The sequence below is a fragment of the Miniopterus natalensis genome, chromosome 19 (genome assembly GCF_054644295.1).
Source record: "Miniopterus natalensis isolate mMinNat1 chromosome 19, mMinNat1.hap1, whole genome shotgun sequence".
Taxonomy (NCBI): Eukaryota; Metazoa; Chordata; class Mammalia; order Chiroptera; family Miniopteridae; genus Miniopterus; species Miniopterus natalensis.
This window is the reverse complement of record NC_142099.1, coordinates 9706600-9776650: the sequence shown is the minus strand read 5'-3', so window position 1 is coordinate 9776650 and position 70051 is coordinate 9706600. Positions and strand designations below refer to the sequence as shown.

General features: G+C 49.4%; 2 protein-coding genes and 1 non-coding gene across 4 annotated transcripts; 1 reads left to right on the top strand and 2 right to left on the bottom strand.

The window, feature by feature from the left end:
- Positions 1–30288: 30288 nt before the first annotated feature.
- Positions 30289–53249, top strand: PHGDH (phosphoglycerate dehydrogenase). The gene is made up of 12 exons (XM_016223429.2): positions 30289–30492; positions 36518–36669; positions 38041–38106; positions 41561–41615; positions 41708–41806; positions 46338–46470; positions 46967–47115; positions 48516–48668; positions 50025–50157; positions 51239–51369; positions 52225–52462; positions 52958–53249. The coding sequence occupies exons 1-12, from the start codon at positions 30355–30357 to the stop codon at positions 53110–53112; spliced, it is 1602 nt and encodes a 533-aa protein (XP_016078915.2). The 5' UTR covers positions 30289–30354; the 3' UTR covers positions 53113–53249.
- On the bottom strand, positions 38969–39054 carry LOC148090855 (small nucleolar RNA SNORD62). Its single transcript, XR_015716184.1, has one exon. It is a non-coding gene; the product is annotated as a small nucleolar RNA SNORD62 (small nucleolar RNA).
- Positions 53250–55395: 2146 nt separating the features above from the next.
- HMGCS2 (3-hydroxy-3-methylglutaryl-CoA synthase 2) lies at positions 55396–69318 on the bottom strand. 2 transcript variants are annotated; one of them, XM_016223311.2, is made up of 9 exons: positions 69215–69318; positions 64272–64726; positions 62028–62153; positions 61321–61485; positions 59583–59748; positions 58807–58977; positions 57714–57820; positions 57020–57145; positions 55396–55502 (listed from the first exon to the last, which is right to left on the bottom strand). In XM_016223311.2, the coding sequence occupies exons 1-9, from the start codon at positions 69316–69318 to the stop codon at positions 55396–55398; spliced, it is 1527 nt and encodes a 508-aa protein (XP_016078797.1). The 2 variants fall into 2 exon arrangements, with proteins under 2 accessions (XP_016078797.1, XP_016078798.1); XM_016223312.2 differs by lacking the exon at positions 62028–62153.
- Between the last annotated feature and the right edge of the window lie 733 nt (positions 69319–70051).

Sequence of the window (70051 nt, the reverse complement as noted above, 5' to 3'; positions counted from 1 at the left end):
CAAAAGTAATTATAATGCTTGATACTGAATCTAGAGCCCATGGGAATTGGGAGAGAGGCAGTAGGGTAAAGGGACTAAAGAAACTTAAGTTTGATGTTTTTGAGGGTTTTTTGTGTGTGTGTTTTTAACTTATATTTATGAGATGGAGGAATAGCTATTCTATCCAAAATAGAATCAGAATCCTATTTCCACTTTCATCTCCTTTTATATTTCCAAAGAACTCAAAGAAGGATGCTGCCAAAGCCAGCGCTTATTGTTTATTTCCACCCTTAGTTCAGCAACTCTACACTCAAGACCAAGGGGAGCCTGGCTGGTGTGGCTCAGTTGGTCGGGAGGTTGCCGGTTCAGTTCCCAGTCAGGGCACATGCTTGGGTGTCGGGCTCGACCCCCAGTGGGCAGTCACGCAGGAGGCAGCCGATCAATGTTTCTCTCTCATCGATGTTTCTATCCCTCTTTTTCTCTCTCCCTTCTTCTCTCTGAAATCAATAAAAACACATTTTTTTAAAAAAGACCAAGGAGAAATAGACCTGGTCCTGACAGCTCTGGGAGAGGGATGCTTTATTCCCAGGAAAGTCAAACTGACAAAAGGATGTGAGTGTCCAACGGATGAAGCACACTGCTAACTGGTCATCCCCAGAATGATCTTCTAAGCCTAAGGGGATGAAAAACGCCAGGGTGTGTGTCACTGAAAAGGAAGGTAATATACTAATGATTTATGAACATGTGATCTCTAGGAGATGAACCCTGGCAGGAACAGTTACTTCACTAGCCCAAACGGAGAACTTTTAAATTTAGCCAGTGTCCTTCTCAGAGGAGCTCCGAGGATGCCATCCAGATGGACTCACACCACATTACAGAGATCAGCTTGAGGATATCATACTCCCACTTCGTGCTGGAAACCAAGAGCTCGAAGATACTTTCCGCCTTAGCCAAGGGTGTGCGCTAAGTCTATGATGCACAGAACCAGTCACAGGGCCCAGCTTCCATCCAGGAAGGAAGGGACACATCTGTCTCAAGGAGGTTGTAGCCCTGGCCCGTGTGACTCAGTGGTTAGAGCATCGGCCGGTGCAACAAAGGGGGCTGGGTTCAATTCCCAGTCAAGGGCACGTACCTGGGTTGCAGGTTAGATCCCCAGCCCGGGTCAGGACACGTGCGGGAAGCAACCAGTGGTGTGTCTCTTTCACATTCATGTTTCTCTCCCTCTCTTCCCCTCCCTTTCTCTCTCAGAATCCATGGGAAAAGTATCCTCTGGTGATGATTAATAGAAAGGAGGTTGTAGCATCCAGGGCTCCTCGACGGCTCCTACACCAAAATTCCCAAGTCAGGCTCAGGCTGGTTGAGTTCCTTGAGTCCCTTTTACCCCCAGTCCCTAGCATTTCCTGGAGAGAGCAGCAGTCTACACCAGCTTATAAATAGAACAGTGGTGTTTTCCTTAGGCATGGGTTCTTCACCTACGAGCCCTCAGAGTCCACGAACTCCCTGAAACCTTATGTGAATGTGTCTGTGGAAACTTATTCCTGATGAGAAGGCCCATGGCTTTCCCTTGGCCTTTGAAAGGATTCACGGCACAAAAACAAGACAAAAACCCTGTTATAAACCAGTACCACAGAGGGCTCATGATACATGCCCGATCACAGCATTGCAGAAATCACCCAGAGTGGTGTTGGGGGTCAGGGGTAAGAGCAATTTCACCATTATATGCCATGAATCTTTTGGTGGGCTGGTGGAGAAGTGAGATACTGACCGTAAACCCCAAATCAGGGAGAAGCACAAAAATATCAGTACATTTCAAACAGGGGGGGATGGAGGAGGATGGGGGACCTCGCAAATGCAACCTGCCTGATCCAGTTTGCTGATCTTGGCTAGCAGCCTGATTTAAAGATGAGTCAGGCAACAGAGACGCAGCCAGGTTAAGGGCAGACATGAGCCTAAATTACTATCTCAACTTTTGTCCCAATCCCCTTTCTCAACCCAACAGAGCCTACTGTGCTTGGCTAAAACATTCACATGGGGCCGGGCCCTCCCGGCATCATTAGTTCACCTGCTTTGTGTTTCCTAATCGCTTGTGTTATGTGGCAGATGCACTAAGAGGGAGTTAAGTTGCTCTTCGGGCCTCTGACACACTGCCTCTCAAGGATGTAGCTAATTTATACAAGTTTGACCCTGGGTTTACAGTTCCCATCAGCTGCTTACTTGGGCAGGGAGTCAAAGCACATTAATCAAACCCTAACCTACCCAGGACATAAAACACTCTGTTAGTTAATCCCTCCCTTGTCAAAGAAAAAAAAATAAAAATCTGGCTAAAGTCACCAACTCATTCCCAACAAATCCTCAAAATGTTCGCAAAGTCATCCTGCCTGCACATAACACAGAAAGACCCAGGTGAAGAAAGGGATTCTGGGAGTGACACAAAACTGCAATATAAGGAGCCCGGCCCACACTTCAATGGCAGTAAGGAGGTGCGAGCTCCTCCAACCCGGCCCATTATGACAAACAGGCCCTCGGGTTCGCCCCCTTTCCCACCGCAACTTTTCACTCCTGCCTTAACCTCTGTGCATTCTCTGTGTGGAAGGTGGTTCAAAAATGGGCCAGGTGGCAGGCCAATCACAAGCTAAATTTTTCTTAAGAGCCCGAACGGCATGGCTCAGCAGTTGAGCATGGACCTAGGACCCAGGAGGTCACGGTTTGATTCCCCGTCAGGGCACAGGCCCGGGTTGTGGGCTCCATCCCCGGGGGGCGTGCAGGAGGCAGCCGATCAATGACTGTCATCATTGATGTTTCTCTCTCTCCCTCTCCCTTCCTCTCTCTGAAATCAATAAAGATAATTTTTTTTTAAAAACACCTAAAATTCTTTTAAAAAAATTTTTTTTGCTAAAGAGACTGTACCCACAGACAAGAGAATTTCACTTTTTGTTGGTGTTGCTGATTTTTCTTGCTCTCTCCCAGACTCCTGCTAATTTTTTTATTGTAATTTTTACTTATTTTTTCCTGTAGAAAATGTTCTTCAAGTTCAACATCCTGTGATCCTCTGAAACAGTCTCTGATCTAAGAGGTTTGGGAATATATATCTGTTTGCCTTAAAGAAAACAGACATTTTGTTGGCTAGAAAAAAAAAAGTCATTTGAGTTGGCATGGACTTAATGGAGTGTTATGGTAAGTATTTAATAATTCCAAGTCCTTGGTGCAGCATTTGAAAGAAAAGCCATCATAAAAGAGCAAGAGGGAGAGACAGAGAAACAGAGAGGGGAAGAAAGCCTATGAAACATTGGCCTGAAGAATTAGTTCTGCTTATACCATTTTAAAAGAATCTTTCAGGACTTTTTTTCAATCAAACTATGAAACTCTCCTTAAAAGTGAAGACCCTTTCTTCTGCAGCATGTTTTTTTGTTGTTGTTAACCCTGAGGATATTTTTCCATTGATTTTTAGAGAGTGGAAGGGGGAGGAAGGTAGAGAGGGAGAGAAAAATATCAATGTGAGGGACATCGACTGCTTGCCTCCCACATGCGCCCCAACCCGGGCAGGGGTCGGACCTGCAACGTGCCCTGGACGGCGAATCGAACTGGAGACACTGAGTTGTGCAGGGAAATGCTCTAACCACTGGGCAATAAGATTATTGTTGAGTGTTCAGGAAGAATTATTATTATGTGACTTTGTACAACTTTCAGGTACTTGTCCCTATCTTATTCTGCCTAATATTAGTTTTTAAAATATAACCATGGTTATAAGAATCTGCATCTTACTGTTTGCTTTTTCCCTCCCCAACATCTCCAAAATGTAAGCTCTCCCTGGGAACATACTGTTTTCTTCACTTCGGTGGCTCTTCCACATAATAAGCCCTCAAATACTTCTTGAAATGGATAAAATTAGGTGCAATTATTTCTCTCCCTCAGTCTCAAAAGGAAGAACCAGACCAGGAAACCTAGTGATCTGGCCAAGATCACATCAGGTAAGGCAGAGCCATGGAAACAGCCTAGCTCTCTTGGCTAGATCCAATAACCTGTCAGCACCAGGAGCCAGGCATGCTTAATTATGCTGCTAAACAGACAGGCATGATAGAAAGTGGTGATTAGCTTCAAAAGTTAGACAGAACCTTCTCGAAAAGGAATCCTGTGTCCCTGGGCCAAATGTCAGCCAAGGGGCATTTGATGCAAACAGCCCTTGTTTGCATCAAAGAGTCCTGTGCGAATGCCCCCTCCACTCCAAGCTTGAAGACTCAGGTCAGCTGTGCAAAGCACAGGTGCACAGAGCTGTGCTTGTGTTCACGGTGGGAGATGCTACTAGACCCTCCCAGTCCGACCAGGGCAACTGCTTCTCTCCACCCCTGGAGGAAAGACAGGACCAGAACGAACAGAAATTAAGTAAGGAATGAAAAAGACCAACACTCAACCTCTACACAGTAATGGGACTAAATAAGTGGTAGCTTGGGGAGCCCAGGGAAGAGAGAGGTACAACAGGGAGCACAGTTAAAAATAAGAGAAATTTATATTGCACAGTAAACGTGTCTATTCAGACTGAAGTTTAGTCTCGGTTCTCAAGGGTTCGGGGGTTTGTTTGGTTTTTCTTACTATGACAAGAAATGCAGGCATTTCCTCATTTCTCTTCTCACCTGATGCAATCATCAGCCTAGAAATCCCTTTTCCTAAGAGTCCAGAATTAAGTTATGAGACAAACACAGGCTCTTAAAGACATCTGTACAAAGGGTACATCTACATAGGACGTAAGTGGCCAAAATATTCCCCAAACTACCGACTGTATCAATACACACAAGAGCACCTGGTAGGGAGTGGGGAAACAGAAGCCGTCTCTATAGCAACTGCACCCAAGCGAGCTCGGGCTGTGGTCACAATCTGGTTAAATTCAATTGCCATTTACCTTCTAAGAAAATAAAAAATAAAAGGTTGGGGAGCATTTCTTTAAGTTTATGTCACACTTTGGTTTCTCATTTTTGGGGTAAACTGGTTTAACATTAAAAAAATCTGGCACATGTACACTAACTCCCAAAGAAAAATATAGGAAAAGTTCATATTCAGGGTGTCCCCCCAAAAATGTATACATGCTTTAAAACTGATAGCTCAACTGATGTTTCTCTTTTCAGATTTAACCCATTTGAATGAACAATTATTCAAAGTGAGTATATATTTTTGGGGACACCCTGTATATAAAAATATATCAAGACAATAAGAAGACAAGCCACAGACTGGAAAAAAATATTTGCAAAAGAACTAACTGATAAAGGACTGCCATCCAAAGTACACAAAGAACTCTTAAAACTGAACTGTAAGAATATAAGCCTAATTTTTAAATGGGCAAAAGAGTGAAACAGACGCCTCCCCAAAGATATGTAGATGGCAAATAAGCCCATGAGAAGATGCTCAGCATCATATATCATTAGGGGGCTGCAAATTAAACCAATAATGAGATAGTACAGACTTATTAAAATGGGAAAAATTCCAAACACTGACAACACCAAATGCTGGTGAGGATGTGGAGCAGCAGGAGGTAGGTTCAATCTCGTGGTGAGTAAAAAAGCCTTTGTTCCCAAAGAGGAGAGATCTTTCCACCAACCCCATGAAGACATGATGCGTTGAACCCCAACTCCATGGCCCAGGCAAATCATGCTACTCTCAGAGGTTAGGAAAACCAGAATGAATTCTCTTCCTTCCTCAATCCAGCCTCTCTTTTTTCTTTCCTTCCCCCCCCCCCATCTGCAGGAGCAGGGGACCCCTTCTGAATTTCTCAGATGTGAAACAAAGAAGCCCTTTCTAGAAGATATAGTAGAAGGTGGGCATGACAGCAAAGGGGAAGAGACTGAAGCAATGGACCCACCCCTGCTCCCCAACATCAATAAAACACGGTAATCGCTTAGTGCCGATGGGAGTCAAGCTGGTGAAACTCAGCAATACACAGATCTGCTCGGGCACAGTTCCTGTCGGTGCTCACTTCTTTTGGCAGCCCTGGGGGAAAGACGAAAATTAACCAAGAAAATGACCCCTCTGATCCCTCCCCTACAAGCCGTCAATGTGCACATAATGTTTCGCGCCTGTATTTCTGCATGTAGTTATTGCCAACTCATTGTCAGCTCACAGTTCCTGAAACCCCACCATATGTCGAGTTGTGTCCTGGACATAGAGTTCCTGCCATGTGCAGGGGATATGCAGATATTCCGCGTGGGGGCTTAGTCAAGTGTATTTTCATTAAGAAGACATTCAGCTCCAGGTATGTCAGATGATGCAGAAAATGAGGGGAGAGGCCGAGTGTGGCATGGAGCGTCAAGAAAGGCGACCTAGAAGGGCTGAGGCTTGGTCTGGAGGGAGGAACAGAAAGAATTCAGACAGTCTGGGAGAACAGGAAAAAGAATTCCAGGCAAACAGTTCTGTGCCCAAAGGTTTTATTAGGGATTCTGAACCTGATGTTCCCAACTGGTGGTCATTGGAGTTTAAGGGCATAAAAAAATAATTTATGAAAAACCAGTGCCTCTCAGGATGAGATCCAGTAGGATGAACTCAGAAGCCCAACAGTGTTCCTGGTAGGAAACCTGGAAAGTGGAGGACCTTGGGAGAAGGGCAAGAGAGCTGATGGCTTTCTCCCAAGGAAAGCACAGCTACACCCATTCTGAACAGCCGTGGGAGTCAACAGTCCTAAAGTGCACTCTATCTTCAGTTCAGAATCTGGGAATCCAAGCAAGTTTCTTAGCTTCTCTCTGAGTCCCAGTTTCCTCATTTTTAGAATGGAGATAATACGTAAATCACCATACTGAGGCAATGCATGCAAATTGCCTAATAGTTGACATATAGATGCTCAATAAACAGTAGCTGTTGTCATCACATAAAAAATTGTCCAGTTAGAGATAAGTGAGGGACTACAAAACTGCCGTGCCTTTGAGGAAAGTTTAGAGTCTGATCTGTCTTGCATTTTTATAGGCTACACTTTAATCCTGGTTGATTGCTTGGGCCATAAAAATCAAAGCGACTTGGTGGATGCCAGTAGCTCAGTTCCAAAGAGCAGGATGGCCTTTGTAGAAAGCGCATGGCACCTTCACAACTGAGAGGTGTCCTCTCGGTCCAAGAGCATGACAAAGGTCATTGATTACCCACTTGGGATTAATCCATTCTATACCCTGCCTCTAGAGTTTGAGAGTTTAGGCTGGCCAAGAACCTATTCAAGAAACTTTCAATGGATGTCTTTGTACCAGACACCTTGACAGATCCTTTTAAGGTCTCTTCACCCAGAAGCAAAAGGAAAAGCTCCAGTCTCTCATGTACTGGATGCTTTAGATACACAATTGCCATGAATCCTCACAGGTCTGCAAGAAAGACTTTACAGAAAAGAGATCATTTAAGATATATGCATTCTTTCAATTTTTTCACTCATTCCTTCATTTACCCACATTTTCCAAGTAAAAATCCTTTGGCACCTGCTAGGTATAAAGTGTGGGGTAGAGGAAGTCACTGATCTCAAAGGGTAACAGTTTGAAGGGGAGAAAGGTAAACATCCAGCTATGACAAGGTAACACAAAGGTGTGTGTCATCCGGAGGATACTAGTACCATGAGGATGAGAGTGATTCTGACCAGGGGGCCTGGGAAGACTTCTACAAGCGCGCTCTGTCAGCGTCCTCTGGGCTAGGATTTGGAGACAGTAATCAGGAACAGTGCAGGGATGCCCAACAAGCATGGAGTTCAGCCTGATGGAGACACACAGGTAGAAGAATGTCTGTCTCACCTGGGAATGGGGAGCCATCTGCTGCAAGGATGGGCAGGTAATATGGGGTGGGCAGGGGCCAATGAAGGATAGCAGAAGGTGGGCACTGAATTGTGAAGAGTTGTGAATGCCAAACGCAGCAGTTACCTCTGTTGAGTACATTTAACGATACAGTACATGTACCAAGAATCCTGTTGGGGAGGGGGTGCTTAGGATCTTAGCTACAAAGAAAATGGCATTAACTTGGGTTCAGGCTCCAGATCTCTTAAGGACACCAGAGGCTTTTTCCCCCCCACCCTACATTAGCAGGCAATATCTTTCTTGCCTTAATGTATCATCATTAACCAGCGTTTACCCTTTCCCCTTCCCTTAACTGGACACTAGTCATTAGGCAAACATGTAGATTCTGAGGAAACCCAAAGAGCTCTGGGGGAGGAGGGGAGAAATGTGAAACAAGGCCATCAGCCTGAGTCACACAGCCTTGGGTGAGGTCACCTCCCTGCTCCGCTTCAGCGGCATCGGCTGGTTTTTCTGATTTGCTTCCATTCACCACCTTATCTCAAGTCATTTTTAAAGGCCACCTGTGTGCCTTTCTGTACAGTAAAGGGTAAAACGGCTTCCCACTTCGGATCGTGGTGCACGCAGGTGCCATCTTCTCTTTGGATCCCAACTGAACTTTTGGCATCAGACTTGCCCCAACAAACACACACACAGAGACAGAGACAGAGACAGAGACAGAGACAGAGACAGAGACAGAGACAGAGACAGAGGAGAAAGCCACTATGTTCCAACCAGAAATCAATCCTGCATTCAGAGCTTTTCCTCTTTATTTCACAATCCCGACCCTTAGGCCCCCACTGTTCCCCCACTCCGCTCTTACCTCACTTCAGACGCTTCGTCTCTCCTAGAGGAGCTCATGAAAAATGTTTGGTGCCCCTACAAGCCTCCTGCGGGTGCAGGGCTCTATGCCCTAGCACCCTGACCCTGAGCCTTGGGGGCCGCGGCGTCCCCCCGCAGTGGCATTGTTAAAGGTCCATGGGGCTCTTAAATTGTATTCCACATGGAACAACGCCCTACGCTGGCTGGTTAAGGGGCTGAGGTCAACACCCGGGTGCAGCAGTGACAAACACGGGGGGGGGGCGACACACGGAGGCCCCGAGGCGAGCGGGCCGAGTCCCGGCAGGACCTGGGCGCGCTCGCAGCTGCCGGCGCCCCATCCCAGCTCCCCGAACACTGCTGACTTACTAGCCCGTCTCCACCGCCCGGACCACACCCGTCCCACCGGACGCCGCCGTAGGGAATGCGCCGCGTTCGCGTCGCCCTACAGGTGAAGGGCAAAGGGGCCCGCTGTTAGGGCAAGGCTGCTTCACCAACTCGAGCCCAGCCTGGCGCTCCTGGGGCAAGGGGTGGGTGACTCAACACCGCGTGGCGGGGGGGGGGGGGGGGGGGGTCCTGGACAGTCCCAGGGGAGCGGCAGCGCGGTCCCGAAGCCCGAAGCCCGAAGCCTGCCGCAGTGTCCACCGGCCCCAAGGACCGCTCCGGCCCGCGTGGCCGCTGCTCCCCGCTCGGCCCCACCGCCCTCTCCTCCCCGCACGCGCTTCGCCCCGCGCCCCGCGCCCCGCGCCCGGGGCTGAGCTTCGGCATCCCCCCGGGTGAAGGCGTCAGCTTCGCCCCCCCCCGCCGGCAGGCTGGGAAGACTCCCAGAGCCCGAGGGCCACCCCTCCAGGGGCGCCCCTCTCCCCACCCACCCACCCAGCCTCAGGTGCCGTGTGGCCGGTCTGAGCGCAGCCCAAGGCGCTGACCTGAGCCGGCTGGATGGAGCGGAGGGGAAAGGGAGCACGCGCTTCATAAGGACCCAAGGTGACGCGCTGCCCCTCCTCGGGGCCCCGGCCCCACCCCTTCAGCCCCGAGTGGGGCCGGGGGCGGACGGACGAGGCGCGGGGCGCGCGGTCGGTCCGGCCGGCAGCTGCACACAAAGCCCTTGGTCTCCTCCGCGCCGCGCGGGCTCCTCCCTGGGCTCCGTCGTTCCGAGGGTCTCGGATGCCCCCTTCGGTGGTCGGCGGGACGGTCCGACTCCGTCTCGCAGCGCTGCCCCCTCCCTCGCATCTCAGCGCCCCCTCCCCGCCCCTCGCCACCGACCCCCGCGGGAGCTCAGCCGGGGGCGTGGGCGCCGCGGAGCACCCCCTGCGCCCCGGGGGCGGACAGCGCTCGGGTCTCCCAGGCGCAACTTCGCGCGGCCGGCCCGCCGCCCACCCGGGGCGCACACCCACCCCGCAGCGGTCGCCCGCGCCGGGGTCAGCCCGGTCTCCCGGCGGGCAGCCCCGCCGCAGGCGCGCTCCTACCTGCGCGGCGGCCGCGCGGCCAGGGGAGGGTCCGAGCGCCCGGCCCGAGCCCCCGCCGCGGCGCCGCTGCCCTGGTGCTGCGGCGGCGGCAGCTGGGCGGCCGCGGGCTCCGGGCACCCTGGCTGGCTGGCTGGCTGCCCGCTGACTCCTCACTGGGGCTTCCTGTGGGGCTGGACAAAGGACATTTCCTGGGAGGAGCAGGGGACTGTTCCCAGCATGCCTCGATTTGTAGTTCCCGGGGACTTCCTGCCACCAGCGCGGCTCCGGCCGGACGGGGACCCCGACGCTGGAGGAAGGATGCTCCGCGCATCCCTACGCGCTCCAGGGAAGGGGCGGCGCGGGGGCGCACCGTGCGCCCAGCCCCGCGCCTCCTGGGGACGCGCCCCCAGCCCGGGTCCGCGCGCTCCCGGCGCAGGCGGCCGTCCCCTCAGGAGGGGACCCTGCCTGGAAAGGCCTCTTCTTCAGCAAGGAGGAAGTTTGGGGTGGGTTCGCTTTGGGTTGACTTGGATTTTCTTAAAAAACAGATTCTCTCTGTTCCCAACCCGCCAGGACCCCGCCTGGAGCGGATTCAAGGGCTTGAGCGCTCACCAGGAACGCAGGTTCCTGAAGATCTTGGCTCTGCGTCCTTAAAATCATAAGGGCCGGTTGTTTCCACACCCTTGACCCCCGGTGACATTCCTCCTCCAGCCGATGCTGGCCTCCTCCCAGGCGTCTTTTCAAGAAAAGTGATTAAATTTCAAAGATTGGAAATAAATGACAGGAATTAACAACAACACGTAAGAAAAACAAGCAAAGCAAACAAGCAGAAAAACCACGTGTGCTGCTGAATTGGGAACTTGCTGGACTTTCTGCTTACCTTTCCCTCGCTCACCTTGGGGGTTCGGTTTCCTGTGTCCCTCCAAAGCTGGGGTGATGGCCACTGTCTGGGCCAGCGCGAGGGGAGGAGGGCTGGGGTTAGGGGAGGCAGACCTGGGCCGGGGGAGAGCAACCCCACTTCCAGCCTGCCAGGAGTCCATGGCATCCTCCACAAATTCCTAATTGCCGCACCACACAGGCAGGCTCCTCGCGGGAAAATCACAAAGGGCCAAACGGAGACTAAATAGCTAAAAGCTGCGATCTCTCACGAGGAGCTAGGGAGGGAGGTTCAAGGACGCTCCAAAATGTGTCCCAAGAGATAGGTCAGAATTACCAGTCATGGCCACTGGGCCTCTCCCACTTCAAGTGCACATGAGTTAGAACATTGGAGTGAGGGGTTTAGTTTACATTTAAGAAAAATGGCCCTAGCCGGTTTCACTCAGTGGTTAGAGCATCGGCCGGGGCCCTTTCTCAGGAGAGCCTTAACCACAGGGAGAAGACAGGCTGGGTTCGTTTAAGGTGCAGAACCAATGAGAAACATGTAGATGTGAGCACCTCCCTCCCCGGAGTTCCCTCTGTGGACTGTCCACCTGGATTAACTGTGCTGTGATCCTTGCATTTTCCCTACAAACTACCATCCTTAACGGTTTGCAGCCTGGCAACGTTCTAGCAAAACTGCCCTCCACCCCTCAAAAAACGGAGGCTGAATAATTGATAATCGTCGTTGACCAATCCAGCCACCTCTTCCAGTGTTCAATTTGAAAACATGACACACTTGCCTGTAGCATTTAACACTGTCTACTGCGCCCTCACTGGAGCGATTTTCTGCCTTGCTTCTAATGCAGCACCCTGTCTTTTTCTAACCAAGAGTTTCACTGGGCCTCTCCATCCCATACTAACCTGGCCCTTCCCTTTTGTTGCCAATCCAGGTCAACTAGCTGCTTCGACAACGGTGTATTTCCCACTACTCCATGCTAGTCCCCACGCCTGGGGTAGACATATGACAACACTCAACGGTAAGGTTTCACTGAGTAACTTCGGGCAAGTCTCACCCTCAGGAAGCTCACGCTCCACTTGACGTCACACAGACAATTACTCCGCGGTATGTAAATGCTGCAACCAGGCCACAAGCAGAGGTTTGTGTTCCCAGAAAGTGATGCTCTTTCCATAGACCCTCTCGTTCCAGTGACAGCAGGAGTGGCCAGAGGTGGTACCAGGAGGTGAGAACATTCAGATCTCATATAGGGGACTTAGTGTGACATTTGGTTGTGAAGCGGTGGTGGGAGGAAGGAAGGAAGGGAGGAAGGGAGGAAGGGAGGAAGGGAGGGAGGGAGGGAGGGAGGGAGGAAGGAAGGAAGGAAGGAAGGAAGGAAGGAAGGAAGGAAGGAAGGAAGGAAGGAAGGAAGGAAGGAAGGAAGGGAGCTCTGAGGAGAGTTTTCTGCATGGTTCTTATTTGTTTGGTTTTTAAGATGAGCGCTCCCTGGGGATGTTTAAACGCTGATGGAAAAGGTCCAGGAGAGAGGCAGAGGGTGAAGACGGAGGAGAGAGAAAGGATAAGAGATTAGGCATTCAACAAATACTTGCTGAATTAACTAATTCCGGCTACAGAGCACTGTTGAGATTGAGATGACCAAACTGCACATTGCCAGCTGAGATAGTCTGAGACCAGGCAGAAATGACATTCCTTTCGTCCCGGTCATGCGCCCTCCCCGGTCACGGACTCTCCCGGGCCCTTCATGGCTTCAGGGGAAAGTAATAGAAAGGCCTGTGAGAGGAGGAGCCTTTCCCAGCAGGTTCCAAAGGCACACAGCAACTTCGGAAAAGTCTAAACTTTTAAGCCTGTGAATTTGAGTATTATTATTTTTTAATCAAGCAAATATATTACCCTGGTCTTTCTTTCCTTCACTTTGAAGTAAAATAATTACTCTCATCCTCACTTTTCAAAAGGGGAATTGATAGTTGAAAAAATGATTCATTCAATTTTATGTACACTGAGATATACACCAGGATTTAAAAATATGTTCCATGAATATTCCTCTATTTCATGGAGTATTGCTTCAACTGTGATAGCATGATAATTTTAATATTTGGAAGAATAACCCCTTGTAATTATGCTTTTATTTCTTTTTTTTTCTAATCTATTTCCTCACACTTGCATTAAAAAACTATTCTATTGTAAAATTTGTTTTACTAAAAATGAGTGTAAAACTATGTAAAATGTTTGTGGGGGGGGGGCAAAAAAGGGGAAATTGACCTGGCTACATTTGCCTGCATTGTTTAAACTTGCAGCTATAAGGTGGACATCCATTGTTTTTCTTACCCTAGCAAGCACCCATCTCCCCCTTTTTTGGTAACAATACCTTTGAGGAAACTACCCCCTTCCTGCCCTTAGTCTTTGCGGCTTAGAGAGGGGCTGAGCCTGTCTCTACCTCCAGTTCAGTGGTGGGTACATGGTCAACACCTGCCAATGAAGCTACTCCATTGGTGCACAAGGGAGAAGCTACTAGAGGAAGCAGAGCTGAGGAAAACTGTGCGGGGGGGGGGGGGGGGGAGAGGGACTGAGGGGGGGAAAGAAAGAGAGGGTGGGGGGAGAGAGAGAGAGAACATTCATACGCAGGCCAATCCTATGATACTGTTTGATCTTGCCCAAAGCCAAACACCCTCAGACTTCTGGTTACATGAGCCAAAACATTCCCTTTGGGCTTCAGCTATTCTGGGTTCTCTATCTCTCGCTTCCCAGAGTTCTGTGCAGCCGGGCGTGGGGTGTTACAGTGCAGATCCTTAGCTGTGCGGCTCCTAATTTAAGGAAGGGTGAGAGTAGAAAGGAGTCTCAGACCCTAGCATTTCAAGGGTGTTGTTTTAGAAATCTTGATTGATGAATGTCAGGATTTTAGGAGGGTCTGGGTTACTTGTGGTTTCTATAAATGTTCTCAAGAAAGAGACCTGCTGATGTTGAAACAGGCCTGCGTGGAAGAAGGCGGGGAGAAATGACAGCCTGGCTCAAAGATATTCTTTCTGCCTCCAGCCGACAAACCCAAATGGCCAAGAGTCAGATGTGTTGAGCCATGCCAGGTGGGAAAAATAAAATTCTCTGCCCTTTCCAGAGTGACAGCAAAGGCGTGTGGGTGAGAAAACTGGTCTTCGGACTACATTGAGATGTAATGTACATCTTTTCCTGTTGAGGACTCTAAGTGATGGTTCCTGTTGACCTTTCTTCTGGTGGGGTCTGTAACTGACAATTCTTTCTATAGTTGACACCCAGAGGTACTGTGTGGGAGCTCCCCCTGGTGGCCTCCTAACTCCATTTTAATAAGGTTTCCCTTTGTTAATTTTCGAAAAACTTACAGAATGTATAAAAGTATTCATCTCATTTTACAGGCCGAGAAACTAAAGTGGTTAAATGATTTACCCAAATTCGTACATCTCGATGTAGTGTGGTGTCGGAAACTTGACCTACACATTCATGACAATTGCTCTCTCTAGTAAACACCCTGCTCCCTCATATATTCTTAACTGTGGGTTCTAGAGAAGGGTTTGACAGGAAGTCAAGCGGTGCTGTAAGTCGGGATTCTCTCTGGGTTACTTCTTTACTAGTCTAACATTCCCTTCCTCTCCAGCCTACGTATGGCCAACGTTGCCCAATTTACAAAAATGTTTTCACAGTAGTTATCTATCTCATTTGAGCTTCAGGCGGCCCTATGACGTAAACTCTGTAGGTATTAATATCCCCATGCAGATGAGGAAACCGAGTTTTAGAGTTTCAGTGACCTGAGTGTGGTTCCAAAGTCAGAGTCAGAAGGACAGGGACAGCTGGGGGGGGGGGGGGGCCTTCAACCCATAGAGGCGCTAAGGCATCCCAGGAATTCCTCAGAGATTCCACGCTGTTTCACTCAGGTTTCTACCAACACTCTCGCAACACAAGTGATGAAACGTAGGTTGGCTCTGTTCCCACTCGAGAAGGAAGTGTGCTTGGGCAGAAATGTGAAAACACGCCTCGGGCTCTAGCCAGTTTGACTCAGTGGTTAGAGGGTCAGCCCGCAGCCCGAAGGTCGCAGGCTTGATTCGCGATCAAGGGCACGTACCTTGGGTGTCGGTTCCCCATCAGGGCACATTCCCGGGGTGTGGTTAGATCCTCAGTCGGGGCTCTTGTGGGAGGCGGCCAATCGATGTTTCTCTTTCTGTCACCCTTCCTCTCTCTCTCTCTCTCAAATCAATTAAAGAAAAAAAAAAGTCGCCTTTGGAGCGTCACCCCATTCAGCAGAAGGTTTTGGGTTGGATTCCCAGTCGGGGCCCATACCTGGGTTTCGAGTTAGATTCCTAGTAGGGGTGGTGGCCAATCGATGTTTCTCTCGTGCTTGGATGTTTCTCTCTCTTTCTGTCTCCCTTTCTCTCTCTCTCAAATCAATTTTTTAAAATTGCTGATCAGCCCTGGGCTGGTGGTTCAATTGGTTGGAGTGTCACTCCTTACATCAAAAAAAAGAAAAAAAGAATGCCGTTTTAACCAGAAGCCAGGGCTAAAACTTCATGGTCAACAGAAAATACCAGGTGTTTCCAAGGACGGTACTGAAAAATGGGCTGACTGAGTATAGAGCAGGCTGGATTATATGCCCGTGGTTCAAAGCAGTAGCTTCTCTATCTTTATGCTGCTTACATCAACCCCAATTCCTCATCCTAGAGTCAGTTTCTAAATCTGAAAATTCAAGTGTGTCTTCCACCGATGAACAGCTGAGAGCTGTAGGAAGCCAGGAATAGGGGGGCAGGGCTAACTTGGAGGGGGTGGGGGTAACAGTTGAGCAAAACAGAGGAGCAGGATTCTCCATGTGAAATTCACTGGCTGTCTAGTGAGCTGGCAGGTAGAGGATCCTATTCTTAGGGAAGAAGTTATCTACTCTATGGACTCTGACCATGTGTCTAGCAGACCAGACACATGACTGTTTCTCAACTCTGTCTCCCTTTCGGAACCGAGTGTCTGCTGTGAATGCTATTTGGAGAGAAGGGGAAGAAATGAAGTAAGTTTTGCTGCTTCCTATATCTCTATTAAAATATAATTGCTATGGGCAGGGTCTTCATCATTGACTTTCTTGGTAACCCCTCAGATGGCAGTGGGCCACTTCATAGTGTCGTTTGAATGCATCGCAGTAGGTGGGCAGGATCCAGTCAGTCTTAAATGCTTAGATTTGATGCCCATGGAGGGACATAGTTTTGAAAAAAAAATAATGGCTGGTAACTATTAAGCACTTCCTAGATGCCAGAGACTGTGCTAAGAGCTTTAAATGCATCTCCTCACTGGCAACCCAATTAGGCACTGCTACTTTCTCTATCGTGAATGTGAGGACACTGAAGCTCAGAGTGGCTCAGTAACTTCCCCAAGGCCACACAGCCAGTAAGTAACAGAGTCAGGTTTCAGACCCAGGTCTGACTCCACATCTCACGCTGCTGCCAATCACTGCACCGTCTTAGGACAGGCAAGGGAAATTAATACTGCAGTCGTAGATTTAATGCTTCCATTCCACTAATGTTTATCGAGCTTCTACTTAGCTCCAGGTGCTATGCCAGGTATGGAGTATACAAACATGTTTGCGGTCATTAGATTGTTAAGGAAAACACAGGCATGTGAACAAATACACACAGGAAAGCATTACAGACACCTCAATCCAGGTGTGTATGGCAGACAGTGGGGCACCGAGGAGCAGCTGATCAATTCTTCCATGGGGTTAGGGGTAAACGGATAAATTAGCTCTAACCAGCCTCTGTTCCTATGGCAGTGCTTGGCATCCTCTCCTGATTACGCTGCATTGCTGGTCAGAGTTCTGGCAGCAGTGGGCAGGAGAGGGGGCAAGCAGAGGCCACCTAGAGGTGTTGTCTGGGCCTAGTGTCCAAAGGAAACTGGAGTTGTGAAGACATTCTGGAATACTCAGTGGGCTAGCCATTAATGCTGCTGGACAAGTATTTCCAGTCTTCTGTCTTCCAGGCACGTGGGAGATTGTGTTTCATGGTCCTTTGTAAAGGCCATGTAACTAGCTCTGGACGAGGAATTATAAGCAGATATGAGTTTGTGGCCAGTGCAATTAATTGGCACCACGAGACACTCCACAGTTTTCTTTTCTCCTCTGGCATGACAGCTGACCATACTCCAGGCAGTTGTTCTTCCATCAGCCTGGGTCCTAGAGGAACGGATACAAATGCTGAGGCTCTGTTGCTAATGCTGTGTGAAATGAAGGCCTTTGTCTCTGACCCTGGAATCTCTTGTGTTCTCCCAACATCCATAAAACTGTCAGAGGTTCGCTTGTTGATTTGCAAGTCAGGTAAAAAATCTCAAACCCTTCCCACATCTAGAGAGGGAGAGATACCAAAATGGGAAGATTGACTACATTGTATGGATTTCAAATTTCCCAAATAGGATGATAGTGTTAACATAATCTTAATGGAAATTTGTGAAAGTATTCTTAGGTTGAACTGGAAGAATAAATAGCTAAGAATCATAAGAATGTTTAAAACAGGGGGTAAAGGGAGAGTACTTGCCTCGTCAGATATTAAATTATTCATAAAGTTATAATAATAAAAAGTAATTGTGGTTCTGGCATAAAAAGAGATAAGCAAATCAATGAAACAGAAGGAAACACGCAGAAACAGATTCTGTCACAGAAGTTAAAATAGCAGGAGGGAAGCATCACAAATCAATGTTGGAAGATGGAGCTACTGAATAAATTGTGGCTCATAAAAACTAGCTGGAGATTTTAAGGGAAAATTAACCTTTAAAAGGTGGCATTTAAAAGACAGCATCATACAAACTCCATCTATTTTCCAGGATCAACTGTACAAATAATGGTTTCTTTCCTTTTGCCTGTAAAAAAGAACGTATATGCTTAGGTTTCTGAGTATTTAACTTAGAGATTCACATGATGCAACAATATACCGTTTTGATGGAAAAACTCATGAAACCATTAGCAAATAGACGCAAAGTCTGGAAGAAAGTTTGATTTCCGGATGGGAAAGAACATTGTGAAACATCTTTCAGAATTTTGAAATTATCATGGCCTTTGACCCAGCAATGTAACTAAAAGGATGCGAGCTGCATCCTTTGGGATCTAAGGTCACTGACTGTCTTGCTTATTGCTGCATCCAGAGAAAGGTGGGAATTCAATAAATGTTTATGGAATAAACAAATAAATGATGCAGAAACTTAAAGGCGTGTGTGTAAGGGGGTCATTGCCGCCCTGGTTGTGCGAGTCAGTGGCCAGCAGTCACTTGGTGCCTTGAGATTTAAATGAAGTTGGCTTGAGAATCCTAACCCTGCAGGATGTTTGTTGCCTTCCCCATGGATTCTGTGACTTGTGGTGTTTTTATTTTCTCATAGTTTACTTGTATCTTGCTCAGAGTTCTGGCTCTGTCTGAATCCTTTAAAAAATATATTTTGACTAATTTTTAGAGAGACAGGAAGGGAGAGGGAAAGAGAGAAACATCAGTGTGAGAGCAGAACATGCCCCCTTCCAGGGTCGGAGCCCAAAACCTGGGCCTGGGCCCTGACTGGGAATCGAACTGATACACGGGATGCTGCCCAACCAACTGAGCTACACCGGCCAGGGCTCTGGTTGAATCCTTAACCCCACTGACATCAACCAGCCTACTCGGGGCACTCAGTCCCCTTCCTTGATTTTCCATCTTTTGAAAACAAAACAAGACAGAGCAAAACCACAAAACACCTCCCAAGGCATCTGAATGTGTAACAACATTTACAGGTTTGAGATTTTTTTTTTTAAATGGGATTTTTATAGCCACACAAACGGAGTCATGCAAAAATTCATACTAAAAGCTTATACAACTCAATAGCCAAAACCTAAACAATGCAACTTAAAAGTGGGCAGAAGATCTGAACAGACAGCTTTCCAAAGACTACGTTCAGCTGGCCGACGGGCACATGAAAAGATGCTCGACACCGCTAATCAGCAGGGAAATGCAAGTCAAAACCACAGGGGCATATCACCTCCCCTCAGAAAGGCCGTGATCAAAAAGACAAGCCGCCTCGGCGAGGACCTGGAGGGAAGGAAGCCCTCGTGCCCTGCTGGGGAGAGTGTAAGCTGGGTGGGGTGGGCGAGGTGGGCGAAGGGAGTCAAAATGCAGAGCTGTCCAGTTACAAGATTAATAAGTCAGGGAGATATAAGGTTAGCATCGTGACTATAGTTAATAATACTGTATTGCACATTTGAAAGTAGCTAAGAGAATAGATCTCGAAAATACTCACTGTGAGAGGAAAGACTTGTAACTGTGTATGTTAACTGGACTTCCCATGGCGATCGTTTTGCAATGGATGCGAATATTGGATCACTATGTTGTACCCCTGAAACTAATATAATAAATATTATGTGAATTATTCCTCGATTTAAAAAAATTCATATTCGAGCCCTGGCTGGTGTGGCTCAGTGATTAGAGCATCGGCCTGTGAACCGAAAGGTCTTGGGTTCGATTGCCGGTCAAGGGCACATAGCTGGGTTGTGGGTTTGAGCCCCCGTTGGGGCACACTCAGGAGGCAGCCCGCACATGTGTCTCTCTCACGTCAATGTTTCTCTTTCCATCCTCTCTCCCTCCCTTCCTTCCACTCTCTCTAAAGAAATCAATGGAAGAAATATCCTGGAGTAAGGATTAACAAAAAAAAAAAAAAAATCGCATTTGACATTCTCATACAAAAAAGTCCTCCCACGAATAATTTCTCACTGGCTACATTTCTCCTTCGGCGCCTGCCCTGATTTTCACTTGACCCAGGACTTAACCTCGCATCCTCTCAGCTCCGCCTTTCCAGGGTTTGCTGGTTGGGGTGAGGGAGAAAGCCCGCCTTTGTCATGCAGAGCAAATTCGCTTGCCACGTGGTTCCAGTCCCGAGCCTCTCTTTGCATATCTAAAGCTTCAATAATAGGCTAGCCTCCTCAAAAGGACCATGAATTTGGCCTCGAGCTCAGGCCACACTGAAACTGGGGTTAGAGGCTTTCCCATTTCAGACTCTTCCTTCCTCTTTTGCTCACCAGGCTTTATAACTACAAGGGAAGCCGTATAGATGTTTGTTTCCCCTTTGATATGAAATATGCCTTTCCTCTCCCCGCAAAAGGCAGAAATGACTACAGACAGTTTGGGTTTTCAATACAATTTTTTTTTTTTTTCACCCAGCTACATTTAATACTAGTGAGAAAATTTTAAAACGATCCAAATGATCATCAGTGGAAGATGACAAGGTAAAGAAGTCGTGAAACAGTGAAGACCGTACTGGAGTTGGATGTTTTGAAATGGAAAGATGACCAACGTGTGTTATTAAGATAAAAAGAGACAAAGAAGCAAGTTGCAGGAAAGCATGCACAGTGCGGAGCCGGTTGGCAATATCTGGGATATAGCTGCGGTTGTCACAACGGGGTGATGGGGGGAGGGGTGCTTAGTACTGGCATCTGACGGTTAAATGCCAGGGATGCTGCCAAACACCCGGTGGGTGATGCCCAGGGCAGTCCTCCAAGAATTTTCTGGTCCAAAATACCCCCATAGGGTGGAGGTTAAGAGACCCTGTTCTAGGTGAATAGATGCCAAACTCTTAACAGCATCCCCAAGAGTTGAATTATGGAGAAATTACACATTTCCCAAGTCATTCATTTCTGTTTGCGTGTCTTTTAATGAGCTTATTATAATCAGGAAAAAATGTTTCGAAAAGCTGTAAACAGTGGGAAGAGATGGGACATTAAAAAAAAAATCAACATATTTAATCAAATTACGCAGCAGATGAGCAAACGGAGAGAAGGCAAGATCAGAGCAGCTGTGAGAGGGGAAACACGGATCCTGAGCTAGGTGTGGAACCCAGGTAGGAACCAGCCTCCACCCAAAAGGAAGACAGAGCACACCTCACCCGAGGTCACGCCTCTCCCAGTCTCACTGGGAAGTGCTCTGCCCGCAGGTTAGTATTGGCTGGATGGTGTGGGAATGGGTTTTCCTGTTCAAACATCACACCCCGTCCTGGGATTGGGGGATGTAACAGTTAGAAGCTTGATGGAACATAAAAGTACATGTGAAATAGAAGTCATAGTGCTATTTGTTCTTCCAGGGGCTAAATTTTCCCTTTTTCTTCTTTCTGTAATTGTTTTGTTACATTGGAATCTCTTGAGTGCCATCTGGTGGACTGGTGGACAGATTTTTATTTACAAGATTGCTCTCACATCTTCCCCACAAACGTTATAGTCACATTAGCCCCTGTCTACATTTTAAGTTCCTCTCCGGAGCAGGGCTGTGTCTTGTCTTCTGTTTCTTGGCACCTTGTGCAACTGACAGATTACAGGCAACCAGAAATAGTCGAAAGAGTAAATACGGATCCATTATAAACTGGGAGTGGATACTGGAGTCATCTGAACTGGTGTTGGGAGGAGCTGAAAACCAGGAGTAAGGTGTCCTGGAACAAAACCAAATCCAGGCCGAAGAGCTTCTGAGATTCCAAACAGGCTCCTGGGCAGGACACAGGAAGCCCGCAGGACTCTCCTGGAGCTTAGGCAACGACTGACAGAGTGGACGCAGGCCTCTCCTGTAATGAGAACCTCGAATATGTAATTTAACTCATCCCTGTCATTTCAGTTCTGTTCTTCTCAGTTCTCCAATAACACAACTCCTGGCCTCCAGAGAGGGCCCCCGGGGAATAGCAAAGACTCCCTCTTCTAATGGGGACAGCTGCCAACCAGTGGCCCAGTGGGTACTTGAGACCAGTGTTGCGGTGTCTTCAGACTTCTCAAAAGAAATGGAAATCTTGATTATCATGTGAATTTTCCAATATTGGCTCAGGTTGCTTCTGAAATACTCAATGGGCAAAAAAACCCACATGGGTTTGTGGCCAACAGTTAGTGACCCGTCAGTTACAGGATCTCTAAGCTTCTTTCCTCTCTTCTGACCTCTGCCCACATCTTGCATGGCTAGTTTTTAAATGAGCCCAATGATAATCCTGTGAACCAGAGAATCAAGAGTGCGCTTTCTTTGAAGTTTCAGGACAGTCAGTTCCTTTTCAGGGAAGAGACCAAGGTGTTTCTCTTTAGGTAAAATACCTTCCAGAGCAGGCTCCATCCAGCTCCCCCAATCCCACCGCACCCAAATACAGCTGTCTCTTGGGCTTCTTTCTGCTACAGATCTCTGCCACATGTTATGTTTTGTGCACTGATCATCAAGCCTCTGTTTCCTTTCCCCAGGGTAAGGTCTTTTGTAAACTTTTTCTTTTCATTTACTAAGAAGCCTATGATACTAGCAAACTAATTAAACTAATGTCAGTCAAGCACCACCATGCTAAAGTTTTGAATCACTTTGCCAGTTGGTCTTTAAAAAGAACAGGGTTGGATATAAACCCTGATACATATACAGATATATATATATACACACACACATATATACACACAATTTTATATACATATATAATTTTGTATGTACATATATGTAATTATTTGTTATAATAAAAATATGTTCGTATATACATGTATATATAATTATTTGCTTTTGTTTTTTACAAGCAATATTTTTATTTTAGACATGCAAGGAAAGCTATTTCAGAATCTACTCATTTAAAGCAAGCATCTGTATACAGACAACAAAAGACTCAACATCTTGTTACAGCTGAGCACACAGCATCCAGAGCAAACAGACACGAGGCAATGCATATTTATGCAGCATCAAAACCGGATAAATGACATATTGCAGGACGGGTGGAGGGATGGAGGGGAAAATGGAAATGAGAGACCAATGTTTCCCAATGCTTCCAATGTATAATGCTAAATTTCTCATTTGATAGCCCATCCAGGTGCCATGGTAAGAATGGTAAGAACTGGCCCTGGTGAGTCTGGATCTGTGATTAGAGTGTCAGCCCTCGGACTGAAGGGTCCCAGGTTCGATTCTGGCCAAGGGCACGTACCTCGGTTGCAGGCTCGATACCTGGCCCTGGTTGGGTCACGTGAAGGAGGCAACCGATTGATGTGTCTCTCTCACATCGAATTTTCTCTCTCTCCCTTCCACTCTCTCTGAAAAGCAATGGGGAAAAAAAAATATCCTTAGGTAAGGATTAAAAATAAAACTGATCTGCATGCTGCCTGATACCCATTTTCATGGTCTTCCTTCAGTGGTAAAAGTTAAGCTTCTTTTGAATGTATTGTTTAATGATAGATTACTCTCTCAACTAGGGCTTTAAACTCTCTAGGTATAAACAGTGAATTATTTGGTACTTTTATAAAAAACTATGTTGCATGTTTTATTAAAAGTATACAAAATGATCAGTATTAAAGTTTTGAATATTCAGAAATATAAAACCATAGTTAACAAATCATTAAGTATTTTAAATGAAGACTATGATAAAGCTATAACCAGTAAAATATAAGTATTTATACTGGATTTTCGAATTTAACTATATAAACTCAGTATTGATAATTTGAAAGGGTTACTTACTATTAAATAGATATTGCAGATGAGATTTTCTGATGTAACCTTCTGATAGTTCTTAAAAGGATTGTTTCATGTCATTACATAGCATAAATGTGATTCAATGAATGTGGCATTACAAATGTCTTAAAAACTGTGAATGTTTTACCCTAAATGATGTAACAGTACAGATTTCACTTTCTTGTATTTACATATACACTTTTATGTGATACATTAAAACACATTAGCTCATAGAGACTATAATGTAGTCACACTAAATAGTTTTCCTTTCAACATTTCCATAAAACACATTAGCTCATAGAGACTATAATGTAGTCACACTAAATAGTTTTCCTTTCAACATTTCCATAAAACACATTAGCTCATAGAGACTATAATGTAGTCACACTAAATAGTTTTCCTTTCAACATTTGAAGACCAGACCACACTATATATCATGCCACTGCTTCTTTAGGCCCAGCTTTTCAGCTATATTTCCTTTGGTAAACAGTGTAACAATTGCTAGGTTTTCCTCTTATAATATTAATCGCAAATGACATGGATGTGTTTAAGATGAAATATCACTAAAACATACATAGGGTATTTTCTTTCATAAGTCTATCAGCTCCCTTTCCTCTGTGAGAGTCTGCACACTCGTCGAGGAGTCATTTAGTACACAGCGACATTAAAATATTCATGACGTGGCTCCTGCAGCGGATCGACCTGCTCAGTTGCTTTAAGGACGTTTTTCTTGGATGTTTCCTGAACTTCCCCTCCCAAAAGAAACTCATCTGGAATAAAATCAGCCTTCTCAAAATTAAAGGTGATCTCAAATTCACACACACACACTGCCAAAATACTCGCCAATTATTTCCAGGGTAATTAGCTCAGTGTCCTGATCCCCAATAGCACAGCAAAAACACAGACTAGCATCGCCTGTAAACAATCTTGAGATCTCATCACTCAGGAAAGCTGTACAGCACAGTTGGCGTGGCTCAGTGGTTGAGCATCAACCTATGAACCAGGAGGTCACAGTTCAATTCCCGGTCAGGACACATTCCTGGGTTGTGGGCTCAATTCCCAGTAGTGGGGGTGCAAGAGACAGCCGATCAATGACTCTCATCATTGATGTTTCTCTCTCTCTCTCTTTCCGTCTCTCTGAAATCAATAAAAACGTATTTTTTTAAAAAAAAGAATGAAGAAGAGTCAGTACTTGGACAGGGAGAAACAACTGTCGGGTAAAATTCACAAGGTGATGAAATTAAACATCGTCTCACACAATACAATCCCCTTGGATTTGCCAAATTTTGAGGAGGTAAAAAAGAAACACATGATTTATTTGAATTGTATTTAATGCCAGTTGATGGCGGTTCTCAAGGTCAAGAACCACGTCCGATTCTTGTTTGTATCCCCTGTTCGTGGTAGAGGCCCCGGACGTGTAAGAGTGAAGTGTCTGCTGCATCAAGTGTGTAACACAAAGCAGAGGGGTTTAGGTCTCACTTTGTGTCTAGGTCTTAAGTTTGGAAAAGACTGAGCACCGCGTAAGTGGAGTAGGGACTGCCAGAGAAAAAGAGGAGACTGAGGGAAAGGAAGAAAGAAATTTAAAAAAAAAAGAAAGTCAAGAAAGGGTTCTGCCCTGGCCGGCGTGGCCCAGTGGTTAGAGCGCCGGCCCACGCACTTGAAGGGTCCTGGGTGGGTTCGTACCTGGGTGGCAGGGACGTTAGAGAGAAAACCAGAGGCTCAAAAGGGAGTCACGTGCTATAAAGCCCATGAGACCAGGCCTCGATTTAATACCTGACCTAATTGCTATTTTAATGTCTTCCAGAACCAAAATCTTAATCACCCAGTGTGAAATTTTCTGGTCGAGCACGGGTGAGATAATAAGGCCCAGGGGCCCTCTCCATCCCGGGTACAGAAGAGGCTATCTGCATGATCAAAACCTTTCCAGTCTCTTCCCCAGAAAGAGGTTTGGTCTAAAAATAACCCTTCCTTTTCTCCTGTTATTAGCTCCCTTGCTCCACCCTTCTCCTGTAAACGCCTTCCTTTCGGACTTCTCTGAGCGTCCTTCGTGGCTAAACGGGATGCTGCCCTATTCATGCATCACCTAATAGAGCCCATTAGATCTGCAAATAACTCGGTTAAATTTTGTGTTTTAACCAGGACTACCCAGGGTTGGTTGGTTTGTTTTCATGTAAACTCCCTGGTTAATTAGAGGCAAGGTGGGGAGTGGGCCCATTCGGGTTCCTCCTACTCTTCCTGCCTTCTAAAATTTTCTGTGTCACTGCTGCTTCGTCTCTGTGTCCTGGATGAAATTTCGTTTTCATTTTGCATGGTTTTCAAGTACGATAGTTTTCTGTTGCTGCCATAACAACGTATCTCAATATGGCAGCTTAAAACACAAAGCACATTTATTCTCTTTGAATTCTGGAGGTCGGAAACCTGAAATCGGTTTCACTGGGCCGTCTGGTCGGGGTGGCCTGCTGGAGGGTCTGGGGGAGAATCTGTTTTCTTGCCTTTTCTGGTCTCTAGAGGGCCCTGTATTCCTGGCTCGTGGACCTTCGTCCATTCTCGAAGAGCATCACTCCATTCTCTACTGCAATTTTATCAGAGTCCCTAGTGTTGCTCAGAGTTTCAGAGTCCACCACCAGACCAGAAGACAAACTGAAGGCGCCTGTGTTCATGAGCAGGGGGGGTTGCTTGTCTGGTCACTGTCACAATAGTTCCTTCACCTCCTGTCGCTTCACAGCACGTCCCTGTTGACAGGGGCCCTTCAAAAAACAGCCTTTTCACACCTGCTTGTTTCTCCTGTGCCATAGGACTTAAAGATGATAAGATCTGCAGAGAACAGATCCACCCAGCAGCCCCTACCTGACTTCAGAGTATCTGGAAAATAAAATAGTTACTCAGAAGAATGGTAAAGAAGGGATGTTTTTATACAGACATGTTAAAATCTGATGAATTGTCCCTGTTCCATATCAAAGCACATCTTGCTGATGACCACAGTCCTCCTGTCTGTCACATGCACTGTCTTCCTCTCTTTCCGCTGGAATAGTGCTGGGTAAAAGCCAAGACTCGCCTTGGGGCATCTTCCAGATGCAGCCCAGCCTTTCTATTAATATATTCTTCCTACAGAAAAAGGAGAATTCAATTGATTATATTGAGGTTTTTTTCTTTTTTAACATTCAGTGTATTTGGATGAAACAGTATTCTGCTTCCCTTAATTTGACCTGGTGGGTCCCACAACTCCTTGGTCAGGCATTTACCTTCTCTCAGTATGGGTTACTCTCAGGTGGTTAACTTCATCCATTATTCATTGATTTTTTATTAGTTGCACAGTCAGAGAGTTGCTTTGTCAAGTTCAGAGTGTGCCTTACTGAATTGCTTCAGGTGCCAAACAAGAGACCCAGCTCTACCAATCATTATCATCATCAGTGGTATTCATGGTCATTTTTATCACAGTGACGATGAAAGGAACACCGTGAAATGAACTTTTTTGATGTGTTAATATAAAGTGATCATTTAAAAACTTACGGTAATACTTGCCATTGATCGGCTGCTCCCTGCAGCCCTCCCCCCAAAGGGGATCGAGCCCACAGCCTGGGCATGTGCCCTGACCAGGAATCGAACCGTGACCTCCTGGATCACAGGTCAATGCTCAACCACTGAGCCACGCCAGCCAGGCTGTACTACCTTTAGAGTCCAGCTTAAACTCCTTCTCAGAGCCAGACCCTTCGTGAGCAGCCCCTGGCTCCTCAGCAGTCTCATCTGCTCCCCTGGCATCGATCTTGCAATTCTTCACATCTCTAGGCCTTTGTAAATGTCATTATTTTCTCTACTTGGCTACTTCTTCAGCTCTCAAGGTCAGGCAATTGGAAGAGCAGTTTGAAGGCAGATTACGTTTTACTTATCTCCATATCCTTCAGCCTTTCCGTGCAGTTGTCTTCAAGGAGAACCAAAGTGTCAGCTCAAAGGCAAGCCTGCCCGAAACCTTCCCGGTGCCCTGTAGCTGTGCGGGGGAGGGGGTGGAGGGTTCTCTTCTCCCTCCCAAAGCACTTCATCACTTCCCTATTTATAGTTCTAATGCTATACTTTAAATGGTGTTTTTCTTTCTCTCTAAGGAGAGGGGTGTGTCTCACGCATCACCACATCCCTGGCATTAAGCCACTGTATCTGGCACATAGTATATGCTCAATAAATTGATGTTTGAATGAAATCTCTTCTGAACCTCCACAATGTGGAGAGCACTGTGCTGGGCACTATTAGAGGCTGTATCTCTGATCTTAATGGAGGTGGGGGGCACAGGACACGAGAGGATCCCATATATATTATACCAGGCACTGTGAGATAACTTGATGATATATTATAGAAATTTAAGAACACTTCTGACTTATTAATGGTAAAAATTATCGCACACCCTCCTTTCCACTTGGAAATGGACTCTTATCTGCTAACTACCTTCTTAATGGGTTTAGAAGTATCTTTCACTGTGTGGCTTGGATCCCTTTTGAAAGTACATGGGGCATAAATAATAAATAAATAAAATAATGCTCAGGTGACAGGTGTAGAAGGGCCTCTGGGATGTGACTTTGGACAGTATCCAAGAAGTTTTGTTATAGCAAAGTAAAAGCTAGGAAATTTCAGGACAAGTGGAATAGGGAAACTGAGACAGATCGTTAAACAGCATTCCTCTCTTCCCTAAACTAAGGACACTTAAGAGTAAATGGTTTGCACTTTTACTCTCCAACCCCAGGAGGCACTTCGTCACCCTATTCCTGGAGACAGATAACAGAAATCCAATTAGTGCCATTTGCGAACCACACCCAAGGACAGACAAATTAAGAACAAATCTCATTTTGGTACATCAGCCTAAAGCTGATGGATATTCTATTGATCTGCCTCTGAGACCTCCCTTAAGCCCTCAGACTTTAAAATCCTTGAAAATGAAGGTCCCAACTCGCTCCCCCACCCCCAGGGGAGCACGCCAGCACCATCTCCTTCCCCTTCTTCCCTCCAAGGGGACCCCAGGAGACTTGCAACCAGGGGAGCAATGGGCAGCGGCAGCTGGCCCCAGGCTTACGCCCCGAACCTGTCTCCAAGGCCCTCTTCTCTCTGACTTCCCCGTGAGCCAGAGCAGCCCAGCCTAGGCTCTCCTGTTGCTTCTTCTGTGCACCTTCCTGGTTTCACTGTCCCAAGGATATTTTTGCTGCGGTCAATAAATTCTTGCTTTCTTTTCTACACTTTGTCTCTTGATTAAAATCTTTCCCTCAAGAAGACAAGAATGGAGGCCTCTTCGTCTCCCTGTTAACAGTTTGGTTTAGGGTCAAGGGGTAAGGTTATACCTCCTGAGAGGAAGAGAAGTGAAATACTGATGAGTGCTGGGATGTGGGAACAAGAAATCACCACCCAAGCAAGTGCAGGATAGACAAATGATCTTTACCGTTGGGAGCATTTGGTCTACAATTTGACCCGTGCCTAGGAACTGTGGGTCCCAAATTTCTATTCCTTTATAGTATTGATATTGCATAGTTCTAGAGGATACGAATCTAGCCCTGGAGTCTTTTGAATGGCGCAGAACAATGGCCCACAATGGTTCACTGGGCCAGCCATCTATGAGCACCCTTCATGCTGCTTCTCACCCTAGGTGGCCTTAAATAATCCCAAACTGAACAAACTGATGGTCCCCAGAGGGGAAGGGTAGAAAAGGGAAAGGCGATTAAGAAGTGCAAACTTCCAATTATAAAATAAGTTATGAGGAAATACTGTACAGCATAGGAAATAGAGTCAAAACATCATAATTGTGCTGACAGGTGGTGACTAGACTTACGTGGTGATCACTTTGCAAGGTATATAAGTGTTGAATCGCTGTTGTACACCTGAAACTGATGTAATCCTGTATGTCGATTATAATTAAAAATAAATTATTGCCCCGCCGGGCGTGGCTCAGCTGTTGAGCATCGACCTAGGATCCAGGAGATCGTGGTTCGATTCCCGGTCAGGGCACAAGCCCGGGTTGCGGGCTCCCAGCCAATCAATGACAACTCTCTCATCATTGATGTTTCAACTCTCTCTCTCCCTCTCCCTTCCTCTCTCTGAAACCAATAAAGATATATTTAAATAAATAAATAATTAATTAAAAAGAGAAATAATCCAAGGTGGAATTTTCCAATATTTCTATAAAGTGGGGCCTGGGAGAGCACGCTTGTTGTAGGGTTTTAACAGAAAGTTAAGAGCTGGGAAGTGCCTGGTGGGTCAGCATATCGATTGTATAGACTGACATATCATTTCCCTTTTCATTTTTATTATCAGAGAGAAAGTGGAAGGAGAGGAAGATGCTGAACCTGAACAAATGTTCTGTCTAAATGCACCCGGTCCCTTGCTGTTTTCTAAACGCAGGGTTCTCATCGTATGGTTCATTTGGAATTAACCACAGCTTTGTGAGTTCTCAGAAAGTCTGCTCTTGCTTTTGCTTATATAACTTTCGGTGTCTGTGTCTTCAGTGCCCTCAGGTGCGAGGCCACCAGAGGGCAGGGGCTATGCCTTTTTGATGTTTGAGCCCCGTTTAGCATCCAGCACAGTGCCTGGCACACAGTAGGTGTGTGTTCCATAAATGCTGTTCAGGAGTCCCTGAATGAATCCTTGGGAGGAAAGAAGCGATGATGAAACGAGCCCTGCTCTCACGGCGAGAACGAACCTTTCTCAGTTTATTTCAGGTATAAATAACGCGCTAGTCAGCGCAAATCGTCCTTCTATAAGCTCACCAGGTGCAGGGGAGGGTTTTGGCTGAGATTGAGAAATTCAAGCCCGAGAACAGCAAGATGGGAGCGGAGCAGAGGCTCGGAGCCTCGAGGAGGAGGCGGAGTCGCCGAGAGTTGGGGCCTTTCTGCCCAATCACAGGCGCCGCGAGCAGCCCGAGCGGGGAGATAAAAGGGGAGCGGGAGCGCGCGGAGCCTGCCCAGTTACGCGCGGCCGCCCCCCGAGCGCACGCTTCTCGGCTCGGAGGTGTTTCTGCCCAGGGACAGCGGTCGGTTCCGAGGCCCGCCCCAGCAATGGCCTTCGCAAGTCTCCAGAAAGTGCTCATCAGCGACAGCCTGGACCCTTGCTGCAGGAAGATCCTGCAAGATGGAGGGCTGCAGGTGGTGGAGAAGCCGAACCTGAGCAAAGAGGAGCTGATAGCCGAGCTGCAGGTAATGCGAGCGGGGGAAAGACTAGCGCTCCGTGGCATCCTCCGCGGAAACAGGCTGGCTGGGCCGGGGCCAGCGCGCCCCACCCCCACCCCACCCCCCACCCCCCACCCCCGGCCGGGTATCTGTAGGTCCCGGGGCCTCCAGATTTAGAGGTTGGGGATGGGGGAGGAACCAACGGCGGCGCGCTGCAGGGTGTAAACTTTCCGTTCAGTTTGCAGCTGCGCCTACCACGTTGGCCTGCCCCCGCTCGCGGGGCGCCGTGCAGGCTCCCCGGCGCCTTGGCTCGCCCCGGCCCAGGCAGCCGGGCTGCGCGCGGGCACCGGGCGAGGCGGCCGGAGCGGCTTCCCTGAGACCCTCCCCCGGCTAAGCCCTGGCTCACCCGGCCGAGCCCCGCCTTCCTCGGGGGGCGCTCGCCGCGCCCCAGCCGGGCCCGTGGCAGCTGGAGAAGCTGCAGGCGAGGCAGCAAACGTACTCGCCTGTCTGACGCAAGACTGCTGAGAGTTTTCACCGCCCCTCGGCTTCCTGGGAGCTCGGAGGAAGCGGGGGCGGGCGGGGGGCGCACGAGGTTGCTGGGCGGCCCATGCGGCGGCCGCCGCCGGGGTCCGGGCTCAGTCTCCGCACGTGGCCCGGGCGGATGGCCTCACCTTGGCCTCATCGCCGGTCAGGAAGGACCAGGCTGGACTCGAATCGGTCCCAGGCGCCTCCAGGGCATTGCTGTTCCTTAGCAAACCTTTCTCGGGACTCCATCTCGGTGTGTTGCGATACGTAATTAGCACAGGCTTCTTCAAGCCTTAATCTACCTTGGCTGTGAGGGGGGCCTGTGAGGTTTGGGGGCCTCGTCCAGGGAATGTCATTTATTCTGTGAACTCTGCACTCCAGCTCCAGCGCTTCTTTACTGCACCCAGCACCCCCGTCTCCCCCCTTCCCCCCCCCGGGCCGTTGCTGCCTGCCCACCCCGACCGGCCTCCGCGCCGACCCGCCCCCTCCATCCCTCGCTCCTCCCCGAGTCCCTAAATCTTACCGTAGAGGCGGCGGCTGCTGTCGCGGTGCCGCAGCCGCGTGGTCCGCACAGCTGCCCGCGCTCGCTTCTCTGCGGTCGCATCTGCTGCTGTTTCTCCATGGACCCTCCCCCTCCCTCCCCCTCCCTCCCCCTCCCTCCCCCTCCCTCCCCCGCCCCCTCCCCTGTCCCTTCCCCTCCCCCCAGTGCTGTACCCGCGCTGAGAAGTTTCAGACCGGACCCTGCCTTCTGGAAGCTTGCTGGCTAGTTAGGGAACCAGGCCAAACGGCGATCGATTGACCAGATGAGTTGGTAAATGAGACCACCTGGCATTGGCAGCCCAGCCCCTGCCAGCTCCGCCGCTGCAGAAGTGGAGAGAAGGGGGGATGGGCCTGGACCCCGTGGGGGGCAAGGGCTCAGGACCTAATCCTGGGAGCAGGGTGGGTCGAGGTGTGAGAGGCAGGCGCCTCACACACCCCACCTCCTCTTTTGTATGGATGGAATCAATGACCTTGGCTCTGGGCAGTGGCCAGAAGACAATTGAGCGGCCTCTAGCCCAGCTCCTGACCCTCGCCTCCACCAGATCACTAGAATGGGCAGAGTGGCCTTTTCTTGAGGCTTTGTAGCTTTTCTCATGGAAATTAGCGATGCTATACTCCCCCAGCGGGGGCAGGGAGGGGTGAGGGTGGCGTTGGGAAGAATGGGAGGCCTCCCCGGTAGGGGAGGGTTCCGAGAAGTTGGGAAGTCAGCCAGGTGGGAGCTGGGAGTGGAGAGCTGAAATCTGGAGGCCGTTTCCCAGGCGCTGGGAACTGGCTGGACAGGAGGGGTGTTTCTTGGCTAGGCAGCCAGGCACCCTTGGGCTGTTTGGGAGCGCCCAGCCCTCCTATCTGCTTGTGCAAAGCATTCAGTTCGGAGTGCTGGTTAGTCTCCTTGGCAGCTGACGGGAGGGTCCTTCTCTCCACTCTGTAATCTTTTATTCTGCCTGGAGAGGCATCTGGGTTGGTGTCCCTGCCCTCCCCAGTTTACATCTTTATAATATTGAAGGAAGCTCCAACACGTTTTGGAACCAAGCCCCGCCTCGGTCCCCACTCCTTCGTATTCTGGGCAGGCACAGTTCGCTCTCTCTTACTCCCCCAGAACGGTCCTTTCAGACTTTAAGCAAGTCACAGCTAGTCCATTACTGGGTAATGAAGTTGGTTTAATGGGTCATGATTAGCATTTAAAAAAACACACCAAAATAACCATCAGAGAGCAGTGCGGATAGTAAGGCTAATACTAAGTCATGAAATTTGTTTCAGTTCCGTGTGTAGTTGTGGGGTATGTAAGTTTAAAACCACAACTTAATCATGTGTTTCTTAACTGTGGGTCTTAGTCAAAAACATTTAGGAAACACTGGCTTGAAATAGTAAAGTGTCTTGTTTGGAATTCACGAAACTTGGACTGTGTAATTCCTCCTCTCTCAGCAGGTGCCACTTCTTAAATCTAATATGCAGAAACATTTAAATCTTACCAGGGATCAGTGGCTTTTAAACTTTGACCATGACCCACAATCAGAAATTCATTTTACGTGACAACTCACTATACACATATACATGTGTACACACAGTTAAGTTTCATGAAATAATACCCTTACTATATGTGATGCATTCGCATATTTTCTTCTATCTGATTAAATAGCAGTTCTGGTCAGAATCCATTAGACCACATGCCAGTAATGCATTTACACCTTTATCTCAGAACTTTAAGAAAGATAAAGAAGGGAATAAATTTCCATGCAAGAGTCTTTTGAAAGTCTCATTCAAAATAGGGACTTCTGGCCTGTACACTAGGATTTCGTTTGCAAAAGTTAAACAATCCCCTACTTAATCAGGATTATGCCTATTGTGCACAACAGTGCCTACCTGCACCCTCTATAACCGGGGCGCATGACCTGGAACGTTCCTTTGATTCCTCTGTGATTTAAGTCAGAGGCATGAGCAATGATTGAATCGCCCCCAAGGCCAAGCCTGGCCTCCTTGGGGAAGGAAGCATGTGTGAACTTGAGCAACGTGAATGGATTTTCACTGCTGAGTTTAGCATTTGTTGGAAACAGCCATAAATCCAGCAGAACAGTGGCCTGCTGTTCCCCAGCTCTGAGGCAGCTGGTGGGGACAGGGAGGAGGATATGCCTGTTCCAGCTGGCACTCAGAGCCCTGATACGGGATAGAAACTCAGAGAGCCTTGACAGTGGTGAGAGAGGCTCATTCCCGCCCTGGGAGTGCCAAAGAGGACCTGGGAGATGCTGGAGAAAAAAGTTAGAGTCACAGCATCAGGATGAATTGCATTTGCAAAAGGCTGTGTGTGTAGTTTGCTATGTGAGGAGAGGAGAGGAATGGACAGCATGGAGCCAAATCTTGGAGGAATGGCTTGTGGCCTGAGAAGGGGATGGTGCCTAGGAGCACCTGGTATTTTGAGGCATCAGTGGGAAATAGGAGGATAGGTTGGCACATCGTCTTATTAAATATGTGCTGATTGAATCAGTTGAGGATTCAATTTAATGAAGCTGGGGTTGTGGGGGGTGTAAGAGGCCTTGGAAACCAGTGAACTCCGGCCATGTGGGCTGGGACCAGGGTCTGCTGAATGGGAGTCTCCAAGGGAAGATTGTCCTCTTGGTCCAGGCAAGCTCTGAATGTACATCCCAACTCTTTAGGCGTCCTGGTTTCAAAGAAAGCTGGTTTGAGGGACATCACCCTTGAGGGAAAGATAGGGAGAGGCTGCAGGGGAAGCATCCCTAAGGACCATCCTTCCATAGAGAGAGGCTGGGCTGGTTAAAGAAAAACTTCAAAGTGCTGTTTCCAAGCCTGTCCTCAGGGCCTTGGGTGCACAGCTGGAGAGCCTACTTCCTCCCCCACGGCCAGTCTATTCTGTTCTGTGGGAAGAAGATGCCCAAGGTTTGGGGAGGGTGGTGGCAGCTTTGGAGAGAACCTTCAAGGAGGCCAGGCCCTTGCAACCCAAGGGGGTGATTGAGTAGAGTGCAGGGAGCAGGACTGGGCCTGAAATGGGGCCCAGAACTTGATAGGAGAGGCAGGGTGATAGAATTTTGACTCCGTGTGGTCCCTGCCCCCTTCTTGTGAGTTGAATTTTGACCTTTGGTCCTGGGCTGACCACCTGACAGGAGGTTTTATGTCCTCAGTGTGCTGCCAATTGCCTACCGTGCCATTGCGGGTGGTAAAGGAATACACCTGAACAACGTGCTCCCACACTGCGAAACTGCCCTCCAAAAAGGTTCTGCAATTTACTCTCCTATTTTTCTATGCTTTCACGAACACTGAGTACTAAAAACTTTCCTTTTTGCCAATATGATACCAGAAAATACCACATTTTATTTTTAAAACATTGTGTTTTGGTCTTCTGAACCTCATACAAAAATTTGTTTTACTGTCGTCCCATGGCAAATTAGGAAGTTCCCTGATTTGATTTTTAAAAATCTATTCAGAGATGTCTAGCAAAGGACATTTTAATTTTAGTAAGCTGAAAGTAATTTTAAAATTATGTATGTATCACTGGTTCATGAGAAAAAGTCGAACGTGGTAATCTTTTTATTTGAACACCAGGTAAACTAAGAAGGGTATATTAAACTATTGTTGTTAGCTTCCTTATTTTTTTTCAATTACAGTTGACATTCAATATTATTTTATATTAGTTTCAGGTGTACAGCATAGCAGTTAAACATTTATATAATGTACAAAGCGATTCCCCCGGTAATTCTAGTATCCACCCAGCACCATGCATAGTTATTACAATATTATAGACTACAGGGTGGGGCAAAAGTAGGTCTACTGTTTGTATGGAAAATGATATAAGAATTAATAAATAATATTACAAGAATAAACTGTTTCTTGTACTCAACTGTAAACCTACTTTTATCCCACCCTGTATATTTTCTGTTCTGTACTTGACAACTCCGTGACTATTTTGTAACTACGAAAATACCACATTTTAAAATTCGTATTTCTTTGATATATAGTGTTTAAGAGTTTTTATAAATTACTGGCTACTACTTTGTTGGTTTTTCATTGATTACCTACCTATTATATCTTTTTTTTAAACTAGATTTTTTATCATTTAAAGAATTGATTTGCAGGAAGTCTTGAGCATTTTTGGTGATGAATCTTTGTTCTGTTATATATGTTGCTAGGAGTTTGTCTCCTATCGAGCCTGTTGCTTACTTGCCTTTAACTCTGTGGAATCTATTCCTCACAGAAGTTTAAATTTCAGATGTAATCAAATTTGTTTTTATTTTCACCTATGGTTTCTGGAACTTGTGCCTTGCTTGTGAAACTTTCCCATCCTGAGATCATAAAAATATCTCCTTACATTTTCTTCTAATGTTTGTATTTTAAAAATTCTTTAATTTATAATCTGGATTTTAAAAATCTGTAGCAAGATAGAAATTAAGTATTTTTTTCCTTACATTTTCCTAATGCCATTTATTGCATAGATCTTCCTTCCCCCATCAGTTTCAATCCAGTGATTAGAGGCCCATGGAAACCTACTCTCACCATTCTTCCCACCCCCATTATCCCCAAATATTTGAACAGGTCACATGATTGAAAATCCAGCATCAGAAATCCCTTCTCTTGACTGTGATAAAGAGGCTTTCAACAGTTTCGTCTTTTATTTACTTCATTTATTCATTCAGCCAACCAACATTTATGGAGTGCCTTCCATGTGCCAGCATGGTGGCTTCCAAGGTAGAATTTGATCCTACCTCTCAGGGTCAGTGGAGCCAGCGATGTCCCTTGCGCTGGGCCACCTACCATGCAGGAGCTGTACCTGTCCTATCTCATTGCCTCCTCTCACGTAGTTGAGGAGGCTGAAGCTCAGATTCATAGTTCACAAGGGATGGATCTTAGATTTGAACCCAGACCTGACTGGTGGAGCTTCTCTGTGTAAACTGTGCACAGATGCCACTGCCTCCTTTGTCTTGAGCAGATCCAAAGACAGCCAGACCAACTGTGGACCCACATATTTTGTCTTCTGCCTCAGGACTGTGAAGGCCTTATCGTCCGCTCGGCCACCAAGGTGACGGCTGATGTCATCAATGCAGCAGAAAAGCTCCAGGTAGTGGGCAGGGCTGGCACGGGCGTGGACAACGTGGATCTGGAGGCCGCAACAAGGAAGGGCATCCTGGTCATGAAGTGAGTCGCAGACGCCAGGGGTGGGTGTGGAGATGGACCTCGAAGAGGCAGGAAAACAATTTACTTTAGAGAAAGCTGGGTCGGAGTTAGAGGGCTTCCAGGAGGAGGCCTGGTGTAGGCCTGGTCCATTTGGTAGTCAGTGCTCACAGCTTAGTGGTGCCCGAGGGTTTGACATTGAGGCTCTTTGTAAACTCAGTGCTTCACAAACCCACCCCACAGATATTTTGCAGGTCTGCAGCCTGGTCTGGGAGTCAGAAGAAAGTTAGTGAATTTATCTGTCTTCTGCTCCAGCCATGACCCTCCCCCTCCATTGTTCTGTCTGGAGCCAGGTATTGTTAGCCCTGCTCTTATCTATCCCTAAATGCACAACCTTTGCAAATAGAGTAACTCTACCTTCTTTGTCTTCCCCACTTCCCTGCACCCTGTGGCCAGGACCCCAGTTTCTCTTTTCACACCCCAGGGCCAATAGGAAAAGGGTCCCCACTGGAGCTGTTTTTGTAGACACCGTTTTTTCTGCTGTAGGTATAGGATGTCCCCTAACCAAGAGCAGCTGCCAAGATAGCTGAGAATCCTTTTATCTTGACCTTTTTAAAAATATAGAATCTCTCGACCTTTTTTTCTCCTTGTAACCTTCATTTCCAGAGATGAAAAGACCCAGTTAGGGCAAGAAGGAGGGTGAACATGTGTGTTAATAATTCTTTCAAAAACAAACACACAAGCCTTTGAGAGGGACAGTTTCATGGATCGCTATCTCTCTTCTCCTTTCTGTAAAATGGGCGAATTCAGCATTGCTGTGAGCGCGAAGGTGTGAGGAAGCTTTCTCAGCTCAGAACTTGTTGAGGGATAGGAGAAGCCACACGGATGGAGAGATGTTCGCTTTGCTACAAATAAGTCAGGGTGGGCACCTTGGTGAAGGTTAGTGGGCAACGGGCTGACTTCCGCAACTGATAGATGTATCACCCATCACAGGCACAGATTGGTGGCGTGGAGCCTAGGGACATTTGTGCTTCCTGCAGGCAGGTAGATTCAGAAATGAGAGGAGACAGAAGGGTTGAGCCACACGCATCTCTCCCAATGGAGGGAGACACTTCTCTGCCTCGGAAGAAGTGAGTTTGGGTAGAGGCCAGGTGTGTTCTCTACTGGAGGTCCCTCAGCATAAGAACATAAAACCAGTGTTTCCTTCCAGCCCTGGGATGTGGGCAGGAGCACATCAGAGAAATCAGGGACAGTGGTGTGGGATTTGTGTTGAGAGCCCCTAAGCTCATGGAGCAGGAGAGACAGCACAGCATGTCCTCAAGGCTTTCTGTTGGGACAGGAGTGAGAGTACCGGGCCTGTGCCCACTAACGTCCCCTCTTTCCTTTGCTCTTTAGCACCCCCAACGGGAACAGTCTCAGTGCTGCCGAGCTCACCTGTGGGATGATCATGTGTCTGGCCAGGTAAGTCACCGACTTCTTAGCAGACCCAGTCCCTCTGGTATGTCAGTGAGTGTGATTCCCTAGGCAAAGTGACCTGCAGAAACTTAGGAACACCTCAGTTTGGCGACGTGCAGCCTGCCGAGAACCTTCAAGTCCATCAGTCCTCGGCTGAACACTGACTCTGGAGCCTCCAGGTCGGGTTCCCAGTGCCGCCAGTGGGGAGGGGCGGTGACCAGGGTACTGCTCGTTACCTAGGAGCAGGGTCGTGGAGAAAGAAATTGCGTGGGATCTTTCATTTTGCCCTTACTTTCCACTCTCCGCATCCATCATTTGTGCCCCTCCTGGCGGTCGGCAGTCGGTTTTCACACACTGACTTCTACCCTCTGGGCCTTGCAGATGCTCTTTCTGCTGCCTGGAGCACCCTTTCCATCAGCTTCGTCTAGAAAACTCTTTTTGTTCTTCATTCATCCAAGAAGCTGTCTCTGGATTCCTCCTCTGAGCTCTGTCCCGCACTGATTCCCCTGGTCCCCGTGACAGGGCTTACCTCTCTGTCACTGTCCTCACAGGTCTTTGTTGGAACAGAATAGAATAAAAAGCTGTCCTGAGATCCCTGTGCCTACCAGTGGGCTCGTAACACAAGGCCATCCAAATGGTCAAATCTCTTGTTTTTAGCCGGGACTCTGGGAGTGGGGGCCTCCTGAGTAGAGGGGGGATGGCCTAGGAACCAGAGGATATGACACATGATATGCGTGAGTCTTTAAATGATTGTTGAACAGACAATTCCAGCCCTTCTGTGGTCGGGGAAGGGCATGGAGCCAGGGACAGGACAGGAGGCATCTCTGTAGAGCTGCTAGGACCTTGGATCCCTTTTCTTTTTCCTTGATCTCTCAGTCACTGTCCTCTTCATCTCCCTGGTATTGGGTCCACAGTGGGGGATCAGCAGGATCTCTGGAAACTGCATCACTGAGATCCTGGATCTTTAAACCAGCACTCAGGTCTCCTTCCTTCTCTACTCAGGCCTGAAATCTGGGGCCGAGAGATTACTCTTTACCTCTCTCAGGACCTGTTCTTCCTCCAGCTGGCGAGAGCCTGGAGGGGCTCAGCTTTGTCCTAACTCTTCCCCGAGATTTCTGCCTGAGATCTGAGGTCTTCACTGATACTGGCCAGCGAAGAGGAGAGGAGGTTGGAGAGAGAGGAACAGGCAAAACTTCCACAGCAGCCGGAACCCATCCCGGAAGGGGTCCCCGAGCTGGCTGGCTGGGTCTCCAGACCATGTGGGCTGTGTGTGTTTTTCCTGGGTGAGCGTGGAGGCCTCGGGCCCTGCTGTCACTGTGCTACTTAAACCACTGATCCTTTCTTGTTTTTTGTGTTTTGAGCGAAGGAGGGTTCTTTGTGCAGCTTTCTATCTAATTCTCTTTCTATTTTTTTTTTTTTTTTTGGAGGTGGGAAGAGGCTTGGGAGCCAGGAATAATCTTCCCCCTATTCCAGGACCAGCTTTATTTAAAAGTGTCAGTATAGTGGAATGATTTAAAGGAAGCTCCCCGGTCCCATCCCTCATCCACGACCTCACTCATCAAAGATGCATCGAAACTAAGAAATAAGTACCTATTAAAAAGGAATTACCGTCTCTCCTAGCTTGTATGTTTAATCGGACTGCTTCCCTGGCTAGGCAGGAATGGGCGCTGTGGACGGCAAGTGGAGAGCACTGGGCCCTGTGGGTGCGGAGGCCCTGAAGGGGCCTCACAGCGGGGCTTTGGACAGACGGTGGGAGTTCCTCGGGTGCAGGAGGACAGAGCCACGGAGAGAGAGGAGAGAGTAGAATGCAACAAATGCACGTTGCCCCCTTCTGCCTGCTTTACCTTCTCCGCTTGTAAGTCAGGCCGCTCTCGAGGCCCCTCGCCCACATCCTGATCCCCAGGATGGCCTGGGGAGGGCCTGACCCGGGGAGGCTCTCTGACCAGCTGGGTACAGCAGCCGGAGGGAGGGTCTGGAGATTTCTTGGGCCCTGTGCTGCCACCTGTATGTACCTCTCAGCACCACTGGGTCAGGTGGGCAGGTATCAGGTGAAGGAGGGGGGTGGGGCGTTGGGGGTTTGGGGGTGCCGTCTCGCTAGCCGAGGCATTTGTCAGGCTGGCTCTCTGAGAAGGTAGCGCTTCCTCAAGGCAAAGCACCTTCCCTTACTACTCTCCTGAAATGGGGCAGGAGGGCAGGGCGGGGAGATGGAGCTTCCCCCCCCCCGGAGCTCGTTCCTTAAGCTTGGCTGAGTTTACCAGGAGTCCACGGAGCTCCCATCAGAAGAGGACAACCTTACCCGCAGGCGGACATCCTGATACTGTGTAGACATGAAAGCATTTTCTTTTTTTTAAATAAGTCAGTGAAGCAGAAACACAGAACAATATTTTGGAACCTCTCTCTGCACACCCTCACCCACCCCACTGAATTTCGTGGCCGGCAGGAAAGCCTGCATTTCAGTACAGGAGGCTCCCTGATGGGGGCCTTGGCTCCGAATCAGTTCTGCTGCTTCCAGGTGGGTGGTGCTGGGTGAGGCGTTTAACCCCCGGTGCCCCTCAGCCTGCAGTTGGGAGCACTGAAGGAGCGAATGGGTGTCTGAACATTGCCTGTAGGAATGTCTGAAGGAGAGAAGATACTCCTTAAACTTTCTAAACATTGTTTCTTGTCTCTTACATTTTTTGCTTCCCAAGAAGCCTGCATGACCTTGTCCCAGGGGACTTATCTTACCCTGGGACCTCTGACTTTGCCCTTAACTTCCTTTGTCTCCAGAAAACAAGTGGGGAGGCGACTTTCATGTTAACCAATAGGAGAGAGACTGTGGGGTGTGGCGTGTGTGTGTGTGCTCGAGTGTGTGTGTGTGTGTGTGTGTGTGTGTGTGTGCTCGCGCGTGTGCCTGCCTGCACGCGTGGTGGGGCAGGAGGTGGAGAAGTTACGAGTGTGTGGACTGTGGTAGCCACACACTCAAATCAAGCAAGCCTGCCTCGGTTGGGCCTTAAGAAACTCCCCAGGAATGGTAATCAGTTGTCCCCTGATACAATAGTAGATGTTGCAGGTTGTGGCCCTGGATGGAATAAATAGGAAAATGCAAATCCTTGAATTCCTGGCGCTCTTGATGCCATCGGGGACCCTCAACACCACTTTTCTTATTCCTGCAAACCCGGGAGGATTGACTGTTGCATTTTATGTGCCTAGAGTCTCTCTGATACCCCGGTGGCTGACGTGGGATCAGAATCTCTTCCCAGACTCCTAGCTGGAGACAGATTCCAAGTCAGGCCTCACCAAGGGTTCCCTCTGCTGCACAACCTCCACCCTTCTCTGTGTTTCTGAACCTGAGCCCCCAGACCCCAGCGGAGCTTGGTTCATGACCCCCAGAGGTGGTGGCTGTGCGGCCGTCGTGTCACGTCTCCTTCTTGGGCTGGCGGGGGTCTGCGTGGGCTGGCTGAACCCTTGTCTGTCCTTGCAGGCAGATTCCCCAGGCGACGGCTTCGATGAAGGACGGCAGATGGGATCGGAAGAAGGTGAGCAGCTGGCCCTGCCTCCCTGCACCTGGCCCAGTGCCTGACCGTCACTCCTGGTGCTGACTTTGGCTTCTTTGCCTGTTTGGTTGTAGTTCATGGGAACCGAGTTGAATGGGAAGACCCTGGGAATTCTTGGCCTGGGCAGAATCGGGAGAGAGGTGGCCATCCGGATGCAGTCCTTTGGGATGAAGGTAAGGGGTCGGCAGGCTTTCCTATAGGATGTTTGGAAGAGGCAGCTTTGTTTGAGAGAAGCTGAAGGCTTTGTCCTAGGAGGGTCTGCCCCCCCCCCCCCATCCCCTTTTAGAGCCCCTGACTTAAATAGGCGGTAAAGCCGGGGAGAGGGAGCATTTCCTGCTGCTGTGAACACTTGAATTCAGAATCTGGGAATGCCCGGTGGAGGTCCTTCAGCTCTCGGGTGTGTAATAGCCCTGAGTCCCCGCAGAGCAGAGAGGAGCCTTATATCCTGCTGTGAGGGCCTCCTTGTTTGCTGTGTCTATCATCTATGATAATTCAGAAAACAGGAGCAAATCTATAGCCTTACAACAGAGCAGCTGTCCACCCATATTCTAGCTCCCCTCCACGGTTCAGGAGAGATTGAAAGGTACTAGTCTGTATTCTCACAGGATCGTAGAGCTCATGGTGGCTGGAAGACCCCACACGTTTCTCAAAAATGATTCCTGGCCCTTGTCTGCCCCTAGAGCCCTGCCTTATGCTGTTCTGGGAGGCTTCCAGTTAAGGGAGGGTTGTTATCAATAGCAGCGCCACCCCCGGGGATGTTGCATAGGGGGAGGCCACTTAGACAAGAGAGGGGACTGCGGAGGTGCCCAGATAGACCAGAGTGACAGGCTCTGGGGAGGGCTGGTGGATGTCTCCCTGTTTATGGTGGCTGTGAGGAGATGGTGGGTTCAAATTGCAGCCAGGGAGGCTTTAGCTAAACAAAGGAAAATAGCTTTGAAAATCAGATCATTTCCTGTCTAGAAAAATATACACAGCACTGTTACAGAATTTTCCATTTCTCCCTTGCTCCCTCCCTTTCTGCAGGTCCCCCCGACCTTCATAGAATTAGAGGGACCCTTTAGATGAACCCTTGGTTTTATATTGACCTCCTGAGCTTGTAAATTTTTGCTAAGGGCTCATAGCAAATGGATTGTAGAGAAGATCCCATTATACCACGTTGAGCATCTGCCTCTGCCTCCTGCCTCCAGCCCCCAGCCCCCACCATGTTTGAGTCATTCAGACGTCTCTCCTGAGCCTTAGCACTGGGAAGGGCAAGTACATTTTGCTAGATCTCCAAGAGCGGGGAGTGTGGCCCAGCAGGATCCATTGATCATGAACACAAACTAACCCCACGTCCTGTGCAGGGGAGGCCAGGTGCCTTCAGCCACAAAGAGCACTTTCTCCTCTTGCCTCTTGTGAGGGATCAAGGTAAAGGTTTAGCTCACAGGGAATTCTGGTCATCTAAAAGCAGGGGTCAGGGGTTAGGTAAACCCAGCACATATTGCCACATAGGTGAGTGTTTGTTTCATTGATGATACAGTAACTGGAACAGGATCCAAGCCCAATGTTCCTTCCGTTACTTCCACTCCCGGTCCATGGTGCCATAGCACGTTGGATTCTTCCAACTCAGGACTTGAGGCTTTTGCAGCGACTTAACCCAGACAAAAAGCCTTGCCTCACTCGTTTCCTGAATAATTGATGTAATCAGGAAGCTTGTCTGGCCACAGGCAGGCACTCAACTCCTGCAGAAGCTGCTTCTGGGAGGCCCAGGGGGATGTAGGACCTTGAGTGGGGCAGTGGAAGTGACAGGTACCCCTCAGACACGTGTTTGCTTCAAAAAGATGTATAGAACCTACTCATCAGTGTTAACCTATGTCCCTGGGCACAGCCTGCATTTACGCCCACATGTTTTATTCCCAGCATGGCGCTGAGGTGTGGGTGCTTCCCTTTGGGGGTTCTGTCGAGATGTCTCTGGAGGCTTGCTCTGGGCTTTCTTGCTTCTGAGACATGCCTTGGATTGTCTCCCCCACCTCAGCCCCTCAAGAGCTACCTAGCCGCTCTGGAGTGACTCAGGTGGCCTCCCTTTACAAGTTCAGCTTCTCGCTTTGCCCTAACCCATTGTGGGTCCAGATGAATCTGGTCTCCAGGCAGAGAGATGACTTCTAATCTGTGCTCTTTGCCGTGTGCCACCAGTGTCTTCCTTCGTTCCTGACCCTTGTTAAATAGTCTCTGCCCAGAGTTCTTTCTATGACAAAAGCTTTCTTATCTCAATCTGGTAGTTGGAATTCCTGCTGCCCCAGAGCTGTGATTTTCAAAGTCTTCCCAGAGCCTCAGGTCCTAGAAAGGTGGTCAGGCGGGGCTTTGGCCCTTATCTCTGCAGCTTTGACTTTATCTGGTTTTACACTGGGCTTCTGTTTAAAATTTCTTTGTGGGAGGGGAGAGTTCCAAAGCTAAGCCAAAAAATTTGGCTACAGAGTAGAGAGTGGGTGTAGCTGTCAGGCTCCTTCATTGGAGCCTCTGTCACTGGAAGGGGCCTTGATCTCCTCCATCCACAGCTGAGGAGCGTCAAAAGCCAGGTTCCTTTGTTGTCTCGATCTCAGAAGTCTTTCTTGAGGCTAGGATTGAGCCGGGGAGTTCCTTAAGGCATCTCCCCAAGGCTCCTCTCTAGGACTAGTCTTCACATGGTGTGTACCCGAAATTGCCCCAACTTTTGCGCATTTGGACATCTGACCTTTTCCAGGAAACATCAGGACCCTACTGAGGCATTGGTACTTGGGACCGATGTCACCCTTTTGACCTCCCCCATCTCCAACATGGTCTCCTGGTGTGAGGAGCCCAGTTCTTAGCTGAGCTCAGCTCCTGTCTGCCTTGGGTGTCTCCAGTGAAAAACAAGAACAGGGGTTTTCTTTCAAATTCTTCCCCTGCAGATGAGTGAGATACTGTCCCTGTTAAAGAAAGCTTGGGGTTATCTTCTCCTGTCTTGTCCACTTCCCTTTAGCCCCAGGTACCTTGGGCAGGGGCACCTGGCCAGGCTCAGCTTCCTCTAGGCAGCTACCCCCCTTTCTTGGCTTCTGTGAGCCCAGGGTCCCTAGAGTTGTGTGAACCCATTCCTTCAGACTTGGCTTTGTGAACTCTGTCCATGTCCCGGCCTCTCCCCACTCCCCATGAGCAAGTACATCTGGATTAGAGATGAAGGGGCCATTGTTCCAGCAGCCTTGGCCTGCGAGACAAAGGAGACTTGTGAGAGCAAGGCAGGATCCTCTGCCCTCCCCAACAAGGAGGTTCTCTCTGAGACTAGGGCCATGTGGGCCTGTGGCGATCACCAGCTGGTGATCCTATAGGGCCGGGGAGGCAGCCTTCTTCCCCAAAACCTCTACCGGTGGCTGAGGTCGGTCCCACATGACTTTCCTTCTTCCACAGGGCGATGAAAAGTGGGATTCAGAAATCACATCTCCTGGGACGGGGAGCACACGCTGGGTCTTTTTATCTCCCCCTTGCTGGTGGGATTCTTAGGAGAGGTCTCCAGGAAGGTTTCAGTAGAATATTCATTGGTTTTCCAGGTCTCTACTGATTGGCCAGCACCAGGGCAGGGGGTTGTTAGTCACTGCAGCTGGTCCTGAAGTCACCCACCTGGTTTTGCTGCTTTTCTGGGCTTGGAGCTGAAATGCAACTGAAGCCTAGATGTTATCTCTAGGGAGGTGACCTTCTCTGTCTGGCTGTAAGCCGCTCAGCCGGTTTGTTCAGCTATCTGTTTCCCTATTCCACTGTCCTAGCTTACTGGTGTGTCTCAGTCCCATCACTAATATGTGATGACCTTTGGCCAATTTCATGAGATTAGTGAAGTTTCCTGGCTGCCCCCATCTCCCAGGAGTCAGTCTTCCTTCCTCCTCAGCATCCTCAGGGAGGCCCTTCTGCTTTGGAGACCCATCTCCTCCCCAGACTAAGGTTCTTTCTGGGCCCTCGCCCACCCATGGCACCTTGATGTCTCACTTTCCTGTCTCACTTTCCTCCTCTGATGTCCTTGCTCCCCACCCCCATCAGCACTACCTTGTTGAAAGCATCTGTCCTTAGTCATTTATACTCCACTGTGATTAGTCGCCACAGTATGCCTTCCAAGACTAGATGCATCTTAAGCCTAAAAGTAACTTCGGGAGAAAGGACCATCCCCTCCCCATTGGTGTCAGCACATGTCCTTCACCCCTTTCCCGGATGACGAGTCCTGGTCTACCCTGCTCTGCACCAGCAGTGCCCCTCCCTCCCTTCTGCCACACTCTGTTCAAGTAGCCAGTGCTCCTGCCTGTTTTCTGGCCCTGTGGGTCCTCAGGCGGCCCCCAGCCTCTCTCTTCCCTTTCCTGATTGTATCCCACACTGATCCCCCACGTCACCGTCTTCTCTTATGTGGGCTCCCTGCTTTCTAAGGGTTTCCAAGCTCCACCGTGGCCACACAGGAGCTGCTCCTGCATTAACGGTTAAGAGCATGCAGGCAGACACACCTCCCTTTCAACTCTGGCCCTGCGCCTGCCTAGTGTGTAAACCCCACTGCCTCCAGCTTTAAAGTAGAAAGAATAGTGCCAGCCCCATTGTATTGTCTCAAGAAGTACTCTGGTGTCTGCAACAGGCTTAGCACAGTATTTAGTATATGGTACGTGCTCAATGGTTGCCATTGTTAATAATACAAATACTAATAATTAATAATGATACTCCCTCTCTGTCACTTATGACCAGACTGTAGGGTATGACCCCATCATTTCTGCAGAGGTCTCGGCCTCCTTTGGTGTTCAGCAGCTGCCCCTGGAGGAGATCTGGCCCCTCTGTGATTTCATCACTGTGCACACCCCTCTCCTGCCCTCCACGACAGGTAGGTGTGTCCCTACCTTGTGATTTGGCCACAGAAGACACAGACCAGAAAAGGGTAGGCCCCCAGTCTGGAGCTTCCACAGACACTGTGTGTGGGGGGGGTTGGGAGACAGCTCTGGGGAGGGTCCCCCAGGTCTGCCAGCATCAGCATGGGGACGCTTTGTGAAATGCCCTTAATCAGACGGGAGGGGTGAGCCAGAAGGGAATTCTGGGGTGTCGGGGTGAGCTGGATACTTACTGGGGCCACTGCAGGCCTTTCTGGTTCCCACCCCACTGGAAGCAATAATATCTCAGGGACTTCCAGGATGTTTCTAAGCTGGGTGTGGCCCAGTGCATCTGAGAAGGGAGGGGTGAAGCCAGAGCCCCTTTTCCTTAAGGAAGGAGAAGGGAGGAAGCCTGTAGGGAAGAGCTGGGTGGGGAAGGGGCCATCGGGAGCTGGAGCCAAGTCCCTGGGCTCCTGGCACCATCCCTACAAGAAGCCCTTCCCTCCCCTCCAGGCCTGCTGAACGACAGCACCTTTGCCCAGTGCAAAAAGGGGGTGCGCGTGGTGAACTGTGCCCGTGGAGGGATTGTGGACGAAGGCGCCCTGCTCCGGGCGCTGCAGTCTGGCCACTGCGCGGGGGCCGCGCTGGACGTGTTCACGGAGGTAAGTGCCCACAGTGGGCGGTGGGGGCGGGGGTTAGGGGGAAGGGGCAGGGCTCGGGGTGGTGCAGGAGGCCTTTGGGTCACGTCTCTAGGCCCATGATAAATGGGAGAAATGGTCCAATGTATGTCAAAAGTAACACCTGCGTGGTTTGAGGAGGCCTTGCAGAGTGTAGGAGGCAGCCACACTGGCTTCTGCAAAACTTGAGTTTAAATTGGACCCAGGTCCTGGCCTGTGCTCCTCTAGGGCTGCTGTGTTGATAACCTCAGAGAAGACGGCAGCAAATCATTCTGAAGCCGAGGATTGGGGCAGGGAGAGACAGGGTTTCGTGCATTGATACGGGTCTGATGACACGAATCCCACGCCAAGTCCACCCATTGTGTCCACTGGCTTTCCTTTCCCTTCTCTCCCGGGAGGAAAGGAAGCCCCAGGACAGTGGTTAGGCATCCACTCCCCCCCCCCAATGCACTGGGCTACTCTCCCTTGGTCTCCTCCACTACCCCCACCCACCCTGCCCTCACACCAGACCAGCGATCTCCACGTGAATCCCACCGCCTCTTAACGTCAGAGGTCCAGGGGAAAGGGCGTGGACTTTGGACGGGGCAGTGGGCGGGTGCTGGATATGTATGAGCTCTGTGGCCTTGGCGAGTCCCTGGCGCCCTCTGAGCCCCTAGCACTCGCTGTCCATCCCCTGCCCAGGGGGCACAGTGCATTTGGTTTGTGTTTCTGGTAACCTTTCTCAACTAGGTCGTAAGGTCCCTGATGTGGGTGTGCCTGCCCCTCCCCTCCGTTGCCATCCCCCCAGCACAGAGCCTTCCCCTCCCCCCTCAGCCTCCTCAGAGCACTTACTGCCAGGGCCTGGCACCCACGGAGTAGATGTGGGAGCCAGCAGAGCCCTGGGGAGAATGCCCAGAAGTGAAGAGGCCTGAGTCACGTTCCGAGGGCAGCGAGCAGAAGGCGTGGAGGGACCTGGGGGGGACTGCCTGTCCCGGGAAGAATGTCTGCAAAAAGCAGCAGTAAGTGCTGTAAGGATGGGGGAGGCTTTCAGGGGAAAAACCAGGAACAACAGTAGTTACCCCTGCTGGGGAACTTCTTGCTTTATGGCGTGTAATCTCCATGGTGATGCTGTGAGGTAGGTAGGACGACCCGATTTTTAAGAGAGGGAAACTGAGGCTCAGAGAGATGGAGATCTACCCAGAGGGACGTTCGAAGGTGGCCCACAGCTCTGTCCACCACTGTGCTGTGGTGGGACACCCGCGAGGAAGCTGGTCATTGAGCCCAGGGACAACCCTGACAAAATACAAATGGAAGGTGACGTCCCTCCGGGCCTTCCTCCCCTCCAACTTCCCTCCTGCCCTGGGGTGGTACATGGCGGCCAAGCAGCACTGTCCCTTTCTGGGCAGGAGCCCCCGCAGGACCGAGCCTTGGTGGACCACGAGAACGTCATCAGCTGCCCCCACCTGGGCGCCAGCACCAGGGAGGCCCAGAGCCGCTGCGGGGAGGAGATCGCCGTCCAGTTCGTGGACATGGTGAAGGGGAGAGCATTAGCTGGGGTCGTAAGTATCTCGGTGTGGGGGGGGGTCCAGAGGTCAGAGGGAGGAGCGGGAGTCTCGGTGATGGGAATGGTAACAGCAGGGACGAGCAGAGTGTGGCAACCAGACTCAGCTCTGGGAGCTGAAGATAGAAGGATCCCACGTGAGTCAGCCTGTGGGGGGGGTGGCCGGAGCTGGCGGTCCCCTGCCCTGATAGCCGGGGCCTGGCATCGGGGAGCCCAGCTCCGCCCTGAGACGGTGGAGCCTCGCGCGGAGATTGCAGTTCTTCCCAGGCCCGGCGTCTGGGAAGAGGCTCCTTGGTACTCCACATGCCTGCGAATGGGGGAGCATGGCTGGGGAGGGTAGACTGGGGGGGCCAGGAATGCTTGTGGGCAGAGCCCCTGAGGGCCAGGGTGCTCTCACCTCGGGGGCTTTAGTGCCCCTTTGCCTCGTGTCCATCTTAGGACCCTGCGCTGGGGTTCACCCGCCACCTTTCCAGTGCCCGGCCAGTTACATCTTATAAACAGGAATAGAAGCCTCCATGCTTTCCGTCCCTTACCTCCTGCAGCAGCCTGTTGGATTTCTGTCAAGCCCGGGTTTTTAATTAAATCCTTTATAGGTGGCTCTTTTTACAAGTTGCCTCGCAGAAGTGGCCAGTGCTTAACTCGGACCCAGAGCCTCTCGGACCACAGGATGGAACAGAAATTTAGGTTCACATTAAGCTGGCTTTGTTATCAAAACCCTAGTGGGGGCGTCAAGTGGCCAGACCCCAGACTTAGAGCTTTAGAAGGATGTGTGGCTCCCGCCTCCTTCACCTGCCCACGAGCCTGTGGTGGGCTCCACAAGGCTCACTGTTTGAAGAGTGATAGGATAAAAGTATATGAATCCACCCTGCTTTATATAAAGTGTGTTATTTGGTCAAAGTGTTCAATGACAATGTAAACACTTCTTTTTTAAATCACGATACTAAGTAAAGGGGAGAAAGCATATTAGGAATGCCATCCAGAGAGCTTCCACTCTGTGTCCAAGTGATCTGTGACTCCCCAGTCGTTCTCTGTCCATGCACCAGAGAAACAGGTCTCCTGTGGAGGGGGTGGGACTGGCCCAGTTCAGGGAAGGGGAGGTGCCTCCCCCTTCTGGCAATTCGCTGTGGTCTTAGCCTTCTGTGCCCTTCCTGCTCTACAGCTCTCAGCTGTAGGAACGAGCGGTGATCTTGTTTTGGTGCCTAATGGAAGTTGTCAAACCCCAGGCCCCGAAAGCCAGGGTGGCCCATGCCTTCTGCTCTCCGTGGGGAGCTAAGTCTCAGCAGCAAGACCTTGTTTGAACAGGCATGCCCTGTCCCACCTCTTCCTAACCTCAGCCCCACTCCTTTCTCTGCAGGTAAATGCCCAGGCCCTTACCAGTGCTTTCTCTCCGCACACCAAACCCTGGATCGGTCTGGCAGAAGCTCTGGGGACACTGATGCGAGCCTGGGCCGGGTCCCCCAAAGGGACCATCCAGGTGGTAACGCAGGGTGAGCTGGGAACACTGCAAAGGGAAGGGGAGAGGGTTGTGGACTACGCACCCCACCAGGTGTGTCTGCTGCAGGTCAGACAGTGAGGGACTCAGAGGTGACTCTGGTCTGGGGACTCTACGTCCCACGTTCTGAGTATGGCTCACTTGCTACTGAGTGGGGACAGAAGAGGAGGGGGGCAAAAAGTCATTGGGAAATATACTTAATTTTCACAAATCATGTTTGTGCAGTATTTTAAAGATAGACATGTTTGGGGTGCAAGAGAAACCTCCACAAGAGATGGAGTTTCTCGTGAAAGGCAATAGGATTGTTGGATAGAGTCCCGGGTTAGGTGACAGGACATGTGATTCTGTCACTTACCTATTGTGTGACATTCCTGTCTCTGAGCTGTGGGTTTTTCATGTGTGACGTGAGAGTGAGGGTGGGGGTGCCACATGAGGTGGTGGGGACATTCTGTGTTCTGTGACAGGCTGAAATGGACCCTGGGACAAGCTGATCGCCTTGGGGGCATTTGCTCAGTTGTGGCTGGGAACAGTACAGCACCTTCTCTCTGCCCCTCGGTGGCTGAGCAGACTCTGGCCACGGTTGCCGTAGGTCCAGCCCTCTGCAGATGTGCCGGAGACCAGGGAGGGCTCCCGTCCCCTAAACCTTGCACAGGATTGTCCTCCCCATTGACTGCTAGGCATTTACTCTCTTGGGAAGAGATTGGGGGTGGGGTGGGTAGACCCTGAGCATTGCCTGTCCTGGGCAAGGTCTGAGTATGACAAGCAGGCCAGGGCGGCCAGGCCATGGCAGATATGTGGGGGCGCTGGGTTTGGGCTGTTTTGGATAGGAGTTTCTGAAACTGTTTGAGTGTGTCATCGGGGTCCTGACCTCCTCAGGACCAGTCTGGGCCAGCCCCTGGGGCAGGTCCACTCACCCACTCTGTCTCCGTTCCCCAGGGGAAGTAGGACTGCCCAGGCAGGCTGGAATCGGGGCCCCCAGTGCAGCGATGAGCCCGTGACCCCAAAGTGGGGTCTCCTGCCCCTCCTGTGTTTCTCAGTAAACAGTGACCTCATGGTGGCTTCTTTTTGGTCCCCAGGTATGTCCCTAAAGAATGCTGGGAACTGCCTAAGCCCTGCGGTCATTGTTGGCCTCCTAAAGGACGCTTCCAATCACATCGATGTGAACTTGGTGAACGCCAAGCTGCTGGTGAAGGAGGCTGGCCTCAATGTGAGTGCCCACCTGCCCTCCCTCCCCATCCTGCCAGCTCTGCCCTTCCCTCCCCCCAAACATGTTTTCAAAGCACGCTTGCAGCCCTGCTCAGTGGGTGGGGCCCTGGGTGCAGTCCTGCCATTGACACTGTCTACCTGTGAGGTACCCGAGAGGTACGTATTCATCTGCAAAGTGGGGCTTCCTCCTGCCTCCGAGCGCTCGCTGCTATGCCTGAAAGTGCTGTGTACATGTGCTCTGACACCCCCCATTTCACAGCTGAGAAGACTGAGGAGCCAGGCTGCTGGGCCTCTGACTCCATCCAGGGCTCCGTCCACTGCAGAACCCAGCTTCTTGCTTAGCTTGCAGACTCCTTGGGAGCCAGCAACACACCCTTGAGCCTCTGCTGTCCTCATGGCTTTTCTTTGGCATCTTTCCCTCTGGTTCCCTTTGTAGATCAAAGTCTGTGTTTCTCAGCCAGTGGGAGCTGGCAGAAGCAATGGGAAGTAGGACTCCCATGACCCCCCTCCTCCCTGCTCTGCACCCCCACATCGGAGTCTGGCCACTGGTTCTGTGCAGGAAGCAGCGAGCAGGAGGGTTCAGGCTCGTTCAGCCTCCAGGCAGACCTGCTAACCGAGGTCCTAACCCTGCCTCCCACCCCTCCCCTCCAAGCCGTTACCAGTACCTGGCACATCTTTCCTTAGGAAGCTGCTGTTCAGAGGCTCAAGGCTTAGCCCACTGGCCCATTCCCCTGGCCCTGAATTGCTGGCCTGGTTGGCCCGGCTGAAGCCCTACAGATCAGCCAGAGGGTTGAGGGAGAGGGTGGGCGCGATGCAGCCAAGAGGCCTAATTGTGCCCCCTGCTTTCTGTCTGCAGGTAACCATCTCTCATAACTCTGCTGGGCCAGGAGAGCAAGGATGCGGGGAAGGCCTCCTGACCGTGGCCCTGGCAGGTGCCCCCTACCAGGCTGTGGGCTTGGTCCAGGGCACCACACCTGTGCTGCAGGCACTCAACGGAGCTGTCTTCAGACCAGAAGTGCCTCTCCGCAGGGGTCTGCCCCTGCTCCTGTTCCGGGCTCAGCCCTCCAACCCTGCAATGCTGCCCACCATGATTGGTGAGGAGGGGCCTGTGGGGCTTGCTGGTGGTTGGTTGGGGAAGGGGCTGTCCTGTCCTGGGATTGGGTTCTGTAGACCTTTGCCTCCTTCAGCTCCTTTCCAGCCTCAGGGCACCTCTGGATGTGCAGCTGACAGAGGGTCTGTGGTGCCAGTTTCCAGAACATGGAGAAGTAGATACATAACTCAGAGGAAGGTCACAGGGCAGTGTGGCAAGGGTTGGACCGCAGAGCCACTATTAACTGGGCTGCTCACCATGTGAAGCACAGTGTAGACCTTCCTGTGGAGACGAATCCCAGGAGCTCAGAGCCACAGAGCGCTGGTCTCCTGACCACAGCCAAGCCTGTCGGGCATCCCCTCTGGCACCACGGGCATCCTCACCTGCCCCAGTCGGCTGGCGCCTGGGCCTCAGGGAGTTTTGATCACAGCTGTCTTAGACTCCCAGCCTCTCACTTCTTTCCCATGCCCTGTGCCAACCAAGGGTTTCTTCTTCCCAGGGCTCCTGGCAGAGGCAGGCGTGCAGCTGCTGTCCTACCAGACCTCAGTGGTGTCGGATGGGGAGACCTGGCACGTCATGGGCATCTCCTTGCCGCTGCCCAGCCTGGATGCCTGGAAGCAGCATGTGACGGAGGCCTTCCAGTTTCACTTCTAACCTCGGGGCTCACCGGGCCCAGCCTCGGGGGCCTTGTGATCCACACTGAGAGATCACATTCTTGGGGCTGACACTGCTTCTGTGGTCTGACCCCTATAGCACAACAGTCACCACCTAATAAAGAGCCCACCCCCAGTCTCCCTGTGTTGTCATTACCCACAAGAGCCACCAGAGGGCGTCGGCAGGCAGCCATGGGGTTGGCTTTGGCTGTAGGATCTGGATGGGCACACTGCATGCCTGGGTGTGGGTACGCCATTGGCCCGGGACTAAGCCTGCAGCCGAGGTAGGTGCCCTTGGCTGGGATCAACCTGGGACCCTTCAGTCCAGGGGCCGACGCTCTAACCACTGAGCAGAACCGGCCAGGGCTTCATTATTAAATATTGTTAGCATCATCCCTGGGCTTTGCCGAGTGGCTGCTGCGTGGACGCAGGGCTGGCCCGTCATCGGGTGCTGTGGGAGGTCCTGGTGGCCGAGGCCGATGCAGTTCTCGCATCAGGAGCCCCCAGCGAATTGTATGAACATAAGGCAAGTCCCGGAGTCTGATCTCAGGTGAACGTGGGCTTTTCTCCCATGACTACAGATGCTACTTGGGAGATCTCAGGAAAGGCACATACTGTCCTGCCAGGGATGCCAACCAGACTGAGGGCCCCCAAACTTAGCTTGCCGAGGGCTAAGGGGCAGCCCCAGCTGGTGTAATAGAGTCCAGATTTTCTGGTGCCTATTGGGACATGAACAGCAGTGGCTGAAGACCAGACTGGTCGGGCCCAGCATCACAGTCCCATGTGTCTGGTGCCCCTTTATCCCAGCCAGCTCTGCTCCCCTCCAAAGTGCCCTTTCTCATCGGGGTGGCTGAGGAAACCTAAAGGAAATGAAGGGCAACAACTCAGTGTCCTCCCTCCAAGTCCCCTCCCCAGCTCAGTCCCCACCTCCCTGAACCACAGCTATTTTATAAGAGGATCCTGGAAAAAGCAGTGCCCTAACCCGAGGGGGACAAACAACCCTCTAATGGAAAAACATCCCGCTAGTTATCAAAAGTGTTTTTTTGGCTGGAGGAGCCAAAAACGTTACCTATTGACCCCTGTGTTTATTTGTTCAGATAACACTGGTAAAGACCAGGCAGCTTTGATCTACAGCCTCTCTAAGTCCCAGTCCTCTCTGGCCCGTCTGCTGGCTCCTCAGTGGGGTGTCTTTTAGATCAGGGAAGGAAGCTGAGGGCCCACACTGTCGCATATTTCTCCTGTATCTCAGAAAATAATGGAAGGGGCGAGGCGGGGAGAGGTAGATTGTGAGGTGAGCCCTCAGCAACTGTATCGCTGGGGGTAGGCGCCAGGGCAGGTCGGGGAGTGGGGCTCTCACAGCCAAGATCCTGGAGGCACAGGGCAGCTGGGGCATTTTTCATGTTCTGGTTTCTGGGATATAGAAGAATCCTTTCCTCCTTTTCTTGAGTATTTTATTTTCTTGCTTGTGATTTTTGTTTCTGTGCACAATTGGGGCCTGGCTGCCTCTCTTGCCTTTTCCTTTTATTATTTTGTTATATAAATTCCAGGTGTACAGCATTAGAATTCGACACCTGTATACACCACAAAGTCATCACTCCCCAAGGTCTAGTTATATCCAGCACCATACAATGGACCCTTTCCCCCTCCCCCACCTACTTCTCTTTTTCAATAGTGTTGTATTAGCTTGGTACCTGGTATAACATTGAGAAATTCACAGAAAACCTGAAGAAAGAATAAAGATATAATGGCACAGAAGTTTAATAATAATAATAATAAAAACAAAGCTATAATGAGTGATAGACAAGTATCTGGATCTGGAGACAGCAGATCTGCCACATTGCTGGAGGCTGAGGCTAGGCCTTCTCTCAGTCTCTTTTTCAAAAGAGGGCCCCTGGCCCACAGCCCGCAGCCCTTGACGGTGACTGCAGCAGGGGAAGGCATGAAGGACCCACTGAGGTGGCTGTCATCCTACAGGGCCACGGCTTATGGGGTGAGTGTGTCCAATCTGATCTATTTACCAGCTAAGGATGGGTTGTAGTTTGTTTTACACGACTTGTGGGCAAAAGCTCTGCTAGCGTACTTTTCCCAGGAACCGCTCCATGGAGCTGTCGAATTTAAAGAAGCAGAAAATGGACATTGAATAGTGAGTCTCGTTCTGGACACCTCCACCCCCTGTACCTGCTTCTTGCCCGGGGTGGGGCTGTGCACAGGGGTCTTCAAACCTGCATCTGTACCCCGGAGGAAAACCTTTGCCACCAACCCTGCAAAATTTCACTCACCCCCTTCAGACTGGACACCGGGCATACTTTCGGCGATGTAGCTCATCCACTCTCTCCAGGTACCAGGTGCCTGGGAAAAGGCTGGTTGTGTCAGCAGGGGGCGAGAAATTCACTGTGGAACGAGCAGAAGAGGCAATACTCAAAAAGCTATAGGCGGTTGGGGAAAAGAAACTAGTAATTGGGACACCTATAGCTTCATGGGGACCCTCTCCTGGCTGTGCTGCAAGGGGCTGAGGGGCCACCTCTACACCCAAAGGAGCACTGGGCCAGTAGAAGGACCAGAGCAGATCTAGTCCCCAAGGATCTAGTCCCTAAGGATCTAGCCCCTAAGGATCTAGCCCATAAGGTTCTAGTCCATAAGGCTCCAGTCCATAAGGCTCGGCTATTAGAAATTTTATCATAGGAGTATGACATTTTCCTGCAGTAAACGTGCCCTTTCTCCTCCATTGGAATCTTCATGTCCCTTTATCAATGGTACTGAGCTTGAGGCGTACCGAGAGCTTCCTGTTGCCCAATAGACACTTCTGTGTCCTAAGTTCTCTGGCTCTGACTTATTGTAGTATTTCAGCGTTTTGCCCGTGAATGTTCATCTCAGAGGTCCTATTTTTATTTTCATTGCTTTTCTTCTTTGCTCTACCGTGTTCCCTGTTCCAGATAAGATCGATGACTGCTACATCTAGGTTTTCCGGAACATTCCCAATTCCATAGGTTCTGTCCCCCTTTCAGACCACAGTGCAAACCATGTGTCTCAAGGTTTGCTTGAGAAAATACAGTTGCCATGGTTTGAAAATCACCATCTGGTCTCCCCAGTTATACCTTTAGCTTTGGTTTACTTTTCTTCTGTTGCTTTTTTGGGCCATATTTTGTTTTTGTGTTTGGGAGAGAAAGGGCAGTTGGGTGGAGATAGTTAAGTTTGTTCAGAACTCATTTGAACACATTCATTTATTTAATTTGTTTGGCAATCCTGCAAAATTGGTATGATTTTAGAAATGAGACCACTGGGAAAAGTTCAATAATTTTCCCAAAGATAAAGGGCTAGTGAGTGTCACAAGTCAGTTGAGGTTTGGCAGTCTAGCTCCAAAGTCTGAGCTAGACAGATGGTTTTTCCAAAGATCGCACATCTGGCCTCCATGGAGCTACACTGTCTAGTGCCCTGCTTTGGTTGGTTAGCTACAATCTGTACTGAGGAGCCACATGCTGCCTGCTACCTCTTCCCAACTCTGTCTTTAAAATATATATATATATATGTTTTTATTGATTTTTTAGAGAGAGAGGGAGGGAGAGGGAGAGAGAAAAACATCCATTGCCTGCCTCCTGCACGGCCCCTACTGGGGATCGAGTCTGAAACCCTTGCATGTGCCCTGACCAGGAATCGAACCCACAACCTCTCGGTGCACGGGATGACACTCAACCAACTAAGCCACACCAGCCACGGCTAACGCTGTCTTTTGCTTCCCCACCCAGTTCTTGCCCCTTGGCCCCTAACAGATCTTCTCCCTAGCATATCTTAGAGGCACCGTCACCTTGGCCCACTCTCCCCTCGACTTCTGACGAACCCCTGGCTTGCAGCTGCTGCCACAGAGCCCGAGAAAATCGCCTTCTCCTTCTCTCTTCCTGCCTTTTCCTTACCCTTGTGGAAAAAATGTTCTCGTTGGTCCATTATTTCTGTGAACTCCTCAGGAGACATGCGCTTCCGGGACTCAAGGCGTTTGGGCAGGTCTGACATGCTGGACACCAGCTTTTCCAGGGGGGAGCCTGGGAAGCAGAGGCAAGGCAGATAAACCTGCCTCATCGTCACGGTCACTGCCACCGATCACCAGCCCAGTCGAGAGCCAGGCTTTGTGGGAGCTCGAAGCTTGGGGGAAAGTGCTGCTGGTGGTTTAGAATGCCAAGAAGTGATCAGGGCCAGCCAACGCGATGCTAGCAACACAGAGGGGCAGACGCACTCATCCAGTCAAGGTACAGCTCACGCGGTGCCAGATGGGTGACTTTTATTGCATTTGTCATAAAACAATCAACATTTCCTGGACACCTCAAACCCACCAGCTTCTCTTTAATGAGCTGCCTCCACACCGTCATTACTCTCCCCTGGACTATTTGCTGGAACAGCTTGACCGGCTTCCCCACATCCACGTTTGTCCCAGGGGAGAGTTTCAAATATATAAATTAGACAAACTTTCTCCAGTGTTGAAATCCCTCTAGGGATTTGTTCTTAATCACATTGTTCTGTCAAGGTGGGAGCCTCGGAGGTGGTGAGGCGGAAAGTCGTTCCTTTCACCGGATGAATCTTACCAGAGGTGCCTGATAGGGAGACGGGACTCACCTGGAGACGCATCCTGGGACACGCGGAATGAAAACAAACTGGCCGCCAAGCCAGAGCCATAGGAGAAGGCACCGATCCTGGAGCCTGCCAGCTCCTGGACAGAGTGCCTGCAGGGAAAGAAATCAAAACCTAGAAAACACACCAGCATTGTATTCTGTGCTTCTAACAAACAACCAACCTGTCAACCCAAAGTAGTTCACCTCTTGCAACTCTAAGTGGGTTCCCAGCACTCACACAAAGAGAGACTTTTGGACCCTGGGGATAGCCCCAGAAGGAGAAAAACATGCCAAGAAGGGAGCAGCTAAAATCCAAGATGCAGAAGGCACAGTGAGCATAACAGAATTTCGGGGCATAAAAGGAGCTTCTCCCCACCCCTGAGGACAAGGTGAGTTCAGAGAGCTCTGAAGGCGTCTCTGAGTGAAGGTCAGACCATTGGATTTACCTGCAGGCTCTCATGTTGACTGGTAATGCTCCGCCCCCCTCATTAGTAATAATTTCATTAGATACATATATATATGTATCTCCTAGATTATATGCATGTGCTATAGTACAAGTATTTCTTTCTAAACCCCACAAAATAGAATGTCAATAGAAATAACAATTAACATTTGAGCACCTGCAGAGCGTTACAGTTCTAATTGCTTTAGACATTAACACTCATCAAAACTCAAGCAGGTACATATTGTTGCACATATTTCCAGATGGGAAAAGGGAGGCACATAGTGGTAAAGAGATTGAAGCTAGGTTGTGGGCTCTAAAACTAGACCCTCATAACCACTATGCTTTACTAAGTATAGAGGTTTTAAATGGATGAGATAGAAATATACATAAAAGTTCCTCTATTTTCTTGCTGCATTGAGTAGATCTCGCACATCCCCCGACAAATGCATGAACTTCGCTTTGGAGATGACTGTTTAATGCTGATAGTAACCCTTCTGTACATCCCTTTAAAACAAGCTTCTTTCACCTCCCTCCCTCCCTCCCTCCCTGCCTTCCTTCTTAAAAATAATTCTGAATCAGAAGAAGACCCGAACTTGGCTGACCCCTCAGACCGTGGGTGGGGGCAGGAGGTGGGACCAGACGGAGTACTCACTGGGACAGAAGAGAGGCCAGGCACCCATACAGGGACGAGGTGTACGTGTTCCCGTTGTGCGTGGCGAGGTAAAGGGAGGCCTTGGTTTTCTTGTTGAACGTGTCCAGAGAGGCCTTTAGCAGAGCTTTGTCCAGGTCTTTGTTGATGTAGGTGTCCTCCAGCTTCAGCCCTCTGTGAGGCAGCCAGAGGAACGGGCCGGTGAGAGGCCGGGGACGGGAGGGGGGCGGCTGGGGAAAGGGATGCCTCCGGGGGGAAGACTTTTGGGCGCGTGTTTTTTATTATATGGGGAAACTGAGGCAACAAGCAAGACATTAATGGAGTCCATGGCGAGTGAGAGTGAGACCAGACACTCGCCGAGCTGCTGTCCTGTTCTGAGATTATTTGCTTCTAGGTGTTTCTGTCTGTATAGACTGTGAGGGCCGCTAGGCAGAGACCAACGAGTCCCACTTGTGTCTGTGACCCTCGAGTTTTATGGTGCCTGACACCATCGGATGTTTATCAGCCAAATGATGTAGCCGTCCCCTCTTGCCCCCTTTTCTCTGAAGCTTCTCCTAGTCACTTGATGCAGAGGTCCTGGCTCATCCCTGCGCTCCCTGAGGTGAAAGGTGGAGGACCCTATGTGGACAGGAACCCAATAACCCAGCTAAGACTCGGTGTCGCTTCTGGAGGACTGTCCTTCCCCCCACAGGAGTGGCTGGCGGCCCAGGCCCGAGGCTTGAGGAACCCCCTCCTTCCACACGCCTCGGAGCCTCTAGGCCCCCCGCAAAAGGACCCACCTGAAGGCCTCCAGCTCCTTGTAGACGCTGGCCCGAGTGTCGCTGCTGGCGGACAGGAAGTCATTGTACATCAGGCGAGCCAGGGACCTCTGGACCAGCTTGCAGAAGGGCGTGTGGAAGATCATGAACTGCAAATCGTCGAGAGTGAAAGCCCGGTCGATGCCAGCTGGAGAACGGGTGAAAACAAGGAGGTGGTGCGACCCGCGGACCAGTTGAGACTGCGCCCCGGAACCTGACTGCGCTGAGCTCGCCGGCCCCCCTCCCCAAGCACTCCTAAGGTTGCTCACTCACCTTGCGAGCATTTCGCTAAGCGCCCATTACAAAGAAAGGAGGGGAAGGAACAAATAGGCTCCTCCGATCTACTATTGCCAACCTCTGTGGAAGCTAATTCCTCCCAATCAACCTCGTGTTCCATCATTTTCTCTTTCGTCCAGAGGAGGAGACCGTGTCTGCAAAGCACGAAGCTGAGTTACGTGCCCAAGGTCACAGCTTGAAAGTGCCTGGCTTTGGATTCAGGTTCCGGCGTCCCTGACTCTACACTTCAGGCTGTTTCTCTCACTTTGAAGAGAAGGGCAGTGCACCCTCTGCCCCCAGGAGGGCGGGTGACAGGTTAGTGCTTCTCCCAAGCAGCATCATTCAAATTCCATAGGACAATATGGAGTAAAATCCGGATGCCGTAGGAATTTGGAAGAGGCGGCAGCGATCGGCCAACAGCAGCTTGGCTGTGGATGGGCAGAGGCAGGGAGGTCCAGGCTGGCTCCTTGCCCGTGGGGAGCGGCTGGGGCAGCTGGCCTTCCCCCTCTGCGGTGGAAAGGGGCAAGTGGCTCCTTGTGCCACCCCTCCGGCATCCATGCTCTGATGCCTCAGCACCTGCCTTTGCCCACATCGAAACCTGTCTTTTGCAGGTGCCCATCTGAGCATGGCTAGGCAGGTAAGAACCCTTTGTATTTTGAAAAAGTAGGTTTCTCTTGATTTTTTAAAAATATATTTTTTATTGATTTTAGAGAGAGAGGGCGAGGGAGAGAGAGAAACAGTGCTTGGCTGCCTCCTGCACGCCCCCTACTGGGCATCTAGCCCACAACCCAGGCATGAGCCTGAACGGGAAATAGAACCAGAGACCTCGTGGTGCACAGGATGACACCCAACCAACTGAGCCACATCGGCCAGGGCAAATTTTTAAAATAAAATTTGTTTCTTTTCTGATTATGAAAGCAGTACATATATTTTTTAGAAGAAAATTTAGAAACTGAAGGTGAAAATAAAATCAAGTTATAACACTACCATCCAGAGAAAAGTCACTGATAAAGGTATGCTGAAAATACAGGTGAGATTTTTTTCAACATCAACCAGACTTTAAAAGGTGGCAAACTACAAACCAGGAGCCAAATCGCCCCTGACTTCAGCGGAAACAAATCAGAGGCCCAGCAGGGTATGGTTATTCTGATTTACTACAGTACCTCCCCAGATGGCCAATACCCGCTGCTTTCATGCTGGTGGCTTGGACCTAGAGTGTTTACTTTATTTAGCTCAAGTCAGAGGCGATTTCATGCTTGATTTTGAATGACTTCCACATGGACTTGAGCATAGACCCAGGGAAGGGGGTAAGAAGAAGGGGACATGAAACGATTCCCTTGAGGTCATTTACAGAGGAGAGAGGAGACCTCGTCTTAAGCTTTTAGGACAAACTCGTGGCCCCGTGTACGTAGGGCCCCCGCTTTCTGCCCTCCGAGCCCCATACCTTGTTTCCACTGGTTCTGAATTTTTTGACGGTAAACCTTGTAACATTGGTCCAAGGCCCGTATGTAGCACTGGATGGAGAGCTTCCCGTCCACGATTGGGTATTCCGAAGCCCCGTCTGGTTTGTAGAAATCGTATGCGTTCTCCATGTGGGTTCCCCGGAGCCCTGGCAAGGCACACATTGGGATCCAGGGACTGCACAGTGCAGCCCGCATCAAGCAGAGAGGATGGGACAATATTACGGTCTCAGGCCAAGCTTGAGCCCACTCAACATCCCTCATGCCTTCAAAGGCAGTGGAATAAATTGTTGCTGTTACAGAAATGGGATTTATATTTCCCTTCCCACACCTATACGGGCTTAACAAAATCTGGAATAGATGGCAAAAATCTCAAAGGAAAGGCTTTGATTTCATACCCAATTATCATCTTTCATCTTCAATTGCCAGTTTGGCTCCCCAAAACACCATTTATTCCACACGTCATTATCCCAATGTGTGACGGTGCAGGAGAGGAAACCCCCCTGATCCCTCTCTCTTCCCTTTCTCCCTGCCCTCTGCTCCCCAGGCCCGCCTTTAGAAAGGAAGTGATGCCCTCAAATCCATCCTTCAGCCCTGCGTAGTGGGTATGCCAGTTTGGGATCAGGAGCTACCCAGTTGGCCACCCCACGCACAATCTCTTGGTACCAAGCATCCACAGGTTACTACAAACCTCTCTCAAGGACCAGGGGGGACTCGGGCCCAACCAGCATTGCCACTGCTCCGGCGCCTCCTGTCGGCCGAGCATTGCCACTGGGGTACACTGCGATGTCTCCACAGACCACCAATGCATAGCGACCTGTAAGGAGAGACAAGTCTCAAGTAGTCTGAGTGCCTCCTGTGTGCCAGGCACAATTTTAGGTATTGGAGATAGACTGGCAAACAAAACTAAAAATCCCCATGCAGTGGAGCTTATGTTCTATGAAACTTATCATGACACATTTGAAATGCAAAGCCAAAATTCAGTGCCCCAGTACTCTGACTGTAAAATGCTCATTAATTCAGAATTCTGTTTCTGAATTCAATGAACAATTTTATTAACTGGGACTTTGGGAGGTAATTTAAGTTGGTACCCGTCACTGTTAGCACTCTGTGGCTGAAATTTCTTTCCATAGAAAGCCAAGGGATGGGGAGGGAAATGAACATTTGAAAAACTAGCTAGACACTAGTTATTCTCAAACAATCCTGAAAACCATTCCATGAGGCAGAGAGCATGTACACTGACAGAGGAAGACCTGCCTCCCAGAGAGATTAAGTCACCTGTTAAGGTCTCACACCTAGTGAATGTGGAATTTGCTCTTCAAACCCAGTTCTGACTAGATCCTAAACCATGTGCTTGGAACGACCTGATAGTATTTTTATTGTGAAAAGGGTTTATATTGAGTAACCACATTAATGTAGATGAATCATAGTTCCTACCTCTGTAATAGCCAGACTATTAATAAATAATTGTTGTCTTGACTATTGTTTGTTCCACTTGCATCTGATAGTACTGATCCTTCCCCTCTCCCAATAAAAAAACCCCACCAAACTTGAGCTTCTAGGAGAGATGGTAGTAATTTTAGTATTCTATCTAACCTGTAAGGAAGTCCCTAGGGGTTATTCCAGTGCTGTTTTGGGAACCATATTTGTATATAATTTAATCCTCATGATAAGCCTGTATGTCACATACAGTTATCCCCTTTTTATAGATGAAGAAATTGAGGCCTTAAGTCACTGTCCAGAGCCACAGAGCGAATAGATGGAGTAATAAGGACTCAGTCAGGATTCCAACCCAAATTCATCAAAACCCAAGAGCCTTCACTTAAAAATTATAACAACTCCAACTCAATCCCAACAAAAAAGTATTTCCCCCCAAATCAATCAATCAATCAATTTATCTATCTATCTATCTATCTATCTATCTATCTATCTATCTATCTATCTAGTCTATGTATTTATCATCTATCTACCTACCTACCATCTATGTATCTATATATGTCTATATCTTTGTCTATATCTATATCTACATCTATCTATATCTATATCTGTCTATATCTATATCATCATCTATGTCTATGTATTTAGAAGCATTAAAAACAAACGGTAAGTTCGACAAAATGTTCATTATGGTTTCTAAGGTTTTAATTCTAGTTTCCAACTTAGTAAACACTGAGTGCCTTGACTGACCACACCTCCATGGGTGTCTTCTTCAAAAGCAGGCAGGCAAATAAGAACGCTGAGGCTCAAAGAGGTTAATGGGTTTGTTGACATTTACGGATAGAACTACGTTCCTAACTCTCAACTTGCGCTGTTTCCCTTGGGCCTTTTCATGCTATCACAAGAGGGATTCTTTCTTGCAATTGAGGGAAGACATAAGGAAGATACAGGGTAATGTTAATATGCAAATATAATTTCTAGGAACAAGGCAAGGGAGAAAGACTGGAAATACTTGTGTAACAGTATATCTAGTGATTCTTTGGGCCTATTTTTACCACGGTGTCTTTCCCTTAACACCTAACTTTTTTAGATCTTTCAATATCACCAGTCTCTTGCTCTCAGGCACTTAGGAGAAGCTTTAGAGAAACAAGTACAGTGAAATGGGAAACATACTGGATTTGGTTCAGTGTATTGTCCGTGCCACACATGATAGGTAAGATATCAGACCTTCCATTTTCTCACCTATAAATCAGGATAATACCCACTTCCTAGGATGTGGTAAGGATACATGAAAGATTATATGAACACGCTACCTAATTAACTGTACAAAGCTATGCAAGTCTAAGCAGTTATTATCATGGTGGTGGTTGGATGATAGCAGTAGCTGTGTGAATAACTTGTCCCTCCCTGCCTGGATGAAACCACCTGGGGAAGCAAAACTGAACATTCTGTCTCCAACCCCAGCCCTTTCTTACACAAGACCTCTGGCAGCACATACCATCCCAGTAGCTGGACTCCATCCAGTTGGCAGCATTAAAGAGGGAGGCAGTGCCACCATAGCAGGCATTGGTGGTATCTATGCCCTCAATGTCAGTGTTGCCCGAATCCTGGAAGAGCTCCATGAGCACTGTTTTGACAGCCTTGGACTTGTCAATGATGGTCTCAGTGCCAACTTCTAGCCGGCCCACAGAGTCCCATGGGATCTTCGTGCGCTCCATCAGCTGCTGCACCACCGTCAGGCACAGGGAGTTGATGTCCTCCTTGACTGAGCAGAAGCCCATACGGGTTTGGCCCAAGCCCACCGTGTACTTCCCTGCTTCCACATTATTATACTTCTCCAGGTCTGTTTGGTCCACATATTGGGCTGGGAAATATACCTCCATGGCAAGGATACCCACATCCTTTGGCCAAGTATCCGTTTTGGCCACGGGGACAGCAGGGATGGTAGAAAACCTACAGTGGAAATAACAATAAAAAAAATCTCACTGATGGTCTCTAGCCAGTTTCCTCAAAGAATAATACAGCCATCATTTCATTCATTTTAAAAATATATTTTGAAGCTATGTTATCAGAAGAACACAAATTTAGGATTGTTACATATTTCTCTTGAACTGACTCCTTTATTCCTTATTTAAATGCCCTCTTTATGTGTGTGATATTATTGTCATAGTGTCTTTTCCTGATGTTAATGAAGCTGCCTTAGTTGTTTTATTACTGTTTGCCTGGTATTTATTTTTCTGTCCTTTTATACTTTTAACCTCTTAGGGTCTTTATATTTCACATGCATCTATTCTAAACAGCATATAGTTGGGTCTTTAAAATTTTTTAGCAAGTCCTACAATACTGATGCTTTTACGGGAGTAATTAATCCAGTTATATTTATTGTAATTACTGATATAGTTGGAATTAAGTCTACCATGTCACTATTTGTTTTTATTTGCCTCATCTATTCTTTATTTCTTTTGTCCTGGTTGTTTTTTGTTGTTGTTTTGGTTTGGTTTTTTTTTTTTTTTTTTTTTTGGATTAAGCAGGTGTTTATTATTCCAGGTTATCTCCTCTTTTTCTTTCAGTCATGATCTTAGTGATTACAATATACATAAATGGCCTATAATATAACTTAACATTTCTACTACTTTCCGAGCAGTGCAAAACCTTACTTTAATTTCACTTGTCCTCTGCATCCCTTTGAGCTATTATTGTCATATAGTTTACTGCTACATGTGTTAGAAACCCCACAGGGCATAGTTTTAAAAAATTCATTCATTTTTAATGTGTCCTCTCATTATTCCCCTTTATATTTTTTTCTTTATTTTTTTTCTACACAAGAACATACCTGCTGTCTTTCTACCTTTAAGGAAGTTTTCTGCTTGATGTCATCCTCTCTGCTTTTCCTGACTGGGCCTCCCAGTTTTTATTGAGCACACTCAACACAGTGCCAGGCTCCAGATGCACAGTAGTGAACAAGACATGCTTTGTGCCCACCAAGAGGGCACAGTCTAATGGGAGAGGCAGATGTTTCTGCAGCTAAATACACAGTGGAATGAGCAAAGGCTGTGAGAATACAGAAGGCATGAGAGCAAGTCTAAGTGGCAGCAGAAAGAAAATAAGGAAAAGGGCAGTAGGAGAAGAAAGAGACAGTCTGTTTCTTTCCTGGACCCACCCACCTGTCTTTAGCCCTGACTCCTAAGGGCCCTGCTGAAAATCTGGAGTCTTTCCTTCCATCCACAAGTACAGAGCTCACCAAGCCCACCTCCCACCTGCTCCCAAGTGGCATATGACAGAGCTAATGGTTAGTCCCTCCCTAATTATTTACTAAGTTGGAAACTAGAATTAAAACCTTAGAAACCATAATGAAATACCCTTCATTTTACAGAGGGTGAAATCAAGGACCACACTGGTGGAGTGAGGAGCTCAGAGCAACTACACAGTTAGTCCTGTGTTAGAAATCTCCTGTCCTCTCACTGTCCAGTGTGTGTTACGCTCATGAGTGCCACCAAGTTCCTTTTGACTTGTATCTGCTTACAGACTTTCTGACCATGGAAGACGGACAGGGTGGCTCCACAGACATACGTTTAGCTCTGTGCCCCAGGAACTGTAGCTCTTGATTGAGTGTGTGAGTCAATCATCCCAAGGACTCTGGGCTTCTGGTAACCCCACATCTCCATCAGGAGGGTTACTTCAAAGGACAAAGCAGAGTGGGTCCTATGATCACGAGACAGTGGGGCAGAGAGATATACGTTCACCCATATCTGACAAGAGCATGCCCCCCCCGCCCCAATAACTGGAGTTTGTACTCTCAAATATTTGCAGAGGAGCTGCCCTGCCTGGGAGCTAATGGTTAGCCAGCACTTGGTCCTCTGCTCTGCTGGCTCTCCCCTCAACTCTCACTCTGCCTTCTCTGAGCTCCCTCCCTCCCTCTCCTCCCAGTTGGAAATCTAAGGCTGAAGGGCAACCTGGTGACTTTTTAACTGTCTGGGGCTATTTCTGGACAGGGATTTCAGAGCCTTGAAGAAAAATTAACATATAGAGGTTTCCAGAAATAGCAGGCCACTGGAGTTAAGAGTGTCCTTCACAGCCTGGCTGGCGTGCTCAGTGGTTAGAGCATCTGCCCACAATCTGAAGGGTCTCAGGTTCGATTCCCTGTCAAGGGCACGTACCTGGCTGTGGGTTCCATCCCAGGCCCTGGTGAGGGAGCATGTGAGAGGCGACCAATGGATGTGTCTCTCTCATATCAGTGTTTCTCTCTCTCTCTCCCTCCCTCCCTTACACTCTCTAAAAATCAAAGGGAAATATATCCTCAGGGAAGGATTAACGAAAACAAAAAACCCCACAAACAAACAAACAAACAAATGAGAGTATCCTTCACGTCTTATATTTTCTCTGTGGAATAACTGTCTTATTTTACTTTATTTATTTATTTTTTAAATTATTTATTTATTTTTTAACTATATCTTTATTGATTTCAGAGAGAGGAAAGGAGAGGGAGAGAGAGAGATAGAAACATCAATGATGAGAGAGTCATCGATTGAGCCCGCAACCCGGGCATGTGCCCTGACCGGGAATCGAACCCCGATCACCTGGATCCTAGGTCGATGCTCAACCGCTGAGCCACACCCAGCTGGGCCTTATTTTACTTTAAAACTGGTTTTGATCTGGCGTCACTTGGTTCAAGAACATGCAACAAGCTTTTATGTCTTTATTTCATGTCATCTCCTTCCCTTTTGTTTCAAAATTAGCTGCTGGATGCCAGGCACTGTGCGGGGGGGGGGGGGGGGGGGGGTGCTGCGGAGTGAGGGGAGTGGGCAAAGCAAAGAGGAGGTCATGGTCCTCGTGGATCTCCCGCACAGAGGGAGGGAGGAGGGAGATAAGCACTTACACACATAATCCAACCAGGAGTCAGACCTGGATAGAGGCCACGAGAGGGACATGGACAAATCCCACAGGGGTTCAAAGGAAGTGGGCTCCCTGTGGGTGGGGGCTCAGGAGGGGCTTCAGGAAAGGGCTACACTTGAGATCGATCTTCACGGATGAGTGGGGCTTCTGCTGCTGAAGCACTGGATGGGGCTTGGAGAGGCAGCTGCCACAGGAGGGGTGACTGAGCAGGTGAGGACACCTGGGGTGGAGAGTGAAGGGGGGAGGCAGACGGCACGTGAGCAAAGCAGGTGGGACCACGAGGTGGGGGCACAGGCCTTCCTTCATGTTAGAGGCAGCGAAGCACGTGCCGAGATGGGAGAGGCTCTTAGGTTGGCTTTGGAGCTGATGCATGTTGAATTAGAGGGGACAGACAAACAGAGGAAAAGAGAGCCATAGAGAAGCTTCTTAATACTTGTTCAGGCCCCGGAAAATGGGATTAGCTGTGAATACGCCAATGAGGGAAATGTGGGCAACGATGCCAAGGTCTTGAACCAAGAACGTCAGGAGGAGGGGCGGGTAGGAGGGGACTCAGGCTTGTTTCTTGGTGGGCGGCCAAGTGTTGATTACTGAAATGAGCAAACCCACGTCAATCCCTCCCTCGCAAATACCCAAACAGGTGAAATTCTGAACCAGGACATTTCACCTGTACATGGGGGTGGTGGAGGGGGTGGACAATGGCCGAGAGTCCGAGGGAAAATAAGGCTAGAGAGTGTCACCTGCCCCACACATCCGTACTCCTAGGTTCCCTGGGTCCCCAGCGAGGGAAGACACTAGATCAAGGTCTTTCTCAGCGTTTGTGGAATGCAGTGTAGAAGCGGTGGGAGAGAAAGAGCTGGTGCTAGAGCGCAGGGGATGGCTAGGGGGGCTGGGGGGCTGGCTGTGGCTGAGTTACCATCCACTCCCGGAGACTGCAAGCACTCGGGCCGGACTGAGGAAGTGTTTCCCCAGAAAAGGAGAGCGGAGGAGCTTCTGTGCACAAGCAGATTGCACACACTCGCGCGCGCACTCACACACATCTTTACATCTCATTTTACCCTGTCATGAAATCAGAGGGCAGAGAAAGACACCTGCTATCCTCAGTCCTTTTGGAATCTTGCTGCAGTGACTTGAGGCTGCTGGTTTTGCTAACGCTGCTGTTGGCACAGAATCCTGAAGGCCTTGGCAGAGGCTGTGGGCAAAGGTGGGGCGGTGGTGGAGAGGATGCTCGGACCCTGGGACTGGTATTTCCGCTGCTTCATGCAGCTGGGGGTGGGGGTGGATGAAAGGTGTCCCCATTTATAAATAGCTGGTGTCAGACGTTTGAGATCCCGGAGCTCTGGAGCTGGAAGGGGCTGTCTGTTCAGAGATGAGGTAACTCAGACCCCGAGAGGTTACCGTGCTTATCTAAGGCTGGGCACAAGCCTTGCCCACCTCTGACTTGGGTTCTAGTGAGCTTTTCCCTGTGGCCGGCCTGCTGCCCATCTCCTACTGGTTCTAGGACACCTCTGTAAGGGTGACCTGGACAGCCCCGGGAACAAGGGGACTCACCTGTGCTGGGCCGCAGGGAGGAGGTGCGCAGGCAGGGCAGGTGCTTCCTGCATCATTCTCTGCAGCTGCAAGAACCTCTTCGCTGGAGTCAACAGCCTCTGCATTTTCAGGGGTGCGAGCAGAAAGCCAGCAGTTTGCAGACAGTGGTTGGGAGATGTGCCCGGCTGTACCCTGCCAGGCTTTATAGAGCCCCAAGACTCCTGCCCCCGGAGGTCACGCCCCTGCTTATCGAGAGGCTCCGTTGGCTTCCTAAACTGGGCCAAAGGTCTCAGAACACGGGCAAGTCCAAGGAAAACATCTCTCCAACATGTACGCAGCCGCCCTGCGCCCGGGTGTGCGCAGGAGTGAGCAGCTCTGATTCCTCCCGGCTCGGCCCCGCGGCAGCCTGAGGGGTGCGCGCCCTAAGGTAGCTCCACCTGGCCTGTCTCGGACCCGGGCTTCTCATCCGAGTTATTTTTGCTTGGTAGTCCAGAGTGCTCTCTGTGGGGTTAGCTGTTATTATTTTAATGTATTATGCATAATAAAAATTTTTTTTCCCCAAAACCAAAAGGAGTGAATCTTTTAATAGTAGCCCTTGAAGTCATTGGGAGTGGGTATTGGCACACGGGCAAAGGGCTGGTATCAGAAACGGTATGGAACCTGCTAGATTTCTTTTTTTTTTTAATCCTTACCTGGGGATTTGTTTTTATAGATTTTAGAGAGAAAGGAAGGGAAAGGGAGAGACTCGTCAATGTGAGAAACATCAATTGGTTGCCTACTGCACTTGCCCCGACTGGGGCCAGGGATTGAACCTGCAATCTAGGTGTGTGCCCTTGACCAGAAATCGAACCCGAGACC

Coding starts and splice junctions, on each gene's coding strand:
- PHGDH (XM_016223429.2), top strand. CDS start 30,355: ATGGCCTTCGCAAGTCTCCAGAAAGTGCTCATCAGCGACAGCCTGGAC. Junction 36,670..38,040: donor AAGGGCATCCTGGTCATGAA/GTGAGTCGCAGA, acceptor TTTGCTCTTTAG/CACCCCCAACGGGAACAGTC. Junction 52,463..52,957: donor AATGCTGCCCACCATGATTG/GTGAGGAGGGGC, acceptor TCTTCTTCCCAG/GGCTCCTGGCAGAGGCAGGC.
- HMGCS2 (XM_016223311.2), bottom strand. CDS start 69,318: ATGCAGAGGCTGTTGACTCCAGCGAAGAGGTTCTTGCAGCTGCAGAGA. Junction 57,821..58,806: donor CTGGCCTCTCTTCTGTCCCA/GTGAGTACTCCG, acceptor CTTTCCCTGCAG/GCACTCTGTCCAGGAGCTGG. Junction 57,146..57,713: donor GTCCCAGGATGCGTCTCCAG/GTGAGTCCCGTC, acceptor TCTGCTTCCCAG/GCTCCCCCCTGGAAAAGCTG.